Source organism: Halichoeres trimaculatus, unplaced genomic scaffold, assembly GCF_033239565.1.
Source record: "Halichoeres trimaculatus isolate MK-OKI-2021-1 unplaced genomic scaffold, fHalTri1.1 fHalTri1_scaffold_17, whole genome shotgun sequence".
In the NCBI taxonomy this organism is placed as follows: Eukaryota; Metazoa; Chordata; class Actinopteri; order Labriformes; family Labridae; genus Halichoeres; species Halichoeres trimaculatus.
In genome coordinates, this window is record NW_027437195.1 from 26,697,100 (window position 1) to 26,758,047 (window position 60,948).

The 60,948-nt window shown below is 40.3% G+C and overlaps 2 protein-coding genes and 1 long non-coding RNA gene across 6 annotated transcripts; 1 reads left to right on the forward strand and 2 right to left on the reverse strand.

The window, feature by feature from the left end:
* Positions 1–6,927: 6,927 nt before the first annotated feature.
* LOC141806711 (protein LBH-like) lies at positions 6,928–19,096 on the reverse strand. 2 transcript variants are annotated; one of them, XM_074692352.1, is made up of 4 exons: positions 18,906–19,096; positions 12,103–12,181; positions 10,179–10,353; positions 6,928–7,047 (listed from the first exon to the last, which is right to left on the reverse strand). In XM_074692352.1, exons 2-4 carry the CDS (start codon positions 12,178–12,180, stop codon positions 6,983–6,985), a joined length of 318 nt encoding a protein of 105 aa, XP_074548453.1. In that variant the 5' UTR covers position 12,181; positions 18,906–19,096; the 3' UTR covers positions 6,928–6,982. The 2 variants fall into 2 exon arrangements, with proteins under 2 accessions (XP_074548453.1, XP_074548454.1); XM_074692353.1 differs by lacking the exon at positions 18,906–19,096 and adding an exon at positions 18,823–18,841.
* A 426-nt stretch (positions 19,097–19,522) lies between these two features.
* LOC141806713 (uncharacterized) lies at positions 19,523–49,606 on the forward strand. Of its 3 annotated transcripts, XR_012599782.1 has the most exons (5): positions 19,523–19,687; positions 36,317–36,419; positions 36,520–36,643; positions 46,973–47,094; positions 49,034–49,606. It is a non-coding gene; the product is annotated as an uncharacterized LOC141806713 (long non-coding RNA). The 3 variants fall into 3 exon arrangements; XR_012599781.1 differs by lacking the exon at positions 49,034–49,606 and having other exon boundaries at positions 46,973–47,330; XR_012599783.1 differs by lacking the exons at positions 36,520–36,643; positions 49,034–49,606 and having other exon boundaries at positions 46,973–47,330.
* Positions 20,965–47,425, reverse strand: LOC141806708 (uncharacterized). The gene is made up of 7 exons (XM_074692349.1): positions 47,319–47,425; positions 38,538–38,587; positions 36,282–36,392; positions 35,233–35,346; positions 34,944–35,097; positions 33,791–33,951; positions 20,965–33,706 (listed from the first exon to the last, which is right to left on the reverse strand). Exons 1-7 carry the CDS (start codon positions 47,374–47,376, stop codon positions 21,905–21,907), a joined length of 12,450 nt encoding a protein of 4,149 aa, XP_074548450.1. The 5' UTR covers positions 47,377–47,425; the 3' UTR covers positions 20,965–21,904.
* Positions 49,607–60,948: the final 11,342 nt, after the last annotated feature.

Below are 60,948 nucleotides of genomic sequence, written 5' to 3' on the forward strand. Positions count from 1 at the left end.
ATTTTGAACATTTCCTGAAAATTTCATCAAGATCCTTTGGTTAGTTTTTGAGTTATGTTGTTCACAGACAGACAAACTCTCCCAAAAACACAACCTCCTTGGCGGACTTAATGAAGAAAATTGTCAATACTTCATATTTATCATGTAGAAAAACAAGTAGAAGTCAGTGCTGCAAACAAAAGCACAAAAATAAGGACAAGTGTTTTTAAACAATATTATATATTTATTTATGGAAGGCTTTTAGCTTTTGTATTCATTCATTTATGTATGGGGTCTATTTTAGTCCATATGCTGCTGGACTTAAGTGGTTCTTTCTCGATTTGAAAAGTATGAATAATAGGAAACTGAAACTTAAAACACATGGAAAAAAAAATATTAAGGAGGTGGAATCTCCCTGCCCATCTACCTCCTTACTTTTTGGCGAATGGATTGACAGGGAGGGGGAGCTCAAATAACAGAGCCGTATCTCTAAATTTGCTATGTTTTGACTAACATGCTCCTGAATGAAATGTGTGCTTTGGTGGTGGCAGTGTTTTGGCTTCTTTTTTAGTAAATGTGAGGAGGCGGGGCATGTCGTCCATTCTTACATACAGTCAGAAGTTTGGGGAAGAGGAATTTCTCTTTGATCTGACAGATACTGGTCATAAATATATATTTTATTGTACAAAGAGAACAGTTTGGAGCCACTGGCTGAATGATTGAATGGACATCTGTTGCTATGCAGCCTCAGTGGATCCTGTTTGACTGGTTGCAGCGCTGCACCTGTGAGAAGTACCTGTTAATTCGAGTGAGACGCTGAGTTTGTAAGCTTCTCCAGAGCAGAGAGGAGTGTGAGTCCTCCTTCATCTGAAAAAACAGCTTGTGACATTTGAGAGATAATTGATGCTGCGTTCTCCCCCCACCCTCCCCGGCTCGCTCCCCGCAGCCCTTCATTTTCCCAGGAGTGACCCGGCGTGCTCCGATGAAGTGCTCCTCACAGGGCTGTCGTCGCAAAGGTCAGATGAAGAGAGGGAGCGAGGCATGAAAGGAATAAGATGGAGATCCTGCCATCCATCTCGCTGTCTGGATCAAGACACCGATCTGACCTTTTACAGTTTATCAGCCTCAACAAGCCGTCAGAGAGGACGTGGGAGCGGAGTGTGTGTGTGTTTATAAGAGCGACACACACTGACAGCCTCATGTGTTTCTAATTAATGTGTTTTCTCTCCTCTTCAGCTTCATTTCAATCTAATTCTCATGGGTTTACTTTTTAAATCAAAGCATTGGTTTATGCAGTTTCCTATTTTACTCACAAATGTTTGGAGAAAATGTTGGGTATCGACTCTCAACATGGACAAAGTTTCAGTTTTAGTTATCCCAGGATGAGACTGCAGACTGTTATCAATGGTTAAAGAAGTCAAAAGTCAGCAGAGAAATTCACAAGAGGGACGTGAGATTTGCTCTAAGCATAAAATCGCTGATCGATGAGTCTGTTCTGTGTTGCTGGAGATTTTTTTGCTAGTTTTCCAAACTTTCCGGATCAAGTTTGGGATCCAAAACACGGTAGTATTTCACATTTTGTCATTTCTTATGGAGTGACACCAATTAGTAACATTTTAGCATGGCAACAGTGGAGGAGGCTTCTGGAGTGCTTTAAGAGACAGAGTTTTTTTTCTGAGGCAAAAGGCAATTTCTGCATTTTAAAAAGGAAACATCAATAATTTTCTTCTCTGGATTGTTTTTTTTTTTAAATTATTATTATTGTAAAACGCTGTTGAAGAATTGAAATAAACTCTCCCTGAAGCAACATCTGAATAATTTTTATTTCTTTTACTAACCTTTAAAGATACAGCCGCTGTTGATAAAAATTACCACCTTTCAGGAGCGTTCTTTGTATTTTTTTCTCGAGAAATGGTTGTTAAACAATCCTAAACCTGCAGATGACTAATCAATGCTTCACTCTCTGAGGAAACAGAAACAAAATGTAAACGCCTTTATCTGCATCTTTTGTTCAGCTGCTCTTAACATCGCCAATCAATTCAACGCTGAAGTCTGCAGAGAGATAAAAAGCAATTATCTTTAGAAGTTGTTTCTTCTTTGTTTGTGTGAAATCTTTGCATGGCTGCTAAATATGACTAACAGCAATAAAACACTTCATGGGTTTAATCTGAGAGTCGTCGGAGGCTAACTGAGGGGCAGGCAACGTGAAATGAAACAGAACTGAAGCGTATAAACCGAAAGATAGAGTGAGGGAGAGGAAGCTGTTTTCAACTGAGGTTCTCTGCAGACTTTTCAAAAAAGAAAATCAGACTTTTTAATTTTTTTTTTTTTGCTCAAAGTTCTTTGAACAAACCTGGAAAATAATAATGACTGACTGTGCTTTCAGAAAAATCAGTTTATCCAGCAGTTCCCAAATAAAATAAAGGTCTCATAGATGTGTGTATAACAGCTATTTTAGTTTCAACTAAGAGCCATTCCTAATTTTACCCCTTAGCCCTGGGTTTTTCACCTGCAAAAGCAGTTTTCAGTTTGGTTCAGAAATAAGTGTCAGAGTGAGCGCTCTGTATTTGTTTTTGTTTTCCTAAATTGTGTCGTAGTGAGCGCTCTTAACGCACTTTTTTCAATAAACAACCTTTGACGGTTCTGCTAGCTTGTCTCGTGCCGAACGTTGAGCTACACTAAGCTAACTTCTTTTCATGAGTTATGTGTTTTTGTGATGTTTAAGCCTTGGAAACCTTTAGTGTGTAAGTGGAGCACATATAAACAGAAGCTTATTTCGTTTTGGGTTTAGAAATATTTACTTTCACATAGATAGCCATACAGATTTGTTTTTAATTTTTCTATTTGTCAGTTTTAAAATGATGGATTCAACCTATAGTTAAGTAAAGTCCAGGAAAAGAAAGCCCTAATAAACTAAACCCTCCAAACTTTTTGGATCTGCAGTTTTATTTCATGCTTCCTTCTTGTTGCAGACTTCAATGGTTGGACTGTTGGTTCAGAGAATGAGAATCATGAAGGTGTCACTTTGGCTCCTGATCATGCTGACAGCCTTTTTCATTTTCTTCTTTAGTTTTTTCACAAAGCAAACAATGAGTCCCTTTAAACGGCTTAACCTGCTAAAAGATGAATCCTTCAGAAGAGTCAGAATGTGTGAAAGTGTGAGAGTGTTTCTAGAAAATCCTTTTTGTCTTACTTCAAGTGGTTGTTTCATAATGTTATAAACTCAAACGTTCCTCTTTGATTTCAAACGTGTTAATGTTAATTTTCTCTGTGCGCTCTCGCACCGATCTCAGCTCTGTGAAGAGAAGTGAGGATGAAACGTGAACACAATGTTCCCGCAGCTGTTTCAGCAGGTTGTTGTCTTTTTTTTTTTTAAAAGCTGCTCAGATTTTGTGCTTTCAGATCACCCGCCGCTCTCTGCTTCACTTTTCCAGAATAAAAACGCCCTGACCCGTCTGACATTGAAAGATTTTTTGTTCTCATGCTCCAGGAAGCAGAGCAACAACAGAGAGAGAGTGGAAAGCTTTTACTGACTTCCACTTTTAGAAACCAGCGCTGACACGACAGTTGAACCGTTTTACTACATGTGCTCAGTCAGCTCAGTCATGTCTCTGTGACGGAAACGATGGGATGATGCTACATGACTCAAAGACTCAGAGCACAGAGTGGACTGACGTGGTGTTACACATGACACAGAGTCATTAACATGCAGACATGTAGGAAGTGTTAATCTGTGGGTGATATGAGCAGCACATGAGAGTCTGTGACATTTTTCACATGATGTCGCACTGTTAATCTACACCCAGTTACAACCTCTCACATTTAACCAAATCCAGTAAACACAAAAGAATGAGGTGGTGCTAGCTCTGCTAACTTCAGCTACATCTATCCAAAAAACCTTACATCGTTACTCACAGACTCTGTGATTGGCTGTTAAAATAACTGTGCTGAGCCTCAAAAGAGATCAATGGAAACTAAAGAGCGAGCCTAAGGAAGTCTCTTTATAAAAAAACAAAAACAAGTGAGTGATTCTAGTTTTAGGGGAACATTTCAGGTATACCTAAGACAGTCCACCTGCAGACCTCCACTCTGAGCCCAACTCTCTTGGAGGCTCCACTCCTCCACTGTCAGTAGGAAATACGTCATCATAGTAAAACTTTTTTTTTAAGTTGCCTTTAATATTATATTGGTTAGATACTTCCATTTTTTCTGCACTTTGATTACCTTGGTTAACTTCATTTCTGTTACATACAAGAAAGATACCGCCCCAGAAGTCGAGTTTTTTTTTACTTAACAGACTATATAGCATTATTTTATTTATCTAATTTACATGACGGGATATCATTTGTACATCATCAGGTTCGCATTTGTCCTTGTGCTCCTTCACGTTAAGTGAAGTTTCTACCCACAGCGTTTTAAGACACACAAACATGTGCGTGCATATACACTCACAGAAAAGCACACGAGCGGACAGATGGCTGGGAACACCACCACAAGAAAAATCTCCACGCCTTCTCTGTGAAGATGCAACTTGCCCCCCCTCCCTAAAAAAAACAGCAAAAATCTGTAAACCTAGGGAAAACACTGAATGTTTCAACATAAATTGGTGGGAACCACCGTTCGGTGTAATGATCTCGACCGTTTTCGTTTGCTCGAGAGAGACAACAGTTTCGTTTTTGCTACAGTCTTGTCACAACCTCTATGTTTACATTTATTGTTGTTTTAACTATAAAGAGGGAGCCTACCAGACGGCTACAAGGATTTAAATTACGTCACGTTCCATGATGGAGGTGGCCTCCAGTTCACAGTGGAGGAGCCGCTGAGAGCAGCTGAGAGTGGAGGTCTGCAGCTAGACCCCTCTCGATACACAACAAAGTAAAAACAATGTGAGCTTTTTGGGCTTCATATTCTATTTGTTTCCAAAGGATATACCTGAAACCTACTTAGATCATTAATTGGCAAGCTTAAGCTCTAATGAATTCTTAATTATTCAAGATATAAAAAAAAGTATTATTTTGTCATCTGTGTTATGGACAACAGTTGTGACTATTTTTTAACAATAATCCATATCATACTGAATTTAGAGTAATACAACATTTCTATGTCAGTCTACGCTCCCTATAAATGTCCCTCATCATTTATATCACAGTAACCCAGTTGACAGGACAAGAAGAGAGAAACCTGTTTCTACAACTCTACATTTAGTGATGCTAACACAGTCGACATTTCCTCCATTTTTTAGCCTCTGTGCTAACTGCAGACCTTGAACATGCCACCACCTGACCTCCATCAGCTCATATTTCTGCACATTTTCTAGACAGTTTTTTTTTTTTTACATCTATAGTAAGAACAGCAGAAAATGTTGGTAACACAGTTGATGAACAGTTAATGCGCCCCATGTACAGACAATCATTCTGATGAAATGTTGATGAGGAGGAGCTGAAACACGACACACTTTCTTCAAGGTTCCCACCAAAAAGGGTGTAACCTCAGCTGATTTGGGTCATGTGACTTTGGAGCAAACCATTGCTGATTTATAGGGGTATTTCAGTGGGTAAATGGCAATTTGTCATGTTTTATGATTATTTTGAAGAAATAATGTATTCTAGTGTTAATTTTTAAAAGCAAACTTGACATTTGAGAAAGTGGACAGCACAAAAACCGCAAATTCCAACACATGATTTGCACTTTTTGCTAAATAAATGATGAAACCTGTAACTTTCTGTCTTAAAAGAAAGTGAAATATCAACCAAATGACCCGCTGTAAAATTGTTCATTGCTTGAAATTAATATTTAGAAGTGATAAGTGTACCCCATAGGCTTGAAATGTACCCCTAATTATCAGCCGAAGTGTTTCATCTTCCAGTAAACACTTCCCTTATTAAACATGTCGTTGAATGCCACCAGTTTTATCACTCCTAGAAGGAATACATGATCAACCAATCAGAGTCCATCCTCCATCTGAATGTCACAGAGCACAGGGACGACAAATCAACAAACATTTTAAGAATTTTGAAAAGGTTTATTACTTGTGCAATAATTTGGGCTTCCAGTATTTTAAAAAATATCATGTCTGTGACAAGCGACACACATCTAAAATATTCTGATTATCATCACTTCTGTAACAAAATGAACCGCCTTTAAAACCCTGTGAACATATTGCTTAAATATCCTAAATAAAACCACACGATTACGTTCCCTTTAACAGCACTCCATGAAGACATTTCCTAATATATTAAAGAATTTATGGTAATAACATCAATAAAGTGTTGAAGGCTTCTTTAATCAAACACTGCTCTTTAAAACACCGTAGCTATTGTTACAAAGTGAACCAAGATCACCAAACTACAGCAGTCACCACTCAACAAACAGTGATGTTATTTACATCTAGAGTTAATGTAAAAACTGTGCACAGAATACAGTAGCTACCATTAGAAGTAGTAGTAATATGGCACACATGAGCTAAATACTTAAGACAGCATTTAGAAACAACCGTCCGGATTAAAAAGTGTAACCCCGGGACATCTGGACGTTGGAGGCTTGGAGCCAGAGGGATGAAATTCAATTTAGCAAATTAAAAATATCTAAATCACAAAGCTGGAAATGTGACAACAGTCGTAGGAGCATGTGTTTAATGTGTGTGGCAGTGAAAACACGTGAAAACACGTCTGCTGCCAGGAGTTAAAGTTTGTTATTTCCAGACACACGGCTTCTTGTGGAAAGAATAAAGGCAAGTACAAACTGGAAACTTGGTCCCATCAATCATTAGTTTACAGGTATCAGATCAGACTCTCTCCTCTATAAAGACATGAAATGAAAAACACCTTCTGCTGATTTACTGAAGAAGGTGCCAACACGACTCTGGCTCCAAGCCCATAATCTGAGAATCTGTTTGTCTACCTTTTCCCCCTTTTTTCTGTAATCCGCGCTCTTCTGTTGGACTCACTCTCCACAGTCTGGACACACTCACAGTAACAGTAGGTTAAGCAGGAGGAGGGTTTGTTCAGTTGGAGTCCTGCATCTCCGCCCCTGAAGCCTCCGCGTCCACGTCCACATTCAGCTCTTCATCTGGGGAAACAGACAGAAGCTTCAATCAAACTCTTTAAGATCCACCTTGAAGCGGAGTCAAAAACCGACCTGAGATCAGGTGTGTTCTCTGACGGTAACACTCACTTTCTGAGGTTTAAACCTTAGACTAGCGGTTTTAGGATGCAACACAAAAAGTATTGTTTTGGCCGCTTGTTTACACGGAAGCAGTGTTTTAACTGAACTAAATCGCAAACTTTTGAAACTGGCCTCCGGAGTGGAACTTTTCAGAAGCGTTGACGCCACCATTGTGGACTATCATGTTGTGCTTGTGCTGCTGAATCTGCTGACTGTCTTTAAACAAAATGAGCATCTGTTGCTCCACTTCTGCACTTGGAATTCACCAATACACCAGATGAACGACCCAACTCTACTTCAGTGGAGATCTACCAAAAGCTGCTTCTGGACAAGACAGTTATAGCGCCAACTAAAGGCCTGGCATGCTTACTACAGCGTTTTCAGTCCCTCAGCGTTTAAGTGTAAACACAGAGTTTCTTTTCACTGCGTTTTATCGTTTTTCAGATGGATCGTTGTTATGTAAATAGGGCCTTAAAATGATAGCATAGCAGCTCATGAAAAGTGAAACCAAACAGTTAGAGCTCCTCTGCTGACTCCGCCTCCTCCAAAATAACAGACGAGACATACACTACTATTCAACCAAAATGTGCTTTGAATAAAATAATATTTATAATAGTTTCTGTCAAGTTTTTTCTTATCCTACTGATTAGTTTTAAGTTTGTCATTTTTATGCCCATCCTGTCCAGGTGGGCGGAGCCTACTCCAGCTGACTTTGGGCGGGAGACAGGGCTCACCCTGGACTGGTCTCCTGTCAGTCACAGGGCTGACACACAGAGACAGACAAGGGCTGTTTTTCAAACCGCCTACTACACTAGCAGTGCTCGCACCAATGCTGTTTGTCTATGCGAGTGGCAGGTTTTGGTGAATTACCGCCATCTACTGGAATTAGTCGGCATTACAACTACAATACAACAACACTAACATTAGACAGTCTGCGAGATAAAAGTGAAGTGATGCAAACACCGGTAAATCTAGTCACTTCCGGTCCTAAAAAGGCTGGTTTCACAAGTTCATTAGCCCATATAAACCAATAATTACCTCAATAAACCATATGTGGATGACTTAGAAGTGTTTTTTCCATCAGCTGTAATTAATTAAAATCCCTTCCAGATTTATTTTCAGTAAACAATATAACTTTTGGTGTAAGATTAGAAATCAAGTATAATGATTCTGTGTGATATGATTAACAAAATAACTAAAATGTCGAGATCTGCCCATAGATTGTTTTGCACATTTATAATAAAGGCAAAAAAAACATCATCTGAGTCTCCGCTTCTGAAACTGGAAACCAGAGTAGTACGCTACTAAACAGACCCAACAGAACAGTCATACTACATACTACAAGCAAAAGCAGTACGTAGTATGTAGTGCCTACTACATACTAGTGCCTACTACATACTACATTTACATGTTGTATGCAGTTGGCAGTTTGGAGAACAGCCAACCTTTCATGTACACACTCAAGGGTGATAATCACATTAACCTAATGAGCATGTTGTTGGACTGTGCATGGGGAGAACATGTAAAACCTACCCAGAAAGGCCCACTTTGCCTGAACCAGGCACTTATTTTATTTTAATTATTTATTGGTTTGAGAAAGACTATTTGTTGACAGCTCTATTTACCAATAAGGCCTCTGCAGTGCTCTGGGTTTTTACTGTTTACTAAACAGACTGACATTAATATGAATGAGTCTATATAATCTACAACAACAAACAAGACCTTCAGGGGAAAGAAGTGTTATGTTTCCAAATCTATTTCAAACACTTGTAAATGCTGCTGGGGTGGGTAGGCGTAGGGATGGGTACTGAATCAGATACTTCAGTGGGTACCAACCAACTTCCTACTGTAGTACCGAGTACTGATTCATGTAAAATTAAATGGTTCCATGTACCCTGTGACTGTCAGGAAGTGGAAGAGTAGGGGATTTTCCATGCTGAACATGAACACAGCATTGCAAGTTTATGTAATAATAAATAAATATGTGTAACTGAAAGCTTTAAGATTTTTTTTATTAAACAAATTAATATTTGTTACCACTCTAACACACAAAAGCAATTGCCAGATACCGGGCAATGGTATACCGTACTGTTTCAAATGTGAAAAGTACCCATTCCTTGGTAGGTGTCAGACAAGTGAGTTAGCCTTTGTTTACATATTCCTCAGCAGAGCTGTGCCATGAATGACACACAGGACATTTAAAATAAAGGATGGGTTATAAACAATATTTAAACATGTACAGGACAAACTCAGTAAAAAGATTTTGTCTCAGAGTTCCTCACAGAAGCTTTAAGGAAGCTAATGTGCTAAAATCAAGAAGTTCTTTGTCAAATTGCGGTTTAGATACAAAGAGTGAATCTGAACCCAACTAATGTCATCCAGCAGCTCTGTTGGCCACTTTTTAAAGGCAGAGTGCTGAACACAGCTGCTCCGATGCTTTTAACAACATGGAGTGGTACTTGAAGGCAGCCTGAGTAATAATAAATGCAACAGGAAGCGCCGACCACAGGCAGACAGATGCAGACCCACGCTGGGTGACGTGGATGAGGTGAGATGTGTTGCCTCTAATGATTCATCACAAGTGTGAAATATTATTTATCCGGGGTCGTATCACTTCCATCAGAGCTTTGTGTGGAAGCCAAATGATCCCATTTTTTCTGCACAGTGCATCAGTCTTCACCTTTCAGCTCATTGGTGCACAAAGTGTTTCCTCTTTTTGTTCAGCTGATCCGGTCAGGTGAGAGTGACAGCTTCATGCCTCAGTCACTTTCACAGGAAGCCGTTACGGGAAATAGCCTTTTACGGGCATACAGAGATGGAGTTCAATTTTAGATCTCCTGTAGGTCGTATGACATTTGAACACTGTTTTAGAAGAATGAATAAATGAATGGTCACCATATATGGACCTAAAGTGATGGAAACCTGCTGAAATCAGTTCAGAGGAACTAAACGGTTAAATATCAGAAAGTTTTACTGAGTCTTCCAGTTTACACCTGCAGGCCACTCTTTTCAGACTCCCAGACACGCGTCCCTACCTGCAGTCTGTTCCTCTGTACTCTTTCTCCCGCTCTTAGCATCCGGAGAAGTCGGCTCATCGGGGGGCCAGCGGAGCTCACCGCTCTCCACCTCAGTTGCGTCTGTGGGCTCCACCACGATGGAGGGAAGCCGCTTGGTCAGCTTCGGATACCTTTCATGGGTTTCCGGGAAGATCTGGTTGAAGCTTATGTAAGGTCAAATGAAAGGGTTTTGATATCTGGAGGGATTCGAACAGGCAGAAAAAATTGGACTCAGCAGACTGATTTCTGTCTTTGATCTTCAAACTTCAGGATGATGCTTTCGCTCTCTGTGCAGTAAATTGGATTCTTTGGCTTAAAACAGAAACTCTGAAAGCAGGTTGTAAAAACAGAGACAATGAAGCTCAGAATGAATTCACTGTAAAAAAAAGTCACCTTGAAATAACAGTAAAATACTGGCATCAGAAATGTCCTGTAGTTTCCTGTTTTTTTACAATGCATGTACTGTAATTCATTTTTATAGAATCATACTTTATATTGGATTGCAGTATATGAATGTGAAACAACAGTAAAATACTGACAACCCTACTGCCAGTGTTTTACTGTTATTTTACACCAAAGTTATCTTTGCTGTGATGGTGTTTTGTAACCGTGAGAGAGGAGGGAACACAGTGAATATGAGACCCTGCTATTTATAATTAGTGTCCTCGCACCACCAAGAGAGAGGACTCTATTTTATTTTGTCTGTTTCTTTCTTATTATCCCATCCAGTCTATGAGGACTAATTTGACCCCCAAAATGTGCTCAAAAACTCACCAAAATCAGCACACACCTCAGATTCAGCCAAAACTCGATATAATACAGAAATTGAACCCCAACATACCAAAATGTGCTCTCTTGCGCCACCTAGGCACACTAAAACGGCTCTCAATCGCAGTAGAAATTTAGCACAGATCTCAAACCAACGTCCAGAGACGCACAAATTATATACACAGACCCCTCACCTATCTCAAACAGGAAGCTGGCAATTTGCCTTCAAAAAATAAAATTTGGCCACATTTCTGGGCCTGAAACAAAAATGTTCTTCTCTTAGGCCGTAAACGGTACTGGCTTGAAATTTTCTCAGATGACAGAGTAGGGCATGCTTTTCAAAATTTATGTGGGAATTTGTTGTTACTCATATGGTTTTTGAATCACGAGCCCTCAAAGTCGGTGAACCCCAAAGAAGCCCTTTTAGCTCCCCCTATTAGAATGAATGGGAGAGTAGGATCCAACTTCACACAAGCTGCGACAGTTAGGCCTCTACATGAAAAAGTAAAAGTGATACAGGTTAAAAAAATACACAGATGTAATCCTGACAAAATTTACCACAAAAGTATCTTATTTTTAGAGAGATCTGGTCAAAATTGTGGCATCTATGAGCAGATGTTTCAAAACTTCAGTCAATTTCACTCCTGAGAGGGCAGCAGTTAGGGATGATGTCACTCACTGACTGACAGTTCCGTGCAGCTGGTCATGTGACTCAATGAAGGCGGGAAAATGGAATGTGCAACAAACACATTTTAAAGGGAAAGCCTGACAGTGGAAGTGAAACCAGCATGAAGGACAAAATGTGGAGACCTTATCAGATAAACTATAGCCCCAACAAAGCCTGAGGGATCATTCTTTACACTTCACCTGATAATGACACACAATGCTTGTAAAAGAAAACACACCGGAGCAGATGATAAGTGGCTCAGCTGGATGAGATACGTACCGTTTACTCTCAGCAGGACCCAGTCCAACCGAACACTTAAGTCGCGTCAACCCACATTTTACTCTTGCTCATCACTCCTGTGACTCACCACTTCATGCTTTCTATTTAAATAAAACTCGACTGGTTTGAAATAATCTAAACACACACTCACTGAACACACACACACTGAACACACAGCTGTAAGGATACTGCGTCCTGATCTGCTGCTGCTCCACCCCCGCTGAAATCCTCCGTAGCCGGCTCCAGAGAGTTCATCACCTCAGTCATCCTGCAGAAAGAGACAAACTAATGATCGCCGATCAATACACCAAACACTGTTCCTGTGCTGTGTCTGTCAGTTTTTGCACAAGTTAAACAGAATAAAAAACAAGAAGATGACAAAATATGTGCAAGATAAAACAGATCACCAAGTCAAGGCTCCTGTGTGGACTTTTCACTGGTTATGAAACAGTCTGAAGAGAATCTGACGAGATTTCTTTCATTCCTTCCCGTTTCTGGTCTTCTTTCCTGTTTCCTTTATCAATTTCAGTTGTTTTTGGGACCTAGACCACTAGGCCAGCTGCACCTCGTTTTATTTTGTCACACACACTTGTCTCTTGTTTCAGGTAGCTTGACTTCCTGTTCCCTGTTTCTGCTCCCTTGATTAGCCTGAAGAGCCTCACCTGTGCCTCATTAACTCCACTCTCCTGCTGTATTTCAGCTCAGTGTTATCTCCCTCATCTGTGCCAGCTCTTTTTGCCCTCTATGACAGGGTTACATCCTTTTTTCCTGGTGTTTTTACCTTTGGTTAGAATTTTTGACCCTGGCTTTAGCCTCTTGTGGACGCGGATACCTTTGCCTAAGTTTTGATCACCCATGTATCGACCTTCGCGCTGCTTTGACTGAATAGATTTTGACTTTCTCCATGTGTCTGGAGTCTAACATGTGGTTCCTTCCTGGTTCATTATCATTTTAAGCTAAAGGCTTTATTTGAAACGATTCACAGTAAGAAGTTGAAGACATCATAATAAGATTATGAGCAGTGTCCAATCATCAAGCTCTACCAAATCTTAGACATCTGCTCAGGCTGTAGCATACGTCGTGGATCACAATGGCCAAATGAATTGGATTTTAGGGTTGAACCGTGCTTGGGCACGGTATAGATGGCGGTAGCTGCGGCGAGCAAGCAGAACTTGTCTGTCTATGAGTGTTTTGGAAAGAAGTCTGGATCCTTGGGAAGCAGCAGTTGCTGGAGATCACAGTGTTTCGGTTGGTGCCATAGAAGAACTGAACATCGGTACCTAGCCCTGAAGCTGTGCTTGTTTACATCTTGTTTACCAGGATCTCATCCTGAGATATTGGTGCAACTGCTTTAGGCAGTCTCAAAGTAACTTAACAGTTCTGTAGTGGTACATTTTCTCATGTTTATGTTCAGTGTTACTCATAGTTCCTCTTCTTGAGTGTTTTAAAAGACAATCACTGAAACTTTACCCAACAGTACAGTCTACGATCATCGATGCATTTCTGCAATGCAATAGATGCAATGCAGAAATGCAGACATACTGCTTGTGCTGCTTGAGCTGCAGTTCTTATTTGTTTTCAGTCAGCTGGAGACCAGTGGGAATCACAGAACAAACACCACCTCAAACACTCCACAGGCTTCTCCAATGTTTTAACGCTCACACTAGAGAACAACAAAGGCCAATTGGTGCTAATTGTTAGCGCTGACAAAGCAAAAAGTGTAGGTGATGGTGAGACTCAGACACTTAATAACAGACCAACAATATTTACTTGAACAAACGCTGAACAATGATCCGGCAAATGTGGTGCCTGAGTTTGAAGATGCTGTGAGGACTATCTACAACAACTGGAGTTTTTTAAGACTCCATTTCCCTTTAGCACATGTGGACATGACTCTTGTCAAGCTGATAAATGGAGATCAGATCTTCTTTCTAATTCTGCTTTTCTTTGCCTCAGACAACTTTTCCCAGGATGCAAAGCAGCAAGGTAATGTATTTAGTTGTAGTTACAGAGCGCTATTGTTAAAAAACAGACAACAAAAAACTCCTGCTAAGTGCTCCCCCTGGTGGCTAGCTGCAGTATAGTTCAAAAACTCTGTCTCCACGGTCATTCCAGATAGGCTGTGGTCAGACTTTAAAGAAACACCTGGTAGAAATGTTTCTCACATCCGTATGCTGTGGTGATATGAAGATATTATTACTTTTTCCATTAAAGTTTTCAGAGTGCTCCAGAGCAGGGGTTCCCGAACTTTTCAGCCAGTGACCCCTGAAAGTAGTGAAACTGGAGACTGGTGACCCCCTTGCTGTGGGACTTGCACCAACGGGCCAATCAAAAACAGATAAAACTGATTTTTTGTAAAAAAACAAAACAAAACAAAAAACTACAGCACCAAATCAAGCTAATCAGTAGAAACATGTCCTGTGTGCAAATATTGCTGTTTCCTAAATTAATCTACATCTAGTGATACTGTTGTTATGTTGTTATACTGATCTGTCACAACAAAGGGATGTGACAGATCAAACATTTTCTGTTTGCATGCTTTTATACAAAATTTAACCCTATTTTTTATCCTTACAATAGTGGGTTAAACATGGAATTGGAAATTAGTTTTGATTGTGGGAGCGACTTCAAAAGCCCAAATGCAACAGAAGTCAGTCAGAGTCAGTCACTTCCTGTAAGTCACTATTAAAAACTCATTTTTAAGGTCTTACTTTTATGTGATGCCGACTTCTTGTCCTTTATCTTGTCTTAAATCTTTTATCTCCTTCATTTCTCTTACTTCGGTTTATCTATCTTGTTAGCCTTTTTAAGTGCTTTATCTCTTGTTCATTATTTTATCAACTCTTTTATAATAATTATTAAGTAGTTTATTAACACCTTCAATACTGTTCACATTTGAAACGATACAGTACAGATGCCTGGTAACTGGCAATCGGTACCGGTACTCAACAGTACCAATTTTCGATACTTTTTTGTCTTTATGTGGTAAAAAAATATCAATTTGTTAAAATTAGAATATAAAGTTTTATTCAATTTAACATATTCATTCTTCAGCATATAACCTTGCAACGCTGTGTTCATGTCCAGCATGGAAAATCACCTACTCCCCCGGAGTCACAAGGATGCATTTAGGTACTGTTTGACAGAATTCTGTTTTGACAGAATTTGGTTGGTACCTGTAAAAGTATCTAATTTGGTACCCATCTGCTCTCAACCCCCTTTTGTCGTCTTTTGTTTTTCTTTCTGATTGATGTTTTCAGCTTTAATTTTTGGTTTTATCTCAGAATTTTGAGGAAAAAGTCAGGATTATGACTTTTTTTTTTTTTTTCAGAAAAAAATAGTAATAAAAAAAAGGACTTTTTTTTTCTTTCAGTGGAACTAATCTTCTTCTGTAGGGTTAATATGAAACTACAGTGTTTTAAAGACTTGTCTCGACTGAACTAAGCCTTTTTTTCCCTTTGTGCTGAAGCTTGTGTCCCTCGTTTCTGTGTCCCGACTGTTTTCAAAGCACTTCTACAAATTGTTATACAAATTTTAAATATTATTATTATTATAACTGTGTAAACCACACGTATCATAGAGAGATAAGACTGTCCAACCTGTGGGTATGGGATGCAGTGATGTGTGTGTGTTAAAGACCAGCAGTTACTAAGTGTGGAATGAGAAAATGCAACATGTGGTTTTAAGGTTTTATCTGAAGCGTGATGCACAAAATGTCTCCACAACCCAGCACTGATCAAAAAGTGGCCTGATCACAGCCTTGTCCATTATTTCCTTATGTAAGAACACCTGGCTGTGCAGTCTCACTTACATAACACCTGAATGGTGTTGGAGTGATGCTGTTGTTTTCATTGATATAAATAAAAATGTAGGTCTACAGCCTCTTTAAAGCAGCAAACAGCACCATTCCTCTGCCCACTGGTGAGAGTCAGACTTTACATGTGACAACTTATCAGAAACACCACTTTCCATACAATCACACTGCCAGTTGCTGTTGCTATGGGGACCAGATTTTGAGATTGTATGGCTCTGATTGTCTGAGAAGTGCACTTTGCCTGAGCGCACGAGGCTGAGGGCTGATTTGGGGGTATTCATGTGTGCACGTACGGAGCAATTACCTCGGCCAGGACGGCGAAGACTTCTCTGTGAAGCCTGGACTCGCTCCTGTCCGTCATCACAGCAGCACTGAGACAATACAGCCTTTATCATTATTCATCAGAGCCTCTTATTGTTCCTCTGGAGGGAATCTGTGCGCTCCCTCTGGCTGGGCTCGTGTCCAGCTTTAATATATTGAAGCAAAAGAGGCTCTGGAAGCAGAAGCTGCCGAGGCCTGCGCATGTTTCCAGTCTGATCTCGTTTCTGAGAAGCGCGCTCACTCTGCCGTGATGTGAAGTGAAACAGACACAAGAATTTAAATGTAGACGCCAGGCGTGACGCCGCTGTCGTGCTTTCTTACCCACTTCTCCAGCTGAATAATAATATGTTTATTTGAGACATTCGTCTGAACAAGGTTATCCATGTGTTAATGTCTGCCTCTTCACTCTGCAGGGAGCCGCTTCACTTCTGCCTGAGTGATACACTGAAAACACTTTGTCTGAGTGTTTCGAGCAGGCCAAGGTGCTCCTACAGGTGTTTCACAGGCATTAATATCAAATATATCCATTAAATCAGTCTGATCATGCAGAGTTAAGTCTTTGCTGTGAATAAAACTATTTTCATACTGACACCACGCTTCATGAAGATTTCATGATCTTAACTGGAAAAACTGGAGCTGGTTTAATGGAGTGAGTCTACGTTTGAGCAAAGAGGTGAACTTAAGGGTTCATTTATCAGAAATGTTCATTTAAAATTAGTTATTTAATGTTTAAAAGACCTCAGAAGTGTGTTGTCTGTAAAGACGCTAAAGGTTGTCTCTCCTGCTCGTTTTAACTTAAACAAAGCTGGGTTGAGCTAGCATTTTTAACATGGCATCCTGCGACGATGGGCTTAAAAACTCTGGTTATGGGGAAAGGTGTGATGTCACAGAGACTATGCCCATGTATCATGCAGTCTTTGGTGTGATCAGATGATTTAATGTACTTTTATAGGTATGAACCGAATTTTGTCAAAGGTACTGGGTACTGTTTCATGTAAAACCATAAGGTATCATGTTAAGGTACCTAAACACATCCTTGTGACTATGGGGGAGTGGAAGAGTAGGTGGTTTTCCATGCTGGACATGAACACAACATTGCAAGGTTGTATATTTGAGAATAAATATGCTAAATTGAATTTTTTTATATATTTAAGTTGATATTTTTCAACACAAGAAAGTAACGAAAATTGGTACCATTGAGTACCGGTACCGTATCATTTGAAATGTGAAAGGTACCCATCCCTAGTGATAAACTTCAACAGAGTAAGCTGGGAGAAATAAATCTGTCCCTTTTTATTTAGATTTAGATTTTACCTAACCCTACACAACTTCAGCTGCCTGTAGTGGAATGAAAATCCTCTAGGGGGCAGAACACATTTCATAAGTTTTTTGAACAGGCGTTTTAAAGAAACTGTTTATCATGTTGATGAGATAGAGGTCTTTAAACTCAAACAAAGAGGACAAGAAGTGACCCTCACATTAAAAAGGGCCAGAAAATGACATTTGATTTTTTTTTTATCATAAATTAATTTTGTAATTAAAAATGCAGATCCAAATGCAAAGAAGCCTTATCTGACTTTGTGATACACTGTGGATTTACAACTGTTCATTAGAAGAAGTGGACAAATCCTATTGAGGCTCAGACACTGTTTTTTATTTTCTAACTTCATTGAATCACTGACAAATTAATTGACAATAAAACCAAAAAACAATATTCACAGCTTTTCAGAACCACCAGTCCAAGCCAAAAACCCACAGCAGCACCCTGGTGTACTGCAGCATCACTATGCTGTTGTTGAATTGCAGACTTCAGTTCGAAGCCAGATTCTTGCACCTACTAGTGTTTTTAAAAACACAGAGATCTGATCTCTTCTTGAAACTCATCCAAATCTCCAGGAAACAACTCTGCCTGCAGCAACGCTCTCATTTTCTCCATCCTCGTTGTTTGGAAAGAAAGATTTGACCTCATGTATTAAAATTCCTCCTCTCTCCTGTCCATCACCAGAGCCAGAACTGTGCAGGCTGTCCACTTAAAGAGGCAGCGGTTCTCCAAATTGGCATCCCTGGGGACCACTCATGAAATTCCACTACTTCATTTTAGCAGATATCGCATGCTGCAAGAATGACCACTCTACTTTCTCTGTCCTCCATCACTCCAGCTTTGAGCCAGAAGCAACACCACCTCCTCAAATTCAGGTTCCTCAGATAACCCAGTAAGTTTAAACAGCCTAGGGACATAAGAGAAAGATCCACCCTCTGCCAAGTACAGAGATATCTGTTTTATAAAACATGCTGCCACCTGAAATGCTCTGCACTTCCCTTTTTTTTTGCGGTTTCATTTGATTTCCCCCATGCCGTTTGCTCTAATTTACATTTCCTGTTCTACTTTTTGACTCAAGTAGACTTATTTAATGTTGCAGTAGCACATAAATGTAATTTAACACCCTAAATTCATTAACATTTGATTCATTTTTTAATCAGGTTTGAAGCATGAAGATTTACTTGCAGGGCACACAACAGGTAGCCAGTTCACTGCAGGTATCAAGACTCTATAAATAGATTTAGATGTAAAACACAGCTTATTTTACACCTACACTGAAAAACACCACACAAGCTGATCAGAGCTTTCTGCCCACAATCCCACACACTAAGCAACACCAGTGCAGAAAAAAACACAGTATAAAACAGGTTTAATCAATTATTAACACCTTTATGATGGAGTTTAAATGATCCGAGTTACTTTATTCAACAAGAAGAAAAAAAGAAAGACTCACAGAAGCTCCTGGTACAGTGCTGGGAATTAAAATGTTTGTTCTGCTGTGTTCAGAGCGCTCAAAGGCAGAGAAAAAGCTCCTACCTGTCTGCGGGCTGATCCAGTGTCTCAGAGCAGGAAGGTCTCCGTCCTCCGCTGCTTCATCACACTGATGCTGCTGATGATGAGGGTGATGATGATGATGAGGAGGATGATGATGATGATGCGGGCTGTTGTGGGCGACAGGCGGCGGGGCGCGCGGTGAAGTTGCCGCTCGCATCTAAGTGTTTGGAGTCTGCGCAAAGAAGCCGGACTGGTGCTGCCTTCACGGACTACCGAGAATATTTGAATCACAAGAGTACACGACGTAAAGGAGATGTTCTATGTTTTCACGAAGTGATTGAAAAATGTTTTCTTCAAGAAAAATAAAAATAAAAGGGTGTATCTTGCTTGTTACTGTACAACGTTGCCGTCCAGGGTAGTGTTGTCATATGGATTAGTCTGGTCGTTCACAGATACGGACAAATAGCATTTAAAAATGATCAAATCGGATGCTGATTGATTATAAACTGGCAATTATATAAAACTGAGACTAATTTATGATTAATTGCAAAGTCCTCACAGTTTTTTTTTTTTCAAAAACCGTTTGAAACGCTCTTGATCAAGTGGTGGGTGATTTAGAATCCGTAATTTACGAAGAGCTTTTGAAGGCAGCACCTAATCAAGTGAACCGAACAGCCGTTGATGGATTTAAATATGCTAATATTGATAGCAGTTAGCTGACTTTCTTCAGGTAACTTACCTTATGTGTCAAATATTGTGTGATATTTGAACAAACGACGACGTCTTCTGTGTTTGTTCGTCCGTTTTACTTCACGGCATAAAAAGTAAGTGGATGTTAACAGTCAAACAGCATCAATTAGCCTTAAGCGAAATATAAGCTTTGTTGCTAACGCAGAGGGGCGTCCATGTACCTGTAGCTGGAAAAAGAAGAAACCCTTTGTTTTGTTTTTTTTTACTCAGTTTTTTGTCTTATCACGTTGTGTTAGTAGATATTTCAACTTTGTCTCCATCTAGTGTGCAAATTCAGGTGTTGAAACTTCTCCCAAAGGCACTTTTTGATGTTAAAGAAGGACCTTATTAGGAATTCTTCAGGTTTTTATCTTCATCTTGCAAAAGTAGCTGTTCAACATTTGATAAATGAGAATTACCTTAAAAGCAAAGTCAGTTTCTCATAACCTGGATTTTATGGTTAAAAGGGGAATCAACGTCACTTTTAGTTACAACAGTTTTATTTAAATGCTACAGCAGCCCCCCAAAAGATATGTAATAGTAGATATTAGTATTATAACTATCAGACGTAGGTTTATATATATATATATATATATATATATATATATATATATATATATATATATATATATATATATATATATATATATATATATATATAAATATATATATATAAATATGTATATAAGAAGAGTGTTTACACCTCAACTTCTCAGTCTTTTTATTTCTTCTGTTACACAAAAATTAAAGTTAATGTCAACTGTTTTAAATAAACATTACACACCCACCACCAAGATACTTACAAAGCAAATGTCCATTTATCCATAATCGCTTACAACACGACCCATCTCTTGAATCAATTCCTTATGTACTTTTATCAGATCCTTGAATACTAATCTGTGTCAGTCTATAGAAACTAAACCTGTGTGATTTAATAAAATGATGTAGGATAACCTAATTTTTATTAGTGCAATAAAAATCATAAGCATGATAAGTAGGCGTCACTGAATAATATAAGCATTGGTGCTGTTCTTTCTGTCTTATAACACTTGTGTCTTCATTTTTTCCTCCTCTGAATCCAAAATACTGTGATAAATTCCCATTGACCGCTATGGGCATAGTTTGATTTGATTTATTACATCCCATCAAGAGTTATGTTGAAACATTACAGCTTATTTGTGGCATTTCAAAACAATCTGTGAATTTTTCTTTTTTTTTTTTTTGTTAAAAATGTAGCCCAGTTTTATGAGATTCTAGATTTACATTACACCTTCTTTATCAACTCAAAAACCAACATTTTTGACTCATACAGAATAAACAGTTAAAAAAGAAAAGAAAAAAAAAAACTTGACCAGGTTTGAAACAGATTGACCCAAATCACAGACCACACCTTATAATCAACGTCATCCAAGGGGTTGCTTACAATAGTATTTCTTTATTGTATATATCTTTGCAAGGTGTAATCAGAATTCAAAAATGAGCAGTGGTTAAATAAAAACCTCAGGGATCATTAAAGCTATTTACAGACAGTTTAATATCTCCGGTTTGTACAGTGATATTTAAGGAGCAACAAACTGTTGATATATATCTTTACCATAGCAAACTAAGTTGTAAGCAAAATAGTAATAAAAAATATAATTGCAGCAGAACACTTGCTGTGTTTGATTATAAGCATCTCATTTCAGCTTAGCATTACTACTGTTTCTTTACATTTAGGCTACAGCAACAAGAGTATCTTGATAATGCATGTACATATCATTTGCCTGCCGCATACTACACTACTAATCTGTGTTATCTGCCGTCAACTTTACAGTGAAATTAGTGTAAACATTTTTTGGAATGTCATTAACGTTGATTGTTTTTGCAAAAGTCTTGATCAGATTGAATCAAATGCACCGGTGATTATCCTCTGATAAATAAGTTGATCGGTGTTACTTGTTAAAAACTTTAAGATATACATTTTGATAAGCAACAGACATGGCTAATTTTCGTGCTGTACCATAAGAAGCATGGATGTTGGATAAGTGCTCAGTTTTTACAAAGCTTATTGACATCATCTAAGGTCTGTATGAACTAGCTCACTTCATCTCTGCAACTAGAGACTGAAGCTAACACCTGAACACTGACAGAGTTTCCTCTGTGATTGGTAAGTCAAGCTTGCAAAAATTTCCAGTGTTTTACCTGTTTTCCATCTCACGTGCCTGTGTTACATCTGTCATGTACTTAACAGACTGAAAAATAAGAAACCAACTGACCAATGAGCCTGGACAGTTGGTTTTGGCGATTTAAGTCCATGTTTCAATCAAACTATTTCACTTTTCGGCTTCATCAAAGAACTTCATTTTCTCCGTGTGCACAGTCTCTCTCAGCCGTTGGATCGATGATGCTGTTTCACCAGAGAGGTGCTCAGAAGGGTCTAACATACGTGTGATTTGTTTGGTTATTACAACTGTTTCTTTGTGTTCACCCCCATCACCTGATGTTTGGGTGACCAAACGCCTCTCGTATACCGTTTTCCTGCTGCTTTGTGATTCTTCAACCGTCCATGAAGCAGCTTTGCTCGACTCCGATTGTAGGGGACTTCCTGCAGCCGATTGGACTTTGACGGTGGTCAGAAGTTTGGCGTGCTGGGCTTCGGGGGTTGCTTCTATGTTCGATGTTATGACGTGGATTTTTCCAGATTCAAGTCTGAGTGTGTCTTCAGATGATGAAGATACTCCAGATGACAGAATTGTGATTTTCTCAGGTAAGTTAGGCTCCACAGAGATCAGCTCAGTCCTTGTGGTGGATGTGATGATGTTACTGTGCACCTCTTCGAGCCCGGTGGCAGCGTTAGGATCAGAGTATTTGACTGTCACTTTAGTTGGAGAAGATAAGGACAGGCCAACATGCTCACTTGTCACTGCAGAGCTAATATCAGCAAAGGCATCTGATGACTGTACAGAGCAGGTGGGGCTTACTGTGTCATCCATTGTTTCTGGGCTCTTTCCTTCTTTATCTTTTTCAGGAATCTTTGCAGGTTCTGATGGAGATGACAATCCAAACTTGGGGAATTTAAACCAGCCTGTCCTCTCAGGACTTTTGGTGGAATCTTGTTTGGACTGTGTTTCCTTTTCCTTTGCCTCTGTCTGTTTTCCACTGTGCTCGACTGTTTTGTGAACTTCCTTTGAGGTTTCAAGATTTGCTCCTGCTTTGTCTGTTTTTGAAACATCAAATTCAACATCAATGGTTTTGAAAATTTCACCAAATGACGTCAAAGACAGTTTTGGTGATTTGCTCTCTTCTTTCACATCAGTTTCCTGCTGATTTTCTTGACATTCAGTTTCAACAGAAACATTTTGGTCTTCAGTTTTAGGTCTTGTGAAGCTTAGCTTTGGCATTTTTAAGGATGGTAACCTAAATTTACTTGGTGAGCCCGGACCTATGCCTTCAGTCTCAGTCGGTGTTTCCATATCTTTTGTTGATTCTTTGGACCCATCTATCTTGATCTGAGCACCATCCGCTTTTAATTTTAATGGTGATCCTCCAGCATCTTTTGCCTTCGCTTCTGTCTCCGATGTTTTTGCGCCTACACTTGATGAGGACTTGACCTCAATTTCAGGAAGTTTGACCTGAACTTTTACATCTGGAAGTTTAATGTCAACATCCTTTTGAGATGCATCTGACTCTTCTTGGGGTCCCTTTGCTTTTGGTAGTGCAATACCAAACTTTGGCAGTTTGAACTTGCTTCCTTGTCCATCATTTTCAGATTCAAGCGCAACTTTATTTTCTGTCGACGGCTGCGTGACTATCACTTTCCCCTCTGGAAGAGAAACATCCACATGTGGATGTCCAGCACTGACTTCAGGTTCTTTAACACTGGACTTTGAGAAAGACAACCGGGGTAGAGAAAATTTAGATTTTTTCATGTGTGCATCTGTTTCTATAGCAGGTGGCTCTTCTGATAATGTAGTCCCTGAGGGTCCCTGGACATCAACACCTGGGGGACATGGATCAGCTTTGGCATCTTTTGATGAAACATCAACTTCTGGTGTTTCAAGGTTGACATCAACATCAGAAGCTTTAGCACCTTTGCTTGAAAAAGAAAATTTAGGAAATGTCCAGCTTGATTGTCTTAACTTGGCATCAACCTCAACTGATGCTGCATCTGGTATTTTTGATGTATCTTTAAGGTCTTTAACTTCAACATTAGGCAGTTTAACCTCAGTACTAACTTCTGGGAGTGTGGCATCCACATCTTTTTTGGGTAAACTTACATCAATTTCAGGTCCTTTCACTTTGGACATGGAGATACCCAAACTTGGCAATTTAAACACACTTCCTGATCCTTCGTGACCACTTCCTTTACCTTTCACATCTACAGATCGGCCTTCAAAGTCCACACTGGGTCCAGAGACACCCACTGCAGCTCCCTCTTTATCTACTTCCAACTTTTCTTTCTCAATTTTAATATTTTTGTCTATGTCAGGAACTTCTGCACTTATTTGTGCAGTAGCAGCTCCAAATTTTGGCAGTCTGAATATTGGCATCTTAAATTTTGATGGCGATCCTTCGACATTGCTTGCCTTAACATCAGTGTCTTTTAGTTCAAATTCAGCAAGATTGACTTCAGCTTTAGCTTCTGGTAGTGTCATATCCATTTCTTTCTTTGATAAACTCAAATCTATGTTGGGTCCTTTGACATGGGGTGCAGAAAAACCAAGACTTGGCATCTTAAACTTGCCCCCTTTCCCTTCTTTTACACTTTCTGTGGATTTTATATCAAAAGATATCCTTTCATCACCAGAAGGAGCAGTGATGTCAACTGTGAGAACCTCCTCAGGGATATTTATGTCTGATCCATCTACATTCAGGGCTTTGCTAGAATCAGGGACTTCGGCAGTTGCACTTGGCATTGTGACTCCAAATTTTGGTAATCTAAAAGCTGGCATTTTAAATTTGGATGGTGATCCTTCTTTGTCTTTTGTTTGAACTTTGATCTCAGGAGCTTTGATGTCCACTTCAGCTGAGGGTGCTTTCATTTCAACACCAGGGAGTTTGACTTCAGCTTTGGCCTCAGGTAGTGTCACATCTACATCCTTCTTTGATAAACTAAGGTCAAATTCTGGTCCACTCACTTTTGGCATTGTCACTCCAAGTTTTGGCATTTTAAACCTGCCCCCTTTGACACCATGCTCAGTTTCTTTTGTTTTTATATCTACTGAGGGTCCTTCAATGTCAATACTTGGAGCCTCAACATCTACTTTCAGTTCCTTCTCAGGGATTTTTATGTCCACTCCATCAATTTTGAGTTCCTTGTCAGATTCAGGCAACTCCACTGTGGGACTTGGCAAACTAGCCCCAAATTTTGGTAGTTTGAAGCCGGGCATTTTAAATTTGGATGGTGATCCCTCTTTGTCTTTTGTTTGAACTTTGATCTCAGGAGCTTTGATGTCCACTTCAGCTGAGGGTGCTTTCATTTCAACACCAGGTAGTGTGACTTCAGCTTTGGCCTCAGGTAGTGTCACATCTACATCCTTCTTTGATAAACTAAGGTCAAATTCTGGTCCACTCACTTTTGGCATTGTCATTCCAAGTTTTGGCATTTTAAACCTACCCCCTTTGACACCATGCTCAGTTTCTTTTGTTTTTATATCTACTGAGGGTCCTTCAATGTCAATACTTGGAGCCTCAACATCTACTTTCAGTTCCTTCTCAGGTATTTTTATGTCCACTCCATCAATTTTGAGTTCCTTGTCAGATTCAGGCAACTCCACTGTGGCACTTGGCATTGTGACTCCAAATTTTGGTAGTTTGAAGGCGGGCATTTTAAATTTGGATGGTGATCCCTCTTTGTCTTTTGTTTGAACTTTGATCTCAGGAGCTTTGATGTCCACTTCAGCTGAGGGTGCTTTCATTTCAACACCAGGTAGTGTGACTTCACCTCTGGCCTCTGATAATGTCACATCTACATCCTTCTTTGATAAACTAAGGTCAAATTCTGGTCCACTCACTTTTGGCATTGTCATTCCAAGTTTTGGCATTTTAAACCTGCCCCCTTTGACACCATGCTCAGTTTCTTTAGTTTTTATATCTACTGAGGGTCCTTCAATGTCAATGCTGGGGGTCTCAACATCTACTTTCAGTTCCTTCTCAGGGATTTTTATGTCCACTCCATCAATTTTGAGGTCCTTGTCAGATTCAGGCAGCTCCACTGTGGCACTTGGCATTGTGACTCCAAATTTTGGTAGTTTGAAGCCGGGCATTTTAAATTTGGATGGTGATCCTTCTTTGTCTTTTGTTTGAACTTTGAAGTCAACATCAGCTGAGGGTGCCTTCATTTCAACACCAGGGAGTTTGACTTCAGCTTTGGCCTCAGGTAGTGTCACATCTACATCCTTCTTTGATAAACTAAGGTCAAATTCTGGTCCACTCACTTTTGGCATTGTCATTCCAAGTTTTGGCATTTTAAACCTGCCCCCTTTGACACCATGCTCAGTTTCTTTAGTTTTTATATCTACTGAGGGTCCTTCAATGTCAATGCTTGGGGTCTCAACATCTACTTTCAGTTCCTTCTCAGGGATTTTTATGTCCACTCCATCAATTTTGAGGTCCTTGTCAGATTCAGGCAACTCCACTGTGGTACTTGGCAAACTGGCTCCAAATTTTGGTAGTTTGAAGGCAGGCATTTTAAATTTGGATGGTGATCCTTCTTTGTCTTTTGTTTGAACTTTGATCTCAGGAGCTTTGATGTCCACATCAGCTGAGGGTGCCTTCATTTCAACACCAGGTAGTGTGACTTCAGCTTTGGCCTCTGGTAATGTCACATCTACATCCTTCTTTGATAAACTAAGGTCAAATTCTGGTCCACTAACTTTTGGCATTGTCATTCCAAGTTTTGGCATTTTAAACCTGCCCCCTTTGACACCATGCTCAGTTTCTTTAGTTTTAATATCTACTGAGGGTCCTTCAATGTCAATGCTTGGAGCCTCAACATCTACTTTCAGTTCCTTCTCAGGGATTTTTATGTCCACTCCATCAATTTTGAGGTCCTTGTCAGATTCAGGCAGCTCCACTGTGGTACTTGGCAAACTGGCTCCAAATTTTGGTAGTTTGAAAGCTGGCATTTTAAATTTGGATGGTGATCCCTCTTTGTCTTTTGTTTGAACTTTGATCTCAGGAGCTTTGATGTCCACTTCAGCTGAGGGTGCTTTTATTTCAACACCAGGTAGTGTGACTTCAGCTTTGGCCTCTGGTAATGTCACATCTACATCCTTCTTTGATAAACTAAGGTCAAATTCTGGTCCACTCACTTTTGGCATTGTCATTCCAAGTTTTGGCATTTTAAACCTGCCCCCTTTGACACCATGCTCAGTTTCTTTAGTTTTTATATCTACTGAGGGTCCTTCAATGTCAATGCTTGGGGTCTCAACATCTACTTTCAGTTCCTTCTCAGGGATTTTTATGTCCACTCCATCAATTTTGAGGTCCTTGTCAGATTCAGGCAGCTCCACTGTGGCACTTGGCATTGTGACTCCAAATTTTGGTAGTTTGAAGCCGGGCATTTTAAATTTGGATGGTGATCCTTCTTTGTCTTTTGTTTGAACTTTGATCTCAGGAGCTTTGATGTCCACTTCAGCTGAGGGTGATTTCATTTCAACACCAGGTAGTGTGACTTCAGCTTTGGCCTCTGGTAATGTCACATCTACATCCTTCTTTGATAAACTAAGGTCAAATTCTGGTCCACTCACTTTTGGCATTGTCATTCCAAGTTTTGGCATTTTAAACCTGCCCCCTTTGACACCATGCTCAGTTTCTTTAGTTTTAATATCTACTGAGGGTCCTTCAATGTCAATGCTTGGAGCCTCAACATCTACTTTCAGTTCCTTCTCAGGGATTTTTATGTCCACTCCATCGATTTTGAGGTTCTTGTCAGATTCAGGCAGCTCAACTGTGGTACTTGGCAAACTAGCTCCAAATTTTGGTAGTTTGAAGGCAGGCAGTTTAAATTTGGATGGTGATCCCTCTTTGTCTTTTGTTTGAACTTTGATCTCAGGAGCTTTGATGTCCACTTCAGCTGAGGGTGCTTTCATTTCAACACCAGGTAGTGTGACTTCAGCTTTGGCCTCTGGTAGTGTCACATCTACATCCTTCTTTGATAAACTAAGGTCAAATTCTGGTCCACTCACTTTTGGCATTGTCATTCCAAGTTTTGGCATTTTTAACCTGCCCCCTTTGACACCATGCTCAGTTTCTTTTGTTTTTATATCTACTGAGGGTCCTTCAATGTCAATGCTTGGAGCCTCAACATCTACTTTCAGTTCCTCCTCAGGGATTTTTATGTCCACTCCATCGATTTTGAGGTCCTTGTCAGATTCAGGCAGCTCCACTGTGGCACTTGGCATTGTGACTCCAAATTTTGGTAGTTTGAAGGCGGGCATTTTAAATTTGGATGGTGATCCTTCTTTGTCTTTTGTTTGAACTTTGATCTCAGGAGCTTTGATGTCCACATCAGCTGAGGGTGCCTTCATTTCAACACCAGGAAGTGTGACTTCAGCTTTGGCCTCTGGTAATGTCACATCTACATCCTTCTTTGATAAACTAAGGTCAAATTCTGGTCCACTCACTTTTGGCATTGTAACTCCAAGTTTTGGCAATTTAAACCTGCCCCCTTTGACACCATGCTCAGTTTCTTTTGTTTTTATATCTACTGAGGGTCCTTCAATGTCAATGCTTGGAGCCTCAACATCTACTTTCAGTTCCTTCTCAGGGATTTTTATGTCCACTCCATCGATTTTGAGGTCCTTGTCAGATTCAGGCACCTCCACAGTTGCACTTGGCAAACTAGCTCCAAATTTTGGCATTTTGATTGTAGGTAGCTTGTACTTTGATGGTGATCCTTTTGTGTCCTTCCTCTCAGTTTTTAGTTTAATATCAGCCCCTGGTGGTGTCACATCTGATTCTTTCTTAGATAAACTTAGGTCAAATTCTGGTCCACTTACTGCTGGCATTGTCACTCCAAGTTTTGGCATTTTAAACTTTCCCCCTTTCAAGGTCATTTCAGTTTCTGTTCTCTTTGAATCTATTGATGGACCTTTAACGTCAACTGTAAGAGTCTCCTCTGGAATATTCATGATTGCTTCACCTTTTTTTGGGCCAGTTTTTATTTCAGGCACTTCTACAGCGGCACTTGGCATAGTAACTCCAAATCCTGGTAGTTTGATTGTAGGCAACTTGTACTTTGTAGGTGATCCTCCAGATCCTGCAAGTTCACCTTCAGACTGGAAGGATTTAACTCCCAGATGAGGCTTTTCAACCTCAATTGTTGCATCTGAAATAGAGACATCTACTTTCCCAAGACTGACATCAACTGCAGGAGCCTCCGGGAAATTAGTCTTGGCATCTGGTAATTTGACATCTACACTTTTCTTTGAAGAGCTCATATCAATTTTTGTACCTTGTACTTTTGGCAATGATATTCCAAACTTTGGCAATTTAAACTTGCCTTCTTTAACCCCACCTTCGGATTCTTCCATTTTCAAATCAAGTGAAGGGCCTACAATATCAGCATTTTGTGCTGCAATATCAAGTGTTATGCCATCTTTAGGCACTTTTAACTCAGCTCCTTCAATGAGTATATCCTTGTTAGGAATATCTGCACTGATTATTGGAGTGGGCTGGTCAAGTGTTGGAAGTATAAGTCTTGATGGTGATTCCTTCACTAGGTCTAATTGAGCCTCAATCTTGGGAGCTTTGGTTTCCACAGTAGCAGAGGGTATTGTCAGTCCAACACCAGGAACTTTTACTGCAGCTGACACTTCTGGGAGTGTAATATCTGCATCTTTTCTGGAAAAGTTCAAATCAATATCAGGCCCTTTTAATTTGGGCATTTTGATTCCAAACTTTGGCATTTTGAACTTGCCCCCATGTTTCTCGAAGTCAGCATCTGTCTGTAAAGGCTTGATTTCCACTTCAGGTTGTTTCACTTCCACTGTAGCCTCTGGAATTTTTACCTCTGCTTTTCCAAGACTAACATCAATTTTCCGGGTATCAGGGAGTTTCACTTCAACTTTTGTCTGAGGTAATGACATATCTACATCTTTCTTGGACAAGCTCATGTCAATTTCCGGTCCTTTGACTCCCGGCAAACTAATTCCAGAACTGGGCACTTTAAATGTTCCAGAAGTTCCATCTGTGTCAAACTCTGGTGGTTTCATTTCCACATTAAAGGTAGAGGTTTCTGGAAGTTTAACTTCAGCTTTAAAGTCTTGAACTAGGATCTTGTTCTCTGGAATCGACACATCAACTATTCCTAGATCAGCCTTTGGCAACTTGACATCTGTTTGCACAACTGGTAATGTGACATCTGCTTCTTTCTTTGACAGACTGAAATCAAGTGTAGGTCCTTTTGCTTTTGGCATGGATAAACCAAGATGTGGCATTTTAAACTTTATTCCCTTTTCATCCATTTTTGCTTCTGCAGTTTGCATCTCTACTGAGGGTCCCACAAGGTCAATGCTAGGTGCTGCTCTGTTAACTGCCAGCTCTTCTACAGTGATGCTCATATCCGGTCTTTCTATTTTTGCATCTTTGTCTAAACCTGATACTTCGGCTGACACATTCGGCATATCAGAGCCAAAGTTTGGCAGCTTAAACTTTGGCATCTTAAACTTCAGTGCCGATCCTTTAACATCTGCTTGTGGGAGTGCAACCTCTGGAGCTTTGATCTCAGCGCTAAAACCAGATTCTGTATGTTCAACATCTGGAAGACTGATCTCAGCCTTAGCTTTTGGTTGATCAACTTCCTTTTGTGATAGGCTTAAATCAATTTCAGGACCTTTAACTTTTGGTACTGAGATCCCGAGTTTTGGCATTTTGAACTTGTGTCCTTTTCCATCTACATCAGCCTGTGTTTTCTTCACTTCAAGAGATGGGCCCTCTGTGTCAATGCTTGGTGCCGTAATGTCCACGGTCAAACCTTCCTCAAGTGGTTTCAGCTGTGTTTCAGGAATAGGGACAACTTTGCTCTTTTTGGATATTTCCACTCCAACATTCTGAGTTGCACCTCCAAATTTCAAAGATGGCATTTTGAATTTTGATGATCCTTCGACGTTCTTCTCAGTTTTACTTTTAGAAACGTTGATGTCTACAGAGGGCTCTTTCAACTCTGCATCGAGTAGGCTCACCTCTGCTTTAACTTCTGGTGGTTTCACATCTGTTTCTTTCTTTGACAAACTGAAATCAATTTCAGGCATTTTTACTTTTGGCATTGCCATTTCCAATTTTTTGAACTTGCTTCCTTTCACATCTACTTCTGGTTCTATTTTTGGGGATTTCATATCCACAGAAATTTTATGAACATCCACTTCAGCTTTAGCCTCTGGAAGTGTCACATCTACATCTTTCTTTGACAAGCTTATATTAAACTCAGGCCCTTCCAACTTTGGAATTGTGATTCCAATCGTTGGCATTTTCATCTTGCTTCCATGTCTGTCAAGTTCATCTTCAGTCTGCATAGATTTGATTTCCAAGTCAGGTTTTCTGATCTCCATCTTTTGCTCTGTCACAGAAAGCTCAGTCTTGCCCGCTTCTGGGAGCTTGATCTCAGTGTTAGCCTCTGACAGTTTGACATCAACATCTTTCTTTGATAAGCTCAAATCAAGCTGAGGTGCTTTTATTTTTGGTATTTTAATCCCCAGCTCTGGTATCTTGATCTTGCTTCCTTGTCCATCAAGTTTATGCTCAGTCTGCTGAGGTTTGATTTCCAGTTCAGGTTTTTCCACCTTTATGTTTTGACTATGGATTGAAACATTACTGTGCCCAAGAGTAGCTTCAAACTTGGGAGTTTCTTTTAGTTCAGCCTCCACTTTAGCTCCTGGAAGTTTGACATCTACATCTTTTTTCGATAGTCCCAGGTCAATTTTTGGTCCTTCCACCTTTGGCACGGAAATGCCAAGATTTGGTGTTTTGAACTTGTCATCACGTCTCTCTCTTTCCACTGTTCTGATCTCTGCTCCATCAAAAATAATCACTTTATCTGTTCTGGGCAGATTAATATTGATGTCTGAAGTATCAGATACAAGTTTGAGCTGTTCACATCTTTGTTCATTAGCTCCACTCTTGATCTCTGAAAGGGAAATGTCAACATTTGGCTTGGCAGCATCAAGATTAAAACCAAAACCTTTAATGCTCTCATCCTTTTCAGCGGATAAACCAGCCACTGAGTCAATGTATTCAATCCCCTCAATTTCAGATACTTTGACACCAGATTCCACTCCTCCAATGTGCCCCTTTGCCGTCTTTGATTCTGTTATTGTTGTTTGTACGTCTTGGAGGAATATAGTCCGTTCTCCTTGCAAGTTATCATCTTTTTTCAGTGAGACATTTTGTTTTGACAAGTCAAATCCAATGTTGGGGATATTAAAGTCTGGCATTGCAATCCCAAAGCCATGTGTTGATTTCTTTGTTTTCTTTGATTTGTCATCATCCTGTGCTTGAAGACCAGCCATGTCTGCTACAGTTTCCTTTCCGGGTATTATGATATCTTCACGGTTATAAACCTCAGTTCTAATCTCTTTGCTGCTCTGCTTGTCTTCGCTTTTGTCGGTCTTTTGTGTTTTGGTCTCGATTATGAGCACCTCAGAGGTTAAATCAGCAGGTGTGATCTTTGGGATTTTGTCTGTGGTCTTGGAGATGCTTGGAGAGGCTGATATGTCAAACTTTGTGAAGTGGGTCTCATGTTTTGTTTTGGCATCCAGGACTTTTGTTGGTGTCTTTACTGATATTCTTTGTGCGTTTGCATCAATCACAGTGATTTCTTCCGGAATAGGCACTCCAGATGTGTCAACTTTTGGCAGCTTGTATCCAGGTAATTTTGAGACTGCTTCTTTTACACTGTCAACATCAATTGATATTGGTATAGTTTCAGATGGAACTTCATCACGTCCAGCATAAACCACTTTGGATTCTTTCATTCCTTTGACTGTGGTCTTCTTAGACACATCCTCCATACCTGGAATCTCAATGTCTTCACGTTTGGGCAGTTGTGTTTTTGAAAGACTGCCTTTTGATAGTCGATCATAGGGATCCTCTTTCACATCAGTCCCATCACTTGTTAGTTGCTCAGTTTTAATTGTGCGTTCTTCAACATTTACACTCTTATTTTGAACTTCTTCTTCGATGGTAATGTCACAGAAGCCTAATTTTGGCAGTTTAAATGTCTTGGTGTCTTGTTTTTGTTTGTCTTTGCCTTTTTTTGTTTTTTCCTCTCCTTTCTTTGGAGATTTTTTGTGGATTTTAGCATCGGGTACAGCAAGTTCGGAGGTGACCTTTAAACTCTCGCTGCTGATTGGTTGGGTTTTGGCATCAAGTGCTTGTTCATCTCCCTGCTGTTCTTTGTGTGTCTCAGTGCTTGACTTTTCGTTTTCTGGTTGGTCTGCTATTTCAATACTTGCCCCAAGTGTTTTCAACCTCTTTGGTGAGGCTTTGGATTTTGCATCTTTCTTATGTGATTTATCCTTCCCTAAAATTTTGATTTTTATTTCAGACCGTTCTTTCTTCTTTTTCTTCCCATCAGGGGATTTTGTACCCGTGGGGGTTCCTTGATCTGCCAGAGCCACAGTTAGATCTTCTGTTTTCAAAGTGCTATCAATACTGATGAGTTCCATCTTGTGTGTCTGTGTTTGTTCAGTTTGCTCAGGCCTGAAGTCTCCCACTTCCTTTCGATCCTCTGTTACATAAACTTCAGGGGTCTCGCCTGGGGGGCTTTCGGGGCCATCAGGTGAAAGCACGTCGGATGTTTGGGGACTTTTGCCACTGATCTGCTTATGAGTTGGTGTGTCAGAGCACAAGTCTTCAGATGAACTAACACGACCTCTCTTTTTCAGAAAAGAAAGCCTCAGTTTATTCTTCTTCTTGCCTTTGAGAGCATCCTGAGATTTTATGGGTGACTCTGTGTCGCTTGTGGTGGGGCTAAGCTCCAGCTTTCTCTGCTCGTCAGCCTCTGAGGAACTGTGAGATCTTGTGAAGGTGGATTTCTTTCCTAAGGTGTGAAACTTGGGCCATGATATGCGGGCATCAGTACGTCTTTTGGTTTTCCCTCGCTCCCTCATCTCTGGAGTAAAGGTTTCGTCTTCCTGTTGAGCAACAATAGAATATATGTTTTTAATCCAAAGAGTATCTATCATTAAGAACCTGAGCAAGTGGCTAGAATTACTCACAGGAATGACGTCAGAATCAATCATGGGTTCAGTCTCGATGATGTCGGGTTTGCGTTTTAAGCAGAGCTTCACTTTGTAAGCCTGAGCGCACCCCAGAATCTGAATGGCGTCCTCATATGGAACATTGTCAAAGTAGACTGTGGCACTCAAGAGCTGATCACCTGCATCAACAAGAACATAGTCTTTAATGGCACCCAGAAAAAAAGACTTTGGGTTTGCAAAACTGGGGTTATGTGTTGAATTTGATTTGATCAAACCTTTTCAAATTCTTTTGTAGTCACACAAACAATGTTATGCTAAAGATGCTATGAGGAAGATCTGTTTTAATTGGACTGCCTCACCACCTTCTGACCCGAAAACTCGCGCACAGTGTCGTGTAAACATGACTTTACACAATACGTGTATTTTCAATTAAATGGAAATCGGATCAAAACAGATTTTCTTTCTCCAAGACAACTTTTTACTGGATACAACACGCTGAGGTAAGGTTTTTATTATTATAGTCATGTAGTGCTGTGGTTTGAAATGTGAAAACTAGCAAACTTAAGTTTGTACCATAGTTTAGTAGCCCACTATGTGTAGTACTGCTAAAGCTCCAAGACATGTCCGTAATGTGCAACGTTAGTGAATCCTGGTTATGTCCTGCCAGTCATCTACCAAGCAGAGCTAACGTAACCTCACTCTACGTTTTATCAATAGACTCTGGAGTTTTAACAGACGTGGGTTGGAATTAGCAGATTAATCTGTGTTTTAGCCTTTAGCTCCTGTTTTAGCCTTTAGCTTGTGCTCTATCACCCTCCTGTTTATCTTTCTTCTGCTCTTCTTTCCTTTCTCTGTGTGACAGATAGGCTCCAGTGTCCACCATCACTACAAAATTAATCACAGAAATCATTTTCAGCAAAGAAAAACACAGATCTTCTTCCTACCAAACTTTATCAGCTGGCATGGTGTTGTCATAGAGACTTAAATGTCTTGTAAATCTGTCTGGTTCTGCACAATTTTATGAGGAAGCTAAGACATAGCATTTAGGAATAACCTATATCATTGCTGATAATCTCATTTTAAAGTCTGGATTATGACCAGGCATATATCTAGAAAGGAGACTTTCAGAGACACTCAGAAACTCCTCACAGCCCCTTTTAAGTTGGTTCACCTTCTTTAAGTTTCAGACTTTTTGAAGCAGGTGACTCTGGAACCACTTCCTTAATGAAGATCCCGTCTCTCCCTCCTCCACCATAGATGAGACCCTCTGCACATCCATCCTGGGCTGTTTTCACGATCACCTCAGACTCAGGGCTGTGAGCTTCCTGTCAAAACATCAGAAGAGGAAGAAGTAGAATCCATCCACTCTTAGCTGTGCTGCTCTCTGCAGCAGCAGAGCCTGAAGGGATTCATGGATCCACACGGAGCAGAGAGAGGGTGGAAATGTTGAAATCTCTCACCTTCAGTTTAGATGCCTTTAGAGTGGTGCGCTTTTCAAACATGGACCCAAGCCCAGACTTTTTACTTTTCTTTCCACCCCCACTTTTGCGGTGTGGGTCATGTTCTGCTTCACACTGAAAAGGAAAAAAATGAAATTCTTACTCAACATGATGCTAGGAAAGCGATGCAGCTACAGTCTCAGTTTCCATTAAAGTGAGAGGCAGAGATAGCACATGATATATGATGTACATACTGTGAGTCGCTGAGTCAGGATCATTACTGCTTTTTGCAACAGTAAGCAAAACAAAGAGCCCATCGTACACCACCCTTGCGTTATACACCAACAGAGAGTGTTAGCCAGTCTACTGTATTACTCCCAACAATGCTCATTGACTTATTATTTCATAACTCTGGCTGTTGAATTTAATTCCCTGAAACAGTTACACTAATCAAGGATCAGAATACATTTGTCGTACAGGATGATTATTTCATAACTCCTACATAGGTGAGCATAAATTAACCGCTCTGATGAAACCCCAGCACAGCAACAAGCTTTAAGAAATGCACTCTCTTATTGAGCTGTTTCTCATCAAAGCTGTGAGGACAGAAAATAAAGTCAGTAAAACTTGGTCTCAGTTTGGATCACTCCTCATACTTTGATTTGAGCTCATGGGTCACTTCGTGTGAGTGTTAATGAGCTCAAACACACAGGCTTCCTTCTCTGGGTCACAAGCTCGTGTTTTTTTTTAACTTCATTTGTCTTTCCCCTGAACAGAAAACCACAAACAAACTAAAGACAGACTGAGCACAAGAAGCCTAAGTATTTAAATAACCAGGTTACAGTCTGGGCTCTGCATTAACCTGATTTCTAAAATGTCTATAAAGAAATCTTCTTTCCCATCTGAGGTGAGGGATTACAGGAAAAAACAGGGATTACTGCTGAAATCACCAGTTTTTGGCTGGCACATTCAGGTCATTGACCAGCACGTCAACAAGTTCTTTCACGAATTCTTTGAAACTTGTTTGTGTTTTTTTCAGAGTAACATGGTCATATGTTTGAGCACTGTACCTCTTTGTCACTGTCTGTGTATTTTTCCATTTCAGGATACTCCTCGACAGGCGACGATCCTTGAGGACGTGGTCTTTCTCCCTCAGTGAACTGGGATGGCTCGTCACATATCTGCACAAACATGAGGTCACTTAACAAGTGAGAAGTCTATTCCCCAAACAGCTGTTGTTTCTTATTTTACAGAGTCTGTTTCAACAACACATTTATCGTCTATTTACACAGCATATCTTCTCTACAGGAAGGCTGAAAATCATTTCACCAGAGAGTAAAGTAGCTCCACTCACAGACTGAGCCACTGCTTTCAGAGGAAAAACTGGATCACAAATCATGCTGTAACACCTCCCTCTGCCAGTGACCATTTGGTAATTAACAAGTGTCACATTAATTGTGTGTTTCCAGGGAAGGTGGTCAGTCTGTCAGTGTAACACTTTCATCCAAAGGAGCTCATGTACAAATGATCTGAATTATTCCAAACTAAAAACTCTAAATAACCATAGAAAGATAAATAAATGTACAGACATAAACAGTTCCCAGAGGATTAATCTTGCAGAATTAATCATCTTAGATGTGTTGAGCAAGGGCTTTCATCGAATAAGTAGCTCAAGAAAAATAAGTTGTGGCCAACTTGGAAGGCTACAGCTGTTATTCAAACAAGTCAGACGCATATTTTATCTGAACTTGGGTCAACCAGATCAGACATGACATTATAACACTAATTATTTAAGGACGCAGAGCAGGACATGGGGTCAAAATGAACAAGACATTGCTAATACACTGCAAAACACTGAAATCTTTTGTGTCTTAATGTGTCTTATTACACTTGGTATGAACCACATTCAACTCATCAGTCCAGAAAATATGTCTTATTTCAAATTGTTTAAAGAAAAAAATAAGGGTCTTAACTGCTTGTAACAAGTAAAAAATTAATGGAACAAGAAAAATTTGCTAGAAAATTTGCTTGAAAGAAGAATAATGTAACTTTTAGCTTGTTCCATTGGCAGATCCTTTGAAGCTTCTTACAAGCAATTCAGACCTCATTTTAGTCTCTAAAAAGTTAAAATAAGATATTTTTCTGGACTGGTTAGATGAACGTGGCTCAAATTAAAGATGCTATGAGGAGGATCTGTTTTGATTGCACTCCCTCGCCACCTTGTGGCCTGGAGTCTCCGCACACTGTCTTAAATTACTTTGTGAGGCGTGTGTTTGTTTTGGAATTTAATGGCGGTCAGATCAAAACAAATTTTCTTTGTTCAAGACAACTTTTACTGGATACAACGCGCTGAGGTAAGGTATTTATCAGTACAGTTTCGTAACACTATGGTTTGAAACGTGACATCAAGTCGGCTATTTGTTAGCGACACTAGCAGCCGGGTTTGCCAAGGTATCTGTAGGCTAACGTGACAACAAGCTAACACTGTCAGTTTGTAAGTAGTTGAGTAGTTGTTTATATTTAGCATAGCTAACAACCCGGTGCTCTGAGACATGTCTGTAATGTGTAACGTTAGTAAATCCAGGTTAGCTATGTCCTGCCAGTCATCTACCGATCAGAGCTAACGTAACCTCACTCTTCATTTTATTGATAGACTCTCAAGTTTGAACAGACCACTGCAGAATAACTGCTGACTGTGGGTTGGAATCAACATTAGCAATAACAGATTAGCACCTGTGTTATAGAGTGAAACCGAGCGAAAGGCTAACCAGCCATTAGCTCGGGCTGTATTACTTCCCAGTTTAGCTTTCTTCTGCTCTTCTGTCCTTTTTCTGTCTGACAGTTAGGCTCCTGTGTCCACCATCACTACAAAATTAATCATAGAAATCGTTTTCAGCAGAGAAAAACACAGATCTCTGTGATTTTATCTCTTCTGTCTACTAAACTTCATCAGCCAGTGTGGTGTTGTTATAGAGACCTAGACATGCCGTAGAAGGAAGCTAAGATAAGCAACAATTTAAGATAACCTGTAACCAGAAATACTGGTGCTGATAATCTCACTTTAAAGTGTGGATTACGATCAGACATATATCTAGAAGAGAGACTTTTTCAAGGTCACTTTCAAACTCCTCAGCCCCTTTATGTCCAAAAAGACATTTTCTACTGAAAATAAGAAGACTTGATAAGATTTCAGTTTTCCGCAGTGTGCATCTGTTTTTTCTTATTTGTTGATGTAACCCCACAAAGAAACATTAAGTGTATTAGCACAACCAGACAGAGCATGAAATTGATATTATTTCCTTATGTAGTAAAGTGAAGTTACTCACTGAGTTGTCCTCTGGAACTGGCTCTGCTCCTCTCAGCCTGCGGCCACCTCCTGTTCACAAACACAGGAAACGACAAAAGAGAAATACCTTAAAAACTCTCCTAAATGTTCATAATTTTCAGGAAATATCACAACTTCAGCCACACAAGTTACACCAGCACAAGTTAAGAACTTAATCTCAGAAATAGGCTGCATGGTGATTAACAGCTGAAGGGAAAATTGCACAACAGCCCCAGATTCAGGACAGATGAACTCAGTCAGTTCACTTTAAAAGGTGCCGTATTCTTCTTCTGCATCGTGTTGTTCGTTTTGATTTTACAGTATGTCATAAACAGAAAAAGAAAACTTGTTAACCAGCCAGAAATAGCACGAAAGAAAGAAATTAAGCCTTTGTTTATCTGCATTTCTATATTTTCAGCAGTAATCTGACACTTCCACCCCGTCTGACTCCTGATGGTTGTTTTGAGGCCCAGAGACACTGGAGCCAATGACGAGACTATTTAGAGTTCTTCCTGGCAATAATTCCTCCAGGGATCGACTGTCTCCTTCATCTGTTAAGTGATCTGCAGTATCGATCCACAGATTAGACTCTGCAGCCTCTCAGCTCAGCCTCCGCAGGCTGCTGAAAAGGGAAAGTTTGACTCCAGATGAGTGTGGTTGGGGAGATTATTCCCCCGCTATGATATTTAACCTCTGCTTAGTTAGATTTCATTTTAAACTATTTATTCAGACCTCTTAACATATATCAGGATTTCCAACCAAGAAGCCCAAACATTCCGAATTTTTCAGATTCCATATTTAAAGAGTTTGCGTAAATTAAGCCTCAAATGTAGCAAGAAAAGTATTTACCTGTCCTCAATCATCGATATGCATTAGTCAGTGTAAATGCATGTGGTGCAGTTTCATTGTGATGCATTGGTTATCACTAAAAATGAGCGAGATGCTCAGCTGATCAGGCTGTTTGCAGATGAAATGTCATTTTCCTTGCAAAGTAATTTTTTGTACACTGCAAAAAAAGGAAATATTTTCAAGTGTTTTTGTTGTATTTCCAGTAAAAAATGTCTTTATAGACTTAATATGAGTCACATTTACCTGATCAGTCCAGAAAAATGTCTTGTTTCAAGTTGTTTAAAGACAAAAATGAGGTCTGAATTGCTTGAAACAAGCCATATCTTCTTATTCCATTGGCAGATTTTTTTTTTACTTGTTACAAGCAACTCAGACCTCATTTTTGCCTTTAGATAACTTCAAATAAAACATCTTTCTGGACTGTTCAGGTAAATGTTACTGAAAATAAGACAAAAACACTTGATTAGATTTCAGTTCCTTTCCTAGAATCACTTTAAGCTGCACAGCTCGAGAACGCTAAAGGATTCATGTGAAGGAAGATAAATCAAACACAACCATAAAACAGTGTCTTGTAAAAACAGCATTTTATCTCAGAAAAAATTGACAAAATCTTGGGTCGTGGAGCCAGTGGGAGCAACAAGATTTTGCAAATATACCAGATTGAAAACACTTGACGCAATCAGCATTTCACTCTACAAGTGGTTTATCAGTTTATTATGCATGCAAATTATTATACACTCATTAAAAAATCCCCTCCTGTCTATCAAAGTAGCTACCAGATGTAGAGGCTAAGGCTTAAAAACTGTGGAAAGAAGAATAATTGATGCAAATCCTGTTATGTTTGTGTCAATTAGTCATCTCAAAACTTCCTAGGTTGGAACTTTGGGTTATAAAACTAACATGCTGTATTTACACAAACATCCTGACTGTAACCCTGCGCTACAGTTCCTCAGCTAACCATCACCAACCCCTCTTCTTTAATGTATGTCATGTGAAGAGCCCTGCCTGTGTAAGTGCATTAGAGGACTGTTAAGACAACAGACTGATGGAAGAAAAAGCTCCTTCAGTTTCAGGGTGTGCTGATGATTCATGAGATTTAAAGAAGCTATCGGATGACACTGTGGCTCAGACCTTTGCTGAAACTTATCCTGAACACAACATGCACTGTCATCACAGACCCTGAAGTGCTCCAACACCAGGACGCGACAAAAACGCTTCACCCTGTCAACTCTGAGCACACCACAGTCTAGACATGTTGACAAATACGATCATCTACAGCGTCTTGAATGAATCCTGATCTTAAAGCCATCACCTTTTATCTCAAATGTCTCAAAATATCAATGAATCCTGGATCAATAGCTCACCTACCTGCTTCTGTTGGTGCACCTCCTGGTAATAAACCAAAGTGTTAATAACGCGTTTCCCAAACTGGCCTTTAACATTCCAGGCGGGAGTGAGACTGCCAAAGTGGCTAAAGTGATTTGTTCAGTCTCACATGGACAAAGGAGGCGGGACACTTTCAGGTTACCTCGGGTGTCACTCCCAAACTGAAGTCAGTGGTTTATGTACCTCCTCGTGTGGACTTAACTCCTCACACACCCTTCAATGTTTTCCGTACCAACAAGTTCATTCCCACAATTATCCCATTGTGTGATACCATAACATCTTAATGTGTTTGGTAACGAGTTAAAGAGGGCAGAGTTGTCAGGTGCTCCAATTTTAATCAATAATATAATTATAAATCAAACAACATAAATGTCCTTTTCCACATGACAGAATCAAACTCCAGGGCACCAACAGTTTGGTATCTTTGGTTTTTTTATTCCCACACTGCAGACGATGCAGGTTCAAAGTGCCAAACTTAAAGTCACTGAGCAGAAACTGAAGTATGTCAGCTAGTTTTCTGTTTCACTGCTTCACTTTCATTAAAGATAATCGCTTTCTGTGTGACTAGCCAAGTCTCTTCCTCTTAACAGTTGTGGGTTGGAAATGAGACTTAAGATCAGTCTTCTTCAAAAGCTTTTGCCCTTTTGTCTCTGATCTAATGTAAAGGTAACAGATTATATTGTGTAACAGCATGTGGTACTGACCATTTTCATAATCTTATTAAGGGAGGAGCGCCTGACTTTTTAAGAAAATCCTAAACCACCTCTACATGACAACGTTTCATCTGAAAAAACACTAAAACGTAGTAAAAAAAAAAATGCATTTACACAGAAATGCAGAGGGACTGAAAACGCTGTAGTTAGCATGCCAGGCCTGTAGTTGGGGCTTTAACTGTCCCGTCCAGAAGCTGCTTTTGGGAGATCTCTACCAAAGTAGAACTGGGTAGATCATCTGGTGTATTGGCGAATACTAAGAGCAAAAGTGGAGCAACAGATGCACATTTTGTTGAAAGACAGTCAGCAGATTCAGCAGATTAGTTGTGGTTCATAATGATCGTAACAACGGTACTGTTGCCCTGTTGTATGCGCTTGCGCGAAGTGCACTGAAAACACCAGCTTACTGTTTATATGGAAATGGTGTCAGCAGCGTTTGAGAAAAATCCCACTCTGGAGGCCGTTTTCAAAAGTTTGCGTTTTAGGTCAACTAAAACGCAACAAAACTTTTGTGTTTCACCCTACTGTTCAACGTTGTCGTGTAAACAGACCCTCAGTTTTTAACAGCTAAATTTGTTCCGTAACCCTGAATGAACAGGCAAAATTACGTTTCTAAGGATTGTGTGAGTTACTGGGGTTGACTGCCGCTCAATTTTAGATTAAAATATCTTTATATATAGAGATAATATCTCTATCTATCAAGCGATGTTGGGGGAAGTTAATGACCAAAAAACACATTTATAACTTCATATCATCACTTTGACGGATGGTAAACGGCTCCCAGCTTTGTAAAAAATCAGTGAGTGACCAGAAGAGATCAGCAAGTGGACAAACATTCAGTGGACAGATGTTTTTAGTGGAGAAATCCAGGGTGTACCCCAGAGAGGAGGTTAAACACACAACTGTCTCTCGACACTCATGATTGCAGTGTCCGTGGACACTTACCAGACTGTGACAAACCAGGACGTAAACATTTGTCAATAAATCAGAAACCCTCCCAAACCAATGGAGAGCACACAGACTAAGTCTGAGACCCGGTTCATAATGAAGGATCCAGAAAACTACATCCAGACTGAGACCTGCACAAAATGTAACCAAATATTACTGGTTGTGTATTTTAGGGATACTAATAAGACTGGTTAATACTTAAATAATATACCGAAGTTTTACTGTAATCATAAAATCTGTTTTTGTTAATCTTAGTTTATGTTCACTTATTATTTACTTCCTTGGTGAATCCATGTTTGTCATAACCTTGGCCCCAAACCAACTTTTTAATCAAATTCTCAAAGTAAAAACAGTGTTCAGAAATAATCAGGTACTATTATTCATTTACAGTCAAACCTGGTTACCTAAGGTTGGATTTAAAAAAAAAAAAAGACATTTAATAACAGTTGCAGACGTTGCTGGTGTTTCAGTGTAAAGTGTGACCCTTTTAACTGGTGACTATCAGAGGTGAATCACTGACATGTTCAGCTGAGAGTCACCAGGTAGCATGGTCACTATTAATGCCAAAACATCGCTAGCTCTGTAACAGTCAGAGCTGGACAGAAGTTAAATCTGTTGTATGGTATAGTTTCTATCTACTTACCACAGATCGAGACATTTATATGATGCTCACAGTTTAAATTCAATGTTTAAAGAACGCTAACTTGTCTGAATGAATGTAGCCTTTTGAATTTACTACGCCAAACAAAAGTTTTTTGTGTGATTTGAATAAAATGTCTCAATAACTTTCTGATTAAAAATGCCCAGGATTAGTAATCTAAGGTAGCAACTTTTAGGATTAAGGAACATTCAATGTAAACTAATGCACCAGGCTTCACTTTCAAGACAAGCTAACAAATGTTTTCATCATTCACTACAGTTAAAAGTAAGACTTTAGATGAAGGAGAACAAAACAAACACAGGCGATACTTTGACAAAGCTCTGCCTGTAGCATTGAGCGATTTAACAGATGGTCCAGTGTCTTCAGGACGTTAACCAGGACAAAGTAAGAGCGATTCATTAAATCAAACAAAGTGCAGAGCCTCTCAGGGCTGGAAACCGTCATGTGCTCTGTCAGAGACGGAGCCACCAGAGAATTCGGTCATTGTGCTCATGTTTGCAGGGAGCTTTACGAAGCCGTTAGTCATGCTTTAGATGACTGTGTGATGTATTTCTCAGATTATTCATCACCGCATCAGGCGGATGCCCAGTACTCCTGCTCATTCTGCTGACACAGCGTGTTTTGATCCTCCTTTCTCAAATATTTGTCATGTGGGCGCTCCGTATCAGCTCTCACTGCTGACCTGTGCAGAATTATCAAAGTAAAACCACATTATGTAGTTCACTGGTTTGACTCATCATAGATTAGATTTATCTGTAATGTTCCTTAAACTGATACCTGATGATTGGATTAGAGCCTGATGGCCATCGTTTGCAATCATCTGAAGCTTTTTGCGGGTTATCCTGCGGCATTATATCTGTGGCTCTGAATTTGGGTGTGGCTCATTTCTCAGCGCTTGTTGGGATCAGATAAAAGATGAAGCTTATGAACTACCGTCTGCTTTCACACAACACATGACGCGTAGTTCCTCCGTCCTAACGCTGGGCTGCGACTCTGAGCTCAGCTTTGACTCAAACCAAAAGATCTCATAAAGACAAAACTACAACTCCAAAAATATAAATCTGTGTTTTCTGTGTTGTCTAAATCGTGACTTAACATCCAGAAAAAGTGCACTTTGTTGGTTTCCTGTCCTCAGTTCGTCTCTTACGTAACCACCTCCTGCTCCAGTTTGTGTTTCCTGCCGAGGAGTACCTGGAAGGCTCCCTGAAGCTCCCCTCTCACTAAACTAATATAAAGTCATACAGCTCATTATTTGTGCTCCTGGATTTGGACTCTACTCAGGGTTTTGTGCAGCAGGCAGACACAAGCTCCTTTCACTGAGAGGCAGCTTGTTGGGATCCAAATTATAATAAGATTTGAGGAAAGGGAGGGGGAAAAATTAGATTTTCTGCATGGATTATTGGGACATGGGACTGTAAAAGCGCATGCTTTCAATCTATTGATCCGCTACGTACGTACAGCCAGTTTTCATCACAGCTTTGGAATTTACATCGTAATCTGCAGAATGTGAAATTACGCCAAAAGCAAAGAGTCAAATTCAGGCCAGCTCCCTACACCTGTGGGGATGTGTGTTAGAAAACACTTCTCATTGTGTTTGGCTCTCTCCTCTTCCTGTGAGTGACCCTGATTTGAACCAGAGTAATTAGCTGCACTCTCAGATTTTTGTGACTACCAACATGTTCTCCTTTATTTAGAAACATAATACAATAATACATATTTCTCAGTCAAAGTTGTCTCAGTCATTGGTTAGTCTGGGTTTAAATGTCCTACAGTGGTTTCAAAAAACATGTCCTTTGTTAGAGATAAGGAGAGAAACAGTCCAAAAATACATCAGATAGAAAGCTTAACTTATAAAATGAGGGAGAACTTAAAAAGTATCAGAAAAAAAGATGGTCTAAGTGGTCAGCATATTATGTTGGAAAGAAAATGATCTAAAAGTTTGGCATCATGACAGAAAGACTGACAGTCTACCTAAGGGATCACCATACGAACCTAAGACTTTTCAAAAAATATATATTTATTTTTTTTGTTTGTTTCTCTTTCTCCCTTCTCTCTCATTAGTTTTATCTTATTTCAGTTTATGTAACTAATTTTAAAGATGTTAAATACTTTAAAGAAAGGGAAGAAGATCTTAGTGAAGAAAGAAATGATGAATTTTTGTAACACAGATCCATGTTACTTCATGTTGAGTTGTTTTGAAGAATTGTAAAATATGTATCTTTTTAAATTTGTATTTTATTTATTTATTTATTTATTTATTTATTATTTTATTGTCACATAGTTTTGGAACACATTTTTCCTAAACTACATCACTGCCAAAAGGAAAATATTGTCATTCTTACTTTAATTTTATTAAAAGTACATAAAAAGACAATAAAAAAGTATTTAAAAAAATTTTAGTGGTTTTTTTTGTAATTAACTTTTTTTGCTTCATTATTTTTTCTTTAACAAAACAAACAAAAAGTTGGATTTGACATACACCACCCAGTACAAGAAAAAAAAATAGTAGCTTTTTTGTGATGAACTTTTTGTTGCTTCTGTTTTTCTTTTGTTTTTTCTTTCTTGAACCAAAAAAACAGCCTTATGTTGAATATAAACAATAAAAAGTAAATTAAAAATGAATAAAAAGAAAAAACAAAATAAACAAAGTTGGATTTTACATACACCACCCAGTAAAAGAACAAAAGTAAAATAAAGATAAAAGTATGAATTATAACACTACTGACAACACCACAACAAACAAACACCCAGACAAAAAAGGAACTAAAAAAAGTGGTTTCATTAAACTCTTTTTATCCCCATCAAAGATAAAAATCAAGAAGGAAATAACTTTAAAACAAAAAGATGGAGTATCAGTGCAAGTATTGACCTCCTTAGATCCCAAACATCCCTGAAAAAAACATCTTCAGACTGAAACAGGGGCTCAGGTCGTCCTCAGACTCAGATAAACAGACATTCAAGTGGTGTTTTATTGATTTCAGAGCTGGATTTTTCCACCTGAGGCTGCCGAGCAGATCCGCCTCTTTGTCTGTCTCACTTTCCACAGTCAACTAATCTGCTTCACCCTTCCTCTGTTTCTCCTTATCTCTCTGACCTTGAGCGCCGCCTGAAGCCTCTGGGAGCGGCACAGACCTCTCCACGGCTTCAGGAAGGTTTAATTAAAAGTCTTAGCAGAGTAAATGAGCAGAATTACAGCAGAAATGTTTAAAACTAAAGATGCTCAACTCTTTCCAGCAGCCGTTAAAATATTAAACATGTTATCGATAAGCAGGTTATCACACGTGATGCTGGTGATGCAGCGATTTCTTCGCCTCACTTTATGATGCTTGGCGTTTCATCCTTGGCAGGAGCAGCTCGCTCATAAAAGCCGATGAGGTGCATTTAGAAATCAATGCTCTTTACCTGCAGTGTCTATAAAACGTTTGGTCGTGATCCAGAAGAAAACACTCAAATCAACTCAGCTCGACCATCTTCAGTAAAACATTTCAACACCAGCTTTTATGTTTTTCAGAGTACACAGCTGTGTTTCATATCATTGAAATCAATTATGATTATTTCTGACATTTTCCCCCAAAAACTGTGAATTTATCAACCTGTAAGATGTACGTTGGAAAGTTTTGGAGCTTCATAAACTTCCTGAACTGTTTCTACATTCAAAGTGATGCAATGTTACAGGTTGTGGATCTTCCCTCTTTCATATCAGCAGCTTTTAAGCTCACATCTGTTGGGTTGTGCCCGCGAGGGTATTTTTAAATTTGGGAATAGTTCTGCTCCAACATGTCAGAAGCTTTTTTTTTTATCTCTACCCCAAGGAATTTATCCTCCATCACTGTTTTCTCTGCTGCGCTGCTGCATTAACCCACTCCGTTTCCCTTTCAGCCTCCGCTTCAAACGCTCAGCAGGAGGGAGGCAGGAGAAGAGCGGCGCTGCCTGACATCCTCGATGATGACATCTTCAAACACTCCCCTGCACTCTGCAGACACACCCAGCACCCACTGCAGGTCAGCAACACAAGCCAGCATCAGCACCAGCACCAGCCGCCTTCCTCTCTCTGTCTCTGTCTCTATCTCTGTCTCCCTCCATCAAACACACACACACACACACTCACAGAGCGAGTCTCTCCGCTCACACTGCACTACTGAACCCTGCTGCTAAATCAGTGAATTACTCAGGAAGAAACAGAGTCAGACAGAGAGGGAGAATAAGCAAAGATAGTGATGCCCACCCGGCTCTGAGGAGGCGGCGTGCCAGTTGGGGAAGGCCAGGTGGAAGCAGTCGCACATGATGGCAGCAGTGATGGAGGCGGCGGCAGCAGAGATGAGGTCCCAGGCCCGGCAGGGAGGGAGGGAGGTGGTGGAGGAGGGTTAAGCAGGTGCTGCTGCTGCTGCTCCTGCTGCTGCTGCTTTCCCCTGGCTCGTCCTCTATCAGCCCGTGCGTGCAGGTCTCCAGTCGCAGCGCAGACGGACGATTCGCAGAAAATAACCAGAGAAACAGGAGAGTGAGAGTGCTGGCTCGCTCCGTGCCCAGAGCTGTCCACTGAGTGAAGGAAACTCCCTCGCCTGCCCCGTAAACATGGACCTCCAGCACAGCAAGCTAACTTAATTATGGGAGGAGCTGCCCCCCCCCTCCTCCTCCTTAACACAGACACATCCTTCAGTTTCTAATCCTCCTCCCTTTCTTCCTCGTCTTCCTCTCTCCTCTGCTCTGTGTCATTGATCGGGATAATCGGACAAGGACGATCACAATGTCAGCCTCTGGCTCCAGCTCCGACATCAGAAGGTGAAACAGCTAATCGACGTCTGCCTCTAACTCAGTCCAACACACTTCAGTCTGAAATGTGTCTTTGTGGACAGAGATGAGAGGAGAGACAGATTTTGGATGGGACTCTGGACAGGAAAGTGAAGGTATCAAGCCAACAGCACGGTGCCTGTCAAGAGTTGGTCTGTTTGGCTTCGGGCTGATTAAGTTTGTTCTGGATGTCAAGGCAAGCAAATGAGCAATCAGAAAAAGCCTCTGGGAACCAGATCCAATAAGATAAGACAAACATGGGCTCACTGACCACCACATGAGGCCTACCGACACGAGGAAGATGCAAATAATAAACAATTCAACTGTTGAATTGTTGGATGAATCAGGTCAGGGCATCTTGAGTAAACTACAAGTTTTTATACAGCATCATAAAAGCATGTCAAAGGCATTTCAAACCAATGAAGAGGGTTAGGAACATCCTGGGCCTCTGCAAAGATATATATTTGAATCAGGGTGCTGGTGTGGCCTGGAGGTTTAGGTGGCGGTCCCCAGAGGGAAGCCCTCGGCAGGTGACCCTGGTTTGAACCCAGCCTATGGCCTCTTTCCTGCACGTCACTCACCCACTGTCACTGTCTCTCCTGATCTGTCCACTGTCCTGTCCTCTCTGAATAAAGAAGCCTGAAAAACCACTTTGAAAGCAGCAAAAAATTAAATAAATGCAACATTTTTTAATATTTGTAGAACGGGAGTCTCCAGTTGACTTGAAAAGGCAATAAGAAAAAGACACAAACCACAGACTTTTTATCAAGTTATTACCAAACCTTGAGATTCTGACGTTGTTTCATCCTTTATATTTTCTTTTTCTTTCTATTTTATCCTAATCTTTACTTTTCTTTTCAAATCTTATCCAGGGCTGGGACTTAAACGTGTTAATTACCATTCAGTTTTTTGTTTTATCACGGTTTATTCTTACATTTGACATGTTTTCCAATGTGGTCACCTGGCTAGTAACACCACACTGACAGAAATATGAAGAGGACCAATGAGACGGCGTTGCACAGCCCAGTGAATGAAATATTAAGGTTTCAAAAACTTGTAATGGAAGTGTGGATAAGGGCATTGTTGTGTGCAAAGATATTTAAACTTCTTATACTCTTCTTCTTTTTTTCTTTTGTTTGTTTTTCCTTCAAGTATCAGACATGACAAGCAAACAAGAGATTGGAATTTTGGTTGTTATCGGCAGGACCACTTTGCAGCAGGACCGCATTGCAGTGTTGGATGGGTACTGGTATGAATGGGCATTTCAAGCAAAAGAGCTATTTGATATTCGCTCGTAACTATTCAAGAGTTATTTGAAGATTGTCACCCCCCCTGCAAGCCGCCGCCCACCAACCACCCACATACATGTACTAGGGGTGCACGGATCACAATTTTCTGGCCGGTCACCGATCTTTATAGAGCCTGACCTGCTGATACTGATTTGGGCTGTTACCGATTTTTATTTTTTATTTTTTATTTTTTATAACTGAAAACATATACCTTCAATGTTCCAATCCTATTTTGTTGAAAATCATTAAACAATATCTGTAAAACAACAAAATCTTTATGTTTTAACTTAAACAACCAATAAAGTGTCCTAAGTTTTAGGTCTCAGAGCAAAAAGCAACAAAGGCTGGCTGTCAAACCTTCCCAGAAGTACCAGAAATCAGTTTGGATGGATGTAAGGATGGGTCAATCACTACTCCCTGATCACCGTTTACAGATCCCCCAAAGATAAGGAAACCGGCACCGATCGATCGATCGACCAGCCAATTGATCGGTACATGTCTAACGCGTAACTGCCAACGTTACACTTTGACAAAGATGGAGAGGGCTGTTACGCTCTGAGCGTCGATCATCAAACTTACTTCTTCAGGTGACTGTTGATCTGTGGACAGCGCCATACTTACCCCGCTGTCAAATGGCTGTGCATAGTTGATGACTTGGAATATGCTTGACTAACCTTGCAGAGATTGCACTGCACCTCATTTTCGTTCATTTTTTTAAAAGGAGTTCTCGCGCTTCCCAATCCATTTCTGAGCGTCTTTGCCTTCTTGTTTTGGCTGTAAATCCACCGGCATGTTCACTTCTGGTCTGGCTCTGTTCATCATGTCAGTTTGTTGCTGTGGTCAAGTTAAATACGATCGGACACGGTTTGTTTTATTTTGAAAGTCGTTGGGCATGTACATGGTTTCCGTGCACAACTTCCCGTCCCACTTGGACTGCTTTTTGTGAAATTGACGTGTAACAGCCCCGGCATCCTGCACAAAACTGCAATCGTCACGTGAAGTATTCGATTTGTTAGGTTAATGACTTTTCAAATATCCGACACTCATTGCCCATCTTTATTGTCCAGTCTGACCTGGTCAGGCCTGGTCGCTTGGTCTTGTCTGGTCTTGTCTTGTCTTGTCTAGTCTTGCCTGGTCTTGCCTGGTCTTGCCTGATCTTGTCTTGTGGTATACTTTTTTCAGTTTGGGATTAGTCCCATCTCCACCAACTCATAGAAAAACCTGAGGAACTACAAATAGAAATAAATCCATGAATTTGGATGTTCATGACATGGTCTGACAGGGATCTCTGAAACAACAGGCTCATTGGAGTCTTATCCGTCCGTGAAGCAGAGTGAACATGTGACTGAGGCTGAAAGCAGGGATCCCTCAGGGACTCACCTTGGATACTATAACGTCATGAAGTCAAGATGGACATGAACGGACATTAGACGCAGGCTAAGTGCTTTCTGAAACTGGGAAACAACGCCTCGGCCCTGAGCCAGGAGAGGATCACTGATGTAGGTCGTGTGCTTCTCAGGTGCTTTCCTGAAATATGTTACGCACTTCTCCTCCGTCAGCATCAGGTTTTATCAGAAAATCTATCAGGACATTTTTCTTTCCTTCTGGAAAACATCCCACAAACTGGAGCAGATCATTGCGGCACTTCGCCGTCTGTGGGATCTGCTGGGTTTGATCGTCAGTGCTAAGTGATGTTTGGACCTGAGAGCAGTGCATTAGTCATGTTTAGACGAGCAGCGTGATCAATACTGGAGAAATGCAACGCAGCATAATGGCGTGACAGCCGGCAGGTATCAGGTAGCTGCTGTCGCTCAGTTATTTCTTCTTTTTCTTCAAACAGAGGAACAACAAAGCAAATGTGAGATCACAAGAGCAGAAAATCAGACTTCCTTTGTTCTCGAGGGTGTGTCTGCCACAGCCGGGTGAAGAAATATTATTATCAGGTATCATGAAGGATATTTTTAGCATGTGAGCAATCTGTGCTCCCAGCAGCATGCAACCAACTTCAAGAGATTCAGCAAAACCATCAGATAAAACAGGATGAGTAATTATTCAAACATGTGGGACACATTTCTGCCACTTTATCCCATTACACAATCAGTTCAGCTGATTTAATGCTACATCTTTTTGTTCCAGCTCCTCTTTTTTCTTTAACTGCCCATTTATGATATCTCTAATCGTCTTTTATCTGATTCTGCATTCAAGTCAGGCCCGATCCAGACAAATGAGATCAGCTTGTTTCATCTTTTTCCTTTTTTTATGAGCAGACAAAATGACACAGCATTTAGTTCTGGCAAAAGTTCAAAACAACATCTCCAATCCAGAGTCAGTTTCTGAGCAGAGAGGAAGGAAACATAGCGGCTTCAAGCTGCACAGCTGTACGATCTGGAGAAAAGGTGGATGGAAGATGTTTTATTGTGAATCAGAAAGGAGGTAACATGAGATGCAAAAACAGGAGTCAGAACAATGTGGAGCGCAAAACCAGAGTCGGATTATGCTGTTCTGTGGTTTGATGTTGATCTCGGGTGACGTCTGTGTCCTTCACAAAGTTCCTCTGTCTGACATTATGAGAGGACATGGCAGAGGGAAGAAACATAGGCCTCACACTGTTATAAATAAAAACAAATCAACCCGTCCAATATTTGAAATAAATTAGGAGCAAGGAATAATAACTGACAGAATTTCCAGGCTGGATGCCTTGACAGGAAACAGATTCATGAACAGTGATAGGCCGTTTTCACCATATGTGTATATAACTCCACCATAAATGGTCGGATTGCTTTGCAAAACAATACAAGACAAGGTCACCATAATTTCTGAAAGGTGTAAAAGTACAATCCAGATCCTGGCAATATTCTGGATACTAAGATCTGGAATATGAAACGTACTGGGTCATCATAATTGTCAACACTGTCAGGAAACAAATTATCGTACAAACCTGCAACTAACCCCAAATTGTAGCAGACAGTCTGCTGAAAGGGAGTATAACATTAAAGTAGGACTTAAGCGTTGGTGACGATCACAATATGCAACATTAATTCATTTTCTGAACCACTTATCCTGTTCAGGGTAGTGGGTGGCTACAGCTGACATTGGGCGAGAGGCGGGGTTCACCCTGGACTGGTCGCCAGTCAATCGCAGGGTTGACTCTTAGAAAGACAACCTGTCACACACACCTACAGACAATTTAGAGTGATCAATTAACCTGGTGAGCATGTTTTTGGACTGTGAGAGGAAGCCGGAGTACCCGAAGAGAACATGCAAACTCGACACAGAAAGGCCCACCAGCCCTGGAGATCAAACCGGTGACCTTCTCACTGTGAGGCTGCAGCGCGAACTGTTGAGCCACTGTGTAGCCCACATATTTTATTTTGTTTTATTTTATTGATTTTTTTCTGTATAGCACTTTGGTCAACAGAATCTGTTTTTAAAGTGTTTAACAAATAAAGTTGAATTGGAAAGGTAAGTTTCCATACATAGGAAACAACTGTTTTTATTTATATGATGTCCTTCATATGATTACCATTGTTTTAAAAACACATATCAATGTGTGAAACTATGGTTATCATATACAGATAGGTGCTAGGCGCCAACCTGTCTGTTGGCTATGGCTGCCTTTTGCATTTGGAGTGGATCATTACTTTATATGGCTCATTTGTTGGTCATGGACACCAAACTTTTTTTGGCTTCAGTGATATTTTTACTACTTTTGCTCCTGTGTTTGTCTGGATATCCTATATGTAACCATGGCTGCATTGTTTACATGTGAAATCAGCTGTTAGCAGCCTGTAGCATGTCAGTGCTAACTGGTGCAAGGCCAAATATTTCCCACAAGGTGAGGAGAAGGAGGTGAGGATGACGTGCTGGTTCTCAGATGTGAGCTAAGAAGTGAAGACATGGACCTGTCCTTCCATCCATCGTTATTGGGAACGTAAGATCTGTCTCCAACAAGATGGACAAGCTAGCCGTGCTAACCCAGCAACAGAGGGAATACCAGAAGACAGAGTAACATCATGCTATTCACAGACATGGCTAACAGAGCTAACACCTGATACCAACGCCACATTGGAAGAGCTTCACCTGCTGTGAGCAGACAGGATCCAGGAGACAGAGACTGAACAGACTGCTGAAGAAGCTCAGTCCTATTATTTTCTATTCTATTCTATTCAATTCTATTCTATTCTATTCTATTCTAGAGAACATTATATCAATCTAAACGGTGTCCCACCCTGTAGAGTTCACTATATAAGGAATGAGGGGATCAGGGAGTGATTTCGTCACTGTAGCCACCGTAAAGACGACACTCTCCAGGAGGCATCAGTTTTAAACATTATAACACTGATGAAAATGGAAAACAGACTAGAAACTGCTTCTTCATGAACTTCTTGCACATGATGCATGCTCGTCTTCAGTGGGGGTGTTTACTCATGAGCCATATCCCATACTGTCGTCCCAGCATGGGTGTGAAGTCCCTCACTGTTTCTGCAACTCTCAAACCAACGAACCCTGCAATGCAACGAGAGAGCTTTGTTTAAAATTAGCTGCATGCTGTTTTCTATTTTTAGCAGAAGTTTATTTTAAAAAAACAGTGTATTTGGATTGTTGACGAGCAGCCTGAGTTCTTTCACACAGTTTCCAAGAACAAAATGTTTTTCTTCAAGCATGAATGAGGTATAACATGAAGGTAGAGTCTTTAGTTAAGAGGGATACACAATGTGCTGAAACAGGAAGGGACGTTTCTAGATTTCTACTTTAAAATGAAAATACTGAGCATGGCAGTGCGAGTCATGGAGTCGAAACACTCAGACAATTGATTTTAGCCACATAAGTCCTGTGGAACAAGCAGGAAACAGAACAGTGACACATGATCACCATCACCACACCATCCAACAAACACTGAGTTTTTATCTCAGATATCATCCAGGATGTTTTGGGACAAAGATTTTCCTGCAAAGTAAAATAGCAACAAAGCAAACTTTTAAAACTTTGATATTAGAACAGAAACGTGGGCAACAGATGTTCACCAAAGTCGACTGACTGTAGCATCACTTTCTACTTTGTTCCTGAAGGTGTTGCTGATAGATTTGTTGCAGTTAACCTGTGTTAAAAATGTCAGAAGGTGCGACCTTGTGAGGAGCTGAAGTGCACTTCATGTACTAGAGAAATGCAACCTGACAAGTCTTCGGTTCCACGCGTTAGACTGTGAAAAGTAAAACTGATGGTCCCAGAGATGAGCCGGCATCACATGGCAGTGAAACCTTCAATTACACAACCACACATGAGAAAAAATACACATAGAAAAAGCAGAAAGACACGCAACACAGGCTTCATTCTGTATGTTGGAATGTGCATGGATAAGACTGTAAGAGAGCCATGTGCTCTGCTGGACTCACGCTGTTTTCATTTAGACTCTGGGACTTTGCATCAGTAGACAGGAACAAATAATACACACTTTAAAGAGTTTAGTGTCTCTACCTGGGACCATTCTTTGATGTAGCTGCATTGAAATGAATGTTTTTCTTATAAATGAGTAATTTTAAGCAGGTTTATTGGTTTGAGGGTGTGTCCTACTGCGTAACATGTCGCTTTGTGGTTTTAATGTTTTATTTGCTCGTGTAGGTCAAAGACAGTTCTCTGACAGTTTAAAACAAAGCTATTTTTCATTCTATCTTAATCCTAAAGGAACTGTGATGTTGGCTCATGAGGACGCAGCAGTGTGGGACTCACAGGCTGTGGGTGGTAAAGTGGATTTTGGGAATCTTCAAACCAGATCTTTTCCAAACAGTGATGGGCCGCAGGGAGCTGGAGGAGGAGCTGAGTGTAATGTGGAAAAAAAGGAAAGCGCAAAACCTTGTGCAAAATACAAACAAAGATTACACAAGGAACAAAGCTAAGACTGATACTAACAGAAAAAGAAGATCATCAGAGTCAGGGGATTGCTTCAGATTTATGTTTTTTATACCAAATAGTATCTAACTGACTTTTAGGGATGGGAATAGAAAACTGGTTCCTATTGAGAATCGATAAAAAATGTTTCAATCCATAAAAATTGTTAGCCTTTGTGCTTAACGGTTCCCTTATCAATTCTTTACACTGTGCCGGAGCTGCTGGGCCTTACGTTGACTAGTCTGCTGCAGCTATCTTAGCTTAGCAGTTAGCTAACGTTTCACAAGAAATCTCTGATTCAGGATTTCAGCTCAAAGTTTTACTGAAGAACTGACTTCATAAAGAAACGTACATTACTCTCTAGCAAGCTTCATGCCAACGTATATGGGAAACTGCATTGATATGCTAGCAGTTAGCATACATCAGTATAACTTCAGCGTCAGAATAGAATTAAAATATTAATTATTCAAGTAGGCCATCTAGTGTCTTAAAGTGGTTATAGCAATGGTTTAAGTTGTTTGGAAGCTTTCCGTAGTTATGAAGTCAGCCATGAGCCTTTCATTAGCCTGTTAGCTTTTGACATTTGAAATTCTCAGTATTTTTTACAAAGAGTTGATGTGATATGTTTCTGTGATGAAAGTTAAAATTCTTTTCTGAAGCTGAAGTAATACTGATGTATGCTAACTGCTAGCATATAAATGCAGTTTCGCATATATGTTAGCATCAGGCTTGCGCTATTTTGTTATTTTGGTAAATAAGGTGATTTATACCATTTCAAATGTACTGAATATGAATCTCCTGAGAGAGAGTAATGTACATTTCTTTATGAAGTCAGTTCTTCTGTAAAACTTCAAGCTGAAAATCCTGAATCAGAGTTTTTTTGGGAAACGTTATCTTACTGCTAAGCTAAGATAGCTGCAGCAGACTAGTCAACTTAAAGCCCAGCAGCTCCGGCACAATGTAAAGAATTGATAAGGGAATCGTTAAGCACAAAGGCTGACGATATCGATAGATTGAAACATTTCTTATTGATTCTCAACAGAAACCAGTTTTCGATTCCCATCCCTATGAGAAACGGGGGCTCATTCTGATTGGCTGGAACCGGTTTTACTTCTGGAAATCACAGCCAAATATGGGTTTGGCATGTTTCAAGCCACACTTATCGGCGAATTTGCCCGCTGTGTGTGGACAAAAGTAGTTTTGAAACAAATGAGGGAAGGATATTCATTTTTGATAGTACCTGGCTACGTGTGGGCAAGGCCTTAAAAAGAGATGATCAACTACAGGAGCTTAACAGACAGAAACAGGAGGTCAGAGCAGAAGGAAGGTAAACAAAATAGTAACAAATTTACTTTTCGAACAAATGTTGTGGGAGTTTAGAAAGAGTGGGACGTTTGAAACAATAATGATGGGACTAACCTACGTTTTGTATAAATTCTTTGCAGATGATAACACGGTGTCTTTTTGGGGACTTGGAAAACTTTCAACTATTTCTTTAAGTTACAGCAGCTCCAGTATGGTTTTTTTCTGAAAGCTGCTGAAGCGGCGTGTGAAAATAACTCTGATGGTTGTGTAAGAGCAGTAAAGCTGCATGGAAATATCTGAATTACTGATTTTATCAGGACAATGCTTTCCTCTTAGCAGCGTCAGGAATCGATTGCGTGGTCACGCCTTACACATGATTTCATTCTTCACAGCCGTGTAACTTACCAAAGGTGGGCTGAGGAGTCACGACCCAAAGTGCTGCAGTGATATGCTTCATTTGAAATGCATTCTGGGTGGATCAGTGGTGTCATTAGCTATGAGTATGCAATGTTGGTCACATGGTTTTCCCACATTGTTGCACCACAGAAACTAAAAGAAATGACTGTGAGCAAAGACGAAAAACAACAGAAAGGCTTTTTCCTGGATGAAGAAGATGCACTTCAGTGTTTTCATTATGAGGCTCCATTTTCAGAGCCGTGTCGTGGGATTCATGATGCAGATGAAGACATCTGTGAGGCATCGATGTTAGAGTTGCATCAGACCATCCTAATCGAGGGTAATGAGTAAAATATCCAACTACGCCTAAATTTGTTATCAGCCTGTCCCAGACGGAGTAATTCTTTTCACTGCTGCTGATCAGGAGTGGCTGTTTTTATCTGATTCAAGAGTCACAGAGCTGAGGGTGTTAGGGGGAGGGTGACAGCTCTTATTTTAGACATAGTTCATCCAAATTATAATTCAGTTTGAAATGACATCCAATTTCCCGGCTTTAAAAAATCTTGCTTTGTGTTCTGTCCTCTGACTAATCTGTTGTAGCTAATCTATACAATATATATCTATACTGATCAACTGCTCCTGGTGGAGTTGGCAGCAGCGTGATAATCAGTAAACACTGATGGGCACTTTACTTCCTGTCTCATCTGTCAGTGTATGAATGTGGTCAGGACAGATGTCTGTGACGAGAAACAGAAAAACCTCAGAGTCCATTTAACGTTCACTCCCCTGAACAAAACTCTGCACAATTCTAATTAAGGAAATCAAAAAGAAGGAAATTCAACTTTGTTTTCAAAGTATGAGTTGTTTCAGGACATTTTTCGCAAACAGAAGAATAAATTCACTGCTGGTCAAACGTTTCAGAACAGCTCAGTTTTACAGTTTTTGGCTAAGTTCAAGCAGTTCAAGTTCAGTGAAAAGCTGGAAATAGTATGGAAGTCAAAGAGAGTCAAGGAAAGCTCAGAGAGGAGAGTTTCCTTCAGCATCCAAAGACACAAACTGGGACTGGAAACCCTGACAGGAAGAGGTCTGGCAGCCAAAGCAGAACCAGAGGACCAGCTTCTAAGAGTCACCAGCTTCAAAGAGGTGGTAGTGTCAGTCTCAGTTTCAGTTACAGTGAAGAGAAGACTTAGAGCTGCAGCTTTGACAGGTCAGACTGCAGAAAGAAAGAAAGACATCCATCATTGAGACGGAGGCAGGAGAAGAACCAGAGGCTGGACCATCAGACCCCACCAATGGACTACTGAAGACAGGAAGATGGAGCTGTGGACTGATGAACCAAAGTTTTAACTCTTTGCTTCATCATCAGGATTTCTGTAAGACGTACGTGGAGAAGGTCAGGAAAGGATGGTTCCTCAGTGAGGGACATCAGATGGAAACATGGAGGAGGACGCTGAAAGATACTGAGCCCAAACATCAGTCCAAGCTCAGCCAGAACCACTTCAGGATGACAGAAGAAGAGAGCCAGCTTGGAAACATGGAGGGCACTTCCAGCTAGGGATGGGTACCTTTCACATTTGAAACGGTACGGTACAGATGCCTGGTACCTGGCAATAGGTACTAATTTTCGGTACTGTTGTGTGTTTATGTGGTTATAAATATTAATTTGTTTAACAATAGAATCTCAAAGTTTTTTCATTCCAATCATGGAAAATTGCCTTTTCTTCCACTCCCTCACAGGCACAAGGATGTGTTAAGGTACCGAAACACAGTACCGTTTGATTTTACGTGAATCAGTACTTGGTACTACAGACAGAATTCAGTTGGTACCTATAGAGGTATTTAATTCAATACCCATCCCTACTGCCAGCACAGCCTCAGTCTGCAAACTTAAGCCGCGTTTTTTAACCAAGCAGACCAGTTTGGTTCTTGGTACGACGCGCATTTTGGGGCTTTTCCACTGACTTATCCTGGGACAGATCCCCAAATAACCAAGATGAGCCGTCCTACTTTTTGGGACCCTTTTGTATGGGTGCCAGACTGAACCGATCCACTCTCGGAGGGTGGAGCAACAACACTGCAGACCGTTGATCGGTCAATAGAATCGTCACTTACCGTGCAACAGCAGCTGCATTTGTCCTTGTGGCACACAGACTTCTCTGAAACAAAGCTTGATTGTTCTTTGTATCAAAGAGCTACATGCCAATCACAGAGAGGACGAAATGCTGCATGTCTTCCATCTATGCCCTGTGTTTGTCGCGTTTTTCTTCTTCGTTGGATTTATTAGCGGGGTACACTGTGTTGTGCTGCTACGGCTATTGTTTAACAGCTGCGGCTTTCGGCATCCGCCTACTACAAGAGGGCACAGTTTGCTGTGGAAACACAAACGGGATCAGGCTTAACTCTACCAAACCATGCTAAACCATATTGAACCAAACCGGACTGCTTGGCGGAAACGCAGCTTTCGACCCCGAGCTGTTTTGGGAGGAGCTGGACTGAAGAGTTACAGAAACCTACAGAGGAACAACATTTAGAGGAACTTCAGCTGGAACAGATCTGCGGGAACTTTCTGGAGAAGATTTGATTTCCACTGTAGAAAGACTGTTGTTAATTTGTTCTGTACTTTAATTCACTTTAATTTCAGACTATTTTGAGACATTGAACTGCATCATTTCAATTAAAAACTGGGACTCTTCTTAAACTTTTGACCAGTAGTGTATCTTTGCCTATTCATCCAAAAAGCTTATTCTGATTCTGATTCTGATTCTGATGTATTGAAGCGACTGAACTTGGCTGAATATCTCCACCATCCACCGAAAGATTAAATCATTGTCATCACAGCCCACGACTGAAAACTCCAGCCCTCATATGATCCTCACATGACAGGCCTCTTTGCATGTTAGTTAGAGCCCGTCTGCCACATGCATGTGTCTCATCTCCATGCCGCCAGCAGCAGACGTGACTAATAGCTTCTACTCAGCCTTTAATTACCCACATTTATTATTAATTAAGGGAAAATTAGATTGAACCGTGCTGCCTGAGCAGCCATATGGTACAGTGCCACTCTTGTTGGAGGACTTCAGTTGATTTCCGGCCAAGCCTGACAATTATCATCATCATCATTATTATTATCATCATCGGCAGTGTCATGATGTGAAAACCTTATAACTCACTGTGCCTCGCTGGTCGTGGCTCTGAAAACACAGCGGAGGGAACTGAAACAGCTGATTTCTCCAGAGAGGGATGAAAACGAGAACAGTCTGATCAGGTTTTTCCGTCATGTTACGCTCTTCAGATTTTTGAACAGCACAGGCAGTGGTTAAGTAATTACTTTGAGCAGTATTGGATAAATCAATCAGCTTGAATCCCTCTTTGTTAAATCATTAGTTCGGAGCCTAAATTGTTTAAATTGAATTTTCTGCATTAGAAATGTTGTGCAGACAGATTTTAGAGATTCATCCCAACAATCTGTGATGATGTCAAGGTTTGCTCTCGTCTGTATTTCAAACATGTGGGACCTGAGGAAGGTTAAAGGAGGTTACATCATTGAACTTAACAAATATTCACCTCTTTTGTTTCGTGAGGTGAGGCGTGGGTGTAAAGTTTATAAGTTCATGTTCGTTTTACGACCAGCGTGTCTGTAATTATTCCAAAACATTCAAAGCAGCTGAAGTCAGAAATATGTCTGTCCTTTCAGAGAAACATGGAGACAAATATGTTCAGAATAAAGAGCCAGCTGTGTCAGAATTTAACTTTTTTAATCTCCAAAATGTGATTAAATCCTTCACGCGGTTGTGATGAGCTCAGTTGGGGTCAGATGTGGTGAAAGCTGAAATTTTGGCAGTTTGTTTATTTAGTGCCTACTATCATCCCCTTATTTCCTCTTTTAATTAACAAGTCCACATGGTCTGAGGTCAAATCCTGAACAGAACCGCCCTCCTGAACGTTCCCATAAACTGTGCGGCCTCTGTCCACAGATAGTGAGTCCAGAAAAACAACATACCAGCAGCTAATTCGTTTCCCCATGAAAAAATGAATGGGAGCCTATTGGTTGGAAGATCCCGCTTTAAATCCATTTCTTACATGTTGGGTCACAGCTCGGCTCTCCACGCTGTCTGCAGGACCCTGTTAATCACTTACTGAGAGGAATTCGCTCTCGGGGTCATCAGACCCTTTGCCAGGTCTGGTTCTATA

Excerpts from the sequence above, each read along its gene's own strand:
- LOC141806708 (XM_074692349.1), bottom strand. The coding sequence starts at position 47,376 with ATGTGCGACTGCTTCCACCTGGCCTTCCCCAACTGGCACGCCGCCTCC. Across the intron at positions 36,393-38,537 it reads CAGTTCCAGAGGACAACTCA|ATATGTGACGAGCCATCCCA; the intron begins GTGAGTAACTTC and ends ATGTTTGTGCAG. Across the intron at positions 35,098-35,232 it reads TAAAGGCATCTAAACTGAAG|GAAGCTCACAGCCCTGAGTC; the intron begins GTGAGAGATTTC and ends ATGTTTTGACAG.
- LOC141806711 (XM_074692352.1), bottom strand. The coding sequence starts at position 12,180 with ATGACTGAGGTGATGAACTCTCTGGAGCCGGCTACGGAGGATTTCAGC. Across the intron at positions 10,354-12,102 it reads CAGCAGCAGATCAGGACGCA|ATCTTCCCGGAAACCCATGA; the intron begins GTATCCTTACAG and ends AGCTTCAACCAG. Across the intron at positions 7,048-10,178 it reads TACAGAGGAACAGACTGCAG|ATGAAGAGCTGAATGTGGAC; the intron begins GTAGGGACGCGT and ends CTGTTTCCCCAG.